At 46.8% G+C, this 72,089-nt stretch overlaps 1 protein-coding gene and 2 non-coding genes across 3 annotated transcripts; all 3 read right to left on the bottom strand.

Annotated features, from left to right (window-relative positions):
- Nucleotides 1-23,978: 23,978 nt before the first annotated feature.
- On the bottom strand, nucleotides 23,979-57,594 carry LOC119958411 (nucleolar protein 58-like). The gene is given in 16 exon segments (XM_038786931.1): nucleotides 23,979-24,218; nucleotides 29,914-30,059; nucleotides 31,664-31,806; nucleotides 32,455-32,516; nucleotides 32,686-32,820; nucleotides 39,549-39,628; nucleotides 39,631-39,711; nucleotides 43,821-43,947; nucleotides 45,942-46,087; nucleotides 47,451-47,585; nucleotides 51,458-51,522; nucleotides 52,414-52,550; nucleotides 54,199-54,323; nucleotides 54,868-54,920; nucleotides 55,863-55,939; nucleotides 57,550-57,594. Coding segments are annotated over 16 exon segments (1,605 nt in total). The 3' UTR covers nucleotides 23,979-24,170.
- LOC119962522 lies at nucleotides 45,535-45,622 on the bottom strand. The gene has a single exon (XR_005459899.1). It is a non-coding gene; the product is annotated as a small nucleolar RNA SNORD11B (small nucleolar RNA).
- Nucleotides 55,461-55,548, bottom strand: LOC119962521. Its single transcript, XR_005459898.1, has one exon. It is a non-coding gene; the product is annotated as a small nucleolar RNA SNORD11B (small nucleolar RNA).
- Nucleotides 57,595-72,089: the final 14,495 nt, after the last annotated feature.

Here is a 72,089-nt window from a genome sequence, read left to right as displayed (position 1 = left end):
CATGGGGAGAAGGCGGAGCAGGCGGAGATAGAAAGACTAGTGGAGGAAATTCTGCAGGTGGACAGGAGATACGCAGATGCCATGGAGGAAGGGCTGCTAAAGGAACAGCAGAGGTTGCAGATGGAGGTTGGGCTATTATCCATGGATAAGGCGGCAGGGTAGATGAGAAGGGTCAGAGGGGCGGTATATGAATATGGGGAGAAGGTGATCAGGATGCTAGTGCACCAGTTGAGGAAACAGGAGGCAGCGAGGGAGATTGGGAAAGTGAAGGACACAAGTTAGAATTCAGTCTTGGACACGGCGGGAGTGAATGGGTGTTTAGGGACTTCTATAGAAAATTGTACGAGTTGGAACCCCCAACCAGGGAAGAGGGGTTGAGATAGTTTCTGGAAAGTTGGAGTTCCCGAAGGTGGATCAGGAGTTAGTGGATGGCCTGGGGCCCCAATTGGGCTGACTGAAGTCAGGATTAGGAGTTAGTGGAGGGGCTAGAAGCAATGCAGTTGGGTAAGATCCCAGGACCGGATGGGTACCCATGGAATTTTACAAGATGTTCTTTTTTTTTAAATTTAGAGTACCCAATTAATTTTTTACAATTAAGGGACAATTTAGCGTGGCCAATCCACCTAGCCTGCACATCTTTGGGTTGTGGGGGCAAAACCCACGCAAACATGGGGAGAATGTGCAAACTCCACACGGACAGTGACCCAGAGCCGGGATTGGACCTGGGACCTCGGCGCCGTGAGGCAGCAGGGCTAATACAAGATGTTCTTAGGGGTGTCGGATGCAGCTGTTGGTAAGGGCTTTTAATGAGGCAAAGGAGCTGGGAGTACTTCCCACGATATTGTCACAGGCTACAATCTCCCTCATTTTAAAGCGTGTTAAGGATCCGGAACAATGTGGGTCATTTAGACTGATCTCCCTGTTAAATGCAGATGCCAAACTACTGGCGAAGATCTTGGCTTCGAGGATCGAAGACTGCGTCCCGGGGTAATAGGGAAGGACCAGACGGGGTTTGTTAAGGGGAGGCATCTGGCGACCAACATCAGGAGGTTACTCAATGTGATCATGATGCCCCCAGATGTGCGGGAGGTCGAGGTGGTAGCCATGGACACAGAAAAGGCCTTTGTTCAGGTGGAGTGGGAATGCTTATGGGAGGTCCTGGGGCGGTATTGGGTGTGGGCAGAGTTTTGTGGACTGGGTCCGGTTGTTATATCAGGCACCGGTGGCGAGTGTGCGGACGAACCGGGTGAGATCAGGTTATTTTAGGTTACATTGGGAGACAAGGCAGGGATGCCCACTTTCCCCACTGCTGTTTGCCCTGGCCATAGAGCCGTTGGCAATGGCACTGAGAACGTCGAAGGTCTGGCAGGGAATAGTACGGGGGTGGGGTGTTGGAGCATAGGATCTCGCTTTATGCGGACGATTTACTTTTATACATATCGGACCCGCTGGGGGGATTGGAGGGATTATGGGGACATTAGAGTAATTTGGTCGGTTTTCAGGGTATCCATTGAATATGGGTAAGAGTGAGGTCTTTGAGGGGCAGCATGGTGGCACAGTGGTTAGCATTGCTGCCTCAAGGCTTCACGGTAGGTGGATTGGCCACGCTAAATTGCTTCATAATTGTAAAAAATGAATTGGGTACTCTAAATTTATTTTTTTTAAAGAGTGAGGGCTTTGCGAGTAGGGTGAGGGGGCAGGAGAAGAGATTGGGAGAGATGCTGTTCAAGGTGATAGGGTGGAGCTTTTGGTATTTGGGTATTCAGGTAGCACAGCAGTGGGAGCAGCTGCATAAACTGAATTTGGGTTGATTGGTAGAACAGACGAGGGGGGACTTTCACAAGTGGGACGCGCTCCCGTTGTCATTGGGGGGCGGGTTCAGATAGTGAAAATGATGGACCTCCCGAAGTTTTTGTTTGTTTTTCAGAGCCTTCCAATTTTTGTGCCAAGGCGTTCTTTTAAAAAGTGAATGCGGTGATCTTGGGATTTGTCTGGGCGGGTAAAACCCCGTGGGTGAATAATGTGCTGGAGCGGGGGCGGTGTGGGAGGTGGGAAGTGCTGGCTCTTCCGGATTTTATCTATTATTGGGCGGCAAATATTGCGATGGTCAGGAAGTGGGTAGTGGGGGGGGGGGTCAGTATGGGAGCGAATGGAGGTGGCCTCATATAGGGGCACGAGGGGGCACTGTTAGCAGCACCTTAACATAGAACATAAAACATACAGTGCAGAAGGTGGTCATTCGGCCCATCGAGTCTGCACCGACCCACTTTTTAAAAAAAAATAATTTTTATTCAAATTTTTCAACAACAAATTTTCTCCCAACAGTAAAGGAAACAAGATATAGAACTAAACATAAAAACAATTCCCCCCCCCCCCCCAGTACAAAGCGATAAATTAATAACTTAATAATACAAAAAAGAAGAAAATAGCAACCCTCCGCCAGAAAATCGAGAAAGGGCTGCCTTGTACCGATCCCCTCAGGGCAAACCTAACCTTCTCCAGCCTGATGAACCCGGCCATGTCGTTAATCCAGGCCTCCGGGCTCGGGGGCTTCCCGTCCCTCCACTGTAAGAGAATCCTACGCCGGGCTACTAGAGACGCAAAGGCCAGGGTACCGGCCTCTCCCGCCTCCTGCACTCCCGGCTCTGATGCTACCCCAAAAATCGCGAGCCCCCAGCCCGGCTCCACTCTGGACCCGACTACCTTGGACAAAGTCCCCGCCACCCCATTCCAAAACCTCTCCAATGCCGGACATACCCAGAACATGTTGCACCGACCCACTTAAGCCCTCACTTCTACCCTATCCCTGTAACCCAATAACGTCTCCTAACCTTTTTGGCCACTAAGGGCAATTTATCATGTCCAGTCCACCTAACCTGCAAGTCTTTGGACTGTGGGAGGAAACCGGAACACCCAGAGGAAACCCATGCAGACATGGGGAGAACGTTCAGACGCCGCACAGTGACCCAGCGGGGAATCAAAACTAGGACTCTGGAGCTGTGAAGCTACAGTGCTAGCCACTTGTGCTACCGTGCTGCCCACCTCTGCTGTTATCGCCGTCCAGGTACTCCACAAGCCCGGTAGTAGTGGCAGCTGTGAGGGTGTGGGGACAGTGGCGGCAGCATATGGGATTGGAGGGGGGCATCGGTGTGGGGACCAATATGTGAGAACCACCAGTTCGCTCCGGGGGAAGTCTGAATTGGGGGTTCCGAAGGTGTAGCAGCCCGGGATCGAGAGATTTAGAGATCTTTTTATTGATGAGGGTTTCCCGAGCTTGGAGGAGGAGTTTGAGTGCCGGGGGGAATGGGTTTCGCTATCTGCAAGTGAGGGCTTTTGTGCAGAGGCAGGTTTTCAACCTTCCCGACCTGCCACACTAGGGTTTACAGGATATTGAGAACAAGAGTAGGAGAGAGAAGATTTCAGAGATCTACAAGGAACTGATGGCAGTGGGAGGGAGCCCCGATCGGGGAGGTGAAGAGAAAGTGGGAAGAAGAGCTGTGTTGGGAGTTGGAGGCTGGATTATGGGAGAGGCCCTGAGGCGACTCAATGCATCCTTATCATGTGCCAGGCTCAGCCTGATACAATTTAAGGTGGTCCACAGGGCACATATGACTGTGGCCCGGATGAGCAGGTTCTTTGATGGAATGGAGGATAGGTGTGGGCGCTGTCCGGGGGGTCCTGCCTAACCATGTCCATATGATTTTGGGCATGTCCGAGGCCGAGGGGTTTCTGACAGGGTTTGCTGATGTCATGGTCAAAGGTTTGAAGCTGAGGGTGGTACCGAGTCCAGAGGTGACGATCTTTGGTCTGTCGGAAGACCCAGGACCCAGGGTGTGAGAGAGGCCAATGTCCTGGCCTTTGCCTCCCTGGTGGCCCTGGGACGGATCTTACTAGGATGGAGGGACTCAGAGCCCCTGGAGACAGGGTATGGATTAGCGACATGGCAGGGCTTCTCAGACTCGAGAAAATTAAATTTGCCTGAGGGGATCGCTGCAGGGGTTTGCTCGGAGGTGCAGCCGTTCATCAACTTGATACCTGATGTTAAAATTGTTAAAAATTCTAAATGCCTCAATAAAATATTTTCTGAAAGAAAAACACAAGTAAATTAACCAATAATTCTTATAACAATACCCAAAGTCTTTGGCCCTTGAATGCGCAATAATCAGTCCTTCAGGTTTGTAAATGAAAACGCGATTACTGTTCATTTATACCAAGAACTATCATGAAATATTCAGTAAATACAACTGGATAACAACAAACTAATACCTACTCCCCACTTTAACTGCCCCACCCTCGACCCTCACATACAAGACAAACAAACTCAGAGGGGGGAAAGAGGTGAAAAATATAAGGATTAAAGTTAAAGTTAAGTGTCTTTGCTTTGATGGTGGCAGGCTGGCAGTGTCAAGGTGCCCAGGTGCAAGGTGCCTGTGCCAGGGATTCTGGATTGCCAGCCAGGGGCTCAGGGGTGCCGTGTTCTTAAGAGGCCGGGTGAGGGGGACTCTAGGACCCCCTAAGAGATAAGTTGAGGCAGTGAGGGGCCCGGAGGTGGCGGTGGAGGGAGTAGTGGGGGTGTTGAAGGATTAAGGCAGCAATTGAAAATGGTGCCCCGATTTGTGACTCATCTACCTGCACTGATGAGCTGAGAGGGGTGGCTGTACCATGCTGAAGCAAAAAGAAACGGGCAAGTGCCATTAGATAGCGGGGTCATTCTCAGTGCTGCAGGCGTGAAGAAACACCATTATACACACACCCAAAATGAGACTGGTTTTTGTTTGTTACAATGTGCCAAATATGTTTTAATCCATCGTTGATTCATGGCAGCTGGAGGGAGTTCGGGTGGCCTTGTATTTGGTGGCACAGTTGCCTTTGAGAGGTTTCCCACCCTGGCTATGGTGCACACAGATGGATGGTCTTAGCTCTTCCAGTGCAGGACTTTAAAGCTCAATTTCAAAGCTGTGAGACATCATTATGGAGGTGTTGGTGGCGCACGAGGAAGCTAATGTAGCAGAGAGAACACTGTCTCTGGTAGAAGCCCACCTCTACACGTTTGAGTTCCTGTTGCATGACCTGTCATCCATCCTGAGGAATTCGGGTGAGGACAAAGGGGAAGCAGTTAGGAGCCGGTCGTGCCTGATATCTCTGGTGAGATGGTGGAGAACTTGCTGCCGTGTTTCGGGAATCTTGATCTGGAGAGTGAGCAGGTCAAATTCAATGGAACACATTTAATCCTGTCTCCTAGGCCTGGGGTTGGATTGACCTTCCGATCTCTGGTTCTGTGTGGTCTTGTTACTCTTGTCGGTGAAGAGGGATTGGGATCCCCTGCGCCCGCAGGGCATTGTGGTCAGTATCCTGTTGCTCCTGGATGGGGGTACCTTCCTTCGGAGGATCTTATTGAACTTACAGGATACCGCAAGGCCTGAATAGAGTGGACGTGGAGAGGATGTTTCCACTTGTAGGAAAAACTAGAACTAGAGAACACAATCTCAGACTAAAGGGCCGATCCTTTAAAACAGAGATGAGGAGGAATTTTTCAGCCAGAGGGTGGTGAATCTGTGGAACTCTTTGCTGCAGGAGGTTGTGGAGGCCAAATCACGGAGTAGGTCTTTTTCAAAAATCAATTTAGAGTACCCAATTCATTTTTTCCCAATTAAGGGGCAATTTAGCGTGGCCAATCCACCTACCCTGCACATCTTTGGGTTGTGTGGGCGCAACCCACGTAAACAGGGGAGAATATGCAAACTCCACATAGACAGTGACCCAGAGACGGGATCGAACCTGGGACCCTCGGCGTGTGAGGCGGCAGTGCTAACCACTGCATCACTGTGCTGGACGATCACTGAGTACCTTTAGAGATAGATAGGTTCTTCATTAATAAGGAGATCAGATGTTATGGGGAGAAGGCAGGAGAATGAGGATGAGAAAATATCAGCCATGATTGAATGGCGGAGCAGCCTCGATGGGCCGAGCGGCCTAATTCTGCTCCAACGGCTTATGGTCTTGTGGTCTTATGAGTCAGCCCTCACTCCCAGGGAGATCTGCAATCGAGGAACATAGGAACAGGAGTTTGCCATTCAGCCCTTCGAGCCTGTCCTGCTATTCAATGAGACCATGGCTATCTGTGACCTAACTCTTTATATCTGTCTTTGGCACATATCCATTAATATCTTTGCTTAACAAAAATCTCAGATTTAACATTAACAACTGTTCTAGCTTCAGCTGCTGTTTGTGGGAGAAAGTTCCAAACCTCCACCACCCTTTAGTGAATACGTTCTTCCTAACATCTCTCCTGAACGGCCTAGTCCTAATTTGTAGACTATGTCTCCTAGTTTTAGGATCTCCACCTGTGGAAATAGTTTATCTACCCTGTCTTTCACTGTTAATATCTTGAATACTTTGATCAGATCACTTCTTAACCTTCTAAATCTAGCAAAACAAGTCTAGTTTGAGGGCGGCATGTGGTGCAGTGGTCAGCACTGGGACTGCGGTGCTGAGGACCCGGGTTTCGAATCCCGGCCCTGGGTCACTGTCTGTGTGGAGTTTGCACATTCTCCTGTGTCTGCGTGATTTCCCCCCACAAACCCAAAGATGTGCAAGTTAGGTGGATTGGCCACACTAATTGCCCGTTAATTGGCAAAATAAATAATTGGGTACTTTAAATTTATATTTTTTTAAAAACAGGTCTAATTTGAGTAATCTCTCCTCATAACTCAACCCCTGTAATGAGGTATCATTTTTATAAACCTACGTTGCACTCCCTCCAAGGCCAAAATATCCTTCCTTTTGTTTTCTTTTTTAGAAAATATTTTATTCAGAACATTTTCCATTTTATAAACAAAACACAACACTCATTAAACATTATAGTTCTCATAATAGACACCAACCCATTATCCTGCCCTGAATGCCCCGTTTTATATTTACAAAACAAAACACCCCCCACCCCGCTGATGATTACCAACTCTTGAAGAAGGCGCCTCCACCTCAAGTAGAACCCCACCGCTGACTCCTTGATGACAAACTTAATAGTCTCCAAATGCAGAAATTCTGATAGAGCACCCATCCATGCCGTCTCTTTTGGCGGCTCCGGTGCCCGCCACCTAGCTAAATCCACCTCCGGGCTTTCATGGAGGAAAAGGCCTTTGTCCCCTCCTGCACTCCTGGCTCATCTGATACCCCAAATATCGTTACTGCTCTCAACGATTGCTAAGAGTACTGTCCGTGTGGAGTTTGCACATTCTCCCCATGCCTGCATGGGTTTCACCCCCACAACCCAAGATGTGAAGGTTAGCTGGATTGGTCATGCTAAATTGCCCCTTATGAAAAATGAAATGAAAATCGCTTATTGTCACGAGTAGGCTTCAATGAAGTTACTGTGAAAGCCCTAGTCGCCACATTCCGGCACCTGTTCGGGGAGGCTGTTACGGGAATCGAACTGTGCTGCTTGCCTTGCTTGGTCTGCTTTCAAAGCCAGCGATTTAGCTCTGTGCTAAACAGCCCCTTAATTGGAAAAAAGAAAAATAATTGGCTACTCTAAATTTATAAACAAAAAGAAAATGAAAAACCAGTTACTCAGAGGCTGAAACAGAGCCAGAACATTTTAAAGTTTTAAGACGGTGCGGAAAGATCAATTTGTTCAAGAAGTGATAATATAAAATACAGGGGGCGAGATTCTCCCAAACGGGAGAAATCGTAAAGCTGCCGTAAAACCCGGGCGGGTTTTACGGCAGCGCGCCCCTTCCCGACGGGGGACCGATTCTGGTCCCGGTGGGGCTAGCAGCCCGACGCCGTAGGCTCCGGCAAGACGGGCTTAACGAAAATCGTTAAGCCCGCTTACCGGAGTTAGCGCCGGCTGACCGCGTCATATGACGTCAGCCGCGCATGCGCAGTTTGGAAGACTCCAACCCGCGCATGCGCGGGTGACGTCATTGCGTTTTTGCGCGAAACCCGCGCATGCGCGGGCCGGGTTGCCCCTCAGCCGCCCCGCGAATGGATACTGCGGGGCGGCGGAAGGACAAGTAGTGCGCGGGCATCGGGCCCGCTGCCCGCGATCGGTGCCCACCGATCGCGGGCCATGGCACCCTTGGCACGGCCGTGGTACTGCCGTGCCAATCGGTGCCATGGTTATAAAAGCGAGTTGGTGACGCCGTTTTTACGAACGGCAAGACCAGGTGTGTTTGCCGTTCGTGAAAACGGCGGAAAGGGCTGGGACTTCGGGCCATCTAACAGCTGTGAATCGCTGCCGGCCGTAAAAAAACGGCGGCAGCGATTCGGGTCGGGACTTCGGCGGGGGGTGGGAGAATAGCGGGAGGGCGGCAAAAATGTCGGGAAGGCCCTCCCGCTATTCTCCCACCCGTCGTGGGGGGGCGGAGAATTTCGCCCAGGGTTTGGTTATTTTATGAACAAACTTTATTAAAAGAGAAGAAACTAGTATTTAAACTTTTAAACTTCAACCCTAACAATAACAGATTACATGTACTTTATTCACTGTTACACACTAGTTCCCATTAAACAACACTGTAACAGAACATGCAGCTCTCATGTCACTTTCACAGGCAGACACAGGCAATATTTGCATTTATGAAGCAATTTTTCTTCCAGTCGGGGGATTAGTTCTAAACCCTGATTCCAAAACTTGCCTCGGTAGCAACTTTCTTTATCTTCTGGGTCATTTCCAAAGCCTTCTCTTGTACCTGTACAAAACAACCTTGAAGAAGTTCTGCTTTTCTCTCTGACCAGATTTCTATTTTCTTTCACCTTCTTTGCTTTCATTGCTTTCCATTTCACTTCTGGTGTTTGATAGGTGTTTACCAAAACTAACTTTCACAGCCACACATCCTTTCTCAGCGACTCTGCCTTATTCCACATGGATTCTAACTGAAGTTACATCCTTCATATTTTGAATCTACATATGATTACAGACATCTCTGAGATATACAACATTTCTCAGACTGCTGTTCTCAATCCATCCTGAAATCCAAACTCAGTGCCATGAACCACCAAATGTACACACTCTCTCTCTCTCCAACTTTATCTCAAAGCTGTCCTGGTACACAGTTTTATTTCATCATTCATCTTGTCCAACACCTTCACAGAAAGCTTTGTCTAAAACAAAATACTTCAAATGCTGACGATCTGAAACAAAACAAAATATGCTGGAAGAACTCAGCAGGTCTGGCAGCAGGCGAATCATTCCTAGTGGGATCCACTTGAGAGGACAAACTTAGTGTAATGACTCATCCAAAAGACAGCAACAGTATTGCATTCATTTGGTGCTGCACTGAAGTATCAGTCTGGATTATGTGCTCAGGACTCTGAAGGGGGATTTGACATTTTGACTTGAATGCATAAACTATCCACTGAGATTACTAAAATCTTCCCACTAAAGTAAATACATGAGTGGAATCAATCTGGGTCCAAAATGGTATCGGGAATAGTCAACTCTTAAAATTAAAGTTGTTTAATTGAGATGATCTGCACAGGTTGTGACATTAAATTCCTACTATACTGTTATTTACATTGCACAATTATTGGATAATTTAGTATCTTTTGTACAGACAATCATTTTAGATTTTCAGTAGACTGTACGTCCATACAGTGCGTTGCAGCTGTCTCCTGCAGGATCTGAGACATGTTTATCTTGTCACAATATATTGCAAAGTGAAATTCTGCCACCCATTGGCAATTTTGTGACAACACAAATAAAGTACATCACTTCCTACAGATATCCTTCCATGTACCCAATCCATATGAAGATGCATGCACAAAAATGACAGTGGCTGTTTATACCCTCAAATGATGGTATTTCCCTCCTGACTTAAAGTATGGTCCTGGCTTAATAAATGATCCTGCTATTTTTACCCAACTAGCAGAAGGTGAGCAAAAACATATTGAAGAGAGCACTGCTATCTTTTTGCCTTCCTATGCAACTGAGAGCCAAATCCCATGCAGCGAGAAGTGGTTATTGCCATTTATGCATTGTCCAAACATCATTTCAGGAAACTGAGTGACTTCAAGACAATGGGGCTTTTTGGAGAGGAACTCAGAGCACTCACTACTTTTGGCTATACATCTCAATAAGGAGTTAATATTTCTGATGTGGAGATGCCGGCGCTGGACTGGGGTGAGCACAGTAAGACGTCTTACAACACCAGATTACAGTCCAACAGGTTTGTTTTGAAACACTAGCTTTCAGAGCACTGCTCCTTCCTCAGGTGAATGAAGAGGTAGGTTCCAGAAACATTTATATAGACAAAGTCAAAGATGCAAGACAATATTTTGAATGCAAGCATTTCCAGGTAATTAAGTCTTTACAGAGCCAGAGAGAGGGGTAACCCCAGGTTAAAGAGTTGTGAATTGTCTCAAACCAGGACAGTTGGTAGGATTTCGCAAGCCCAGGCCAGATGGTGGGGGGGGGGGGGGGGGTGAATGTAATGCCACATGAAACCAAGGTCCCGGTGAGGCGGTACTCATGTGTGCGGAACTTGGCTATCAGTTTCTGCTTGGCGATTCTGTGTTGTCGTGCGTCCTGAAGGCTGCCTCGGAGAACTCTTGCCAGAAGATTAATAGCCGGCTGCTGCGGCTGTTGCACGATCAGGAGCGCTGCAACGGATGGCTCAGCGACCCTCCCAACATCTGCGAGCAACCCACCCGCGGGTCGCGCCCCCGAGTTTGACAATGCCTGGGTTAAGAGACATTCCAATTAGGTGTCTCATTGATGTTTTTTTTTTTTTTAAATTTAGATTACCCAATTATTTTTTCCAATTAAGGGGCAATTTAGCGTGGCCAATCCACCTACTCTGCACATTTTTGGGTTGTGGGGGCGAAACCCACGCAGACACGGGGAGAATGTGCAAACTCCACACGGACAGTGACCCAGAGCCGGGATCGAACCTGGGACCTCAGCGCCGTGAGGCGGTTGTGCTAACCACTAGGCCACCGTGCTGCCCTGTGTCTCATTGATGTTAAGTATACAATAATTGACACTGAAATGTAAAGGGGTTGCACATGGCCCTTGTTGGGTGTGATGTGGTAATAAGAGTTTTGTACAGAGTGTGTTCATGGAAAATAAAGGATCAGAACTTTTGACTCTTTACTGAGTAGCAGCCAGAAGCTAACAGTGGTTGCCGAGGATGGTGACTGTGCAAATGTAAAGGGTTGAAAGATACAGCTTTTCCAGAAGAAAAAAAATCTGCATCAACCAAGGAGTGAGTGATAAGGAAAGAAAAACATGGCTGAACCTAGAATAAAAATGTCTCGGGCTGCAAGGCGGCGCGGTTAGCAATGGTTAGCACTGCTGCCTCACGCTGCCGAGGACCCAGGTTTGATCCCGGCCCCGGGTCACTGTCCGTGTGGTGTCTGCACATTTGCCCCATGTCTGCGTGGGTCTTACCCCAACCCTAAAAATATGCAGGGTAGGTGGATTGGCCGCGCTAAATTGCCCCTGAATTGGAAAAAAATGAATTGGGTACTCTAATTTATTTTTGAAAATATGTGCCCTGTATCTGTTTCTCTTTATTCATGTGTGCATCATTTTCATTTGAGACTCGCTTGGTTTGAACACATTGATGACAGCAGGACAGTTAGGGACATTTCTTATTGTGCAGGAATGTTGTGTTTGCATTCATGTGCATGCCTAGTTTTGCACTCGCCAGTTTGTGGGTGTTAAATGGCTGAACATGCATTCTTAGCTGGCTGTCCCTTATTTGCCATGTCAAGGAGCTTTTTAGTAAATTCCTCTTCCTCAGGCTTACCTGATTGATTATCATCAGAGTGCTGCTGCTCCTCTCAGTCATCCTGTTGTAAGTTCTCTGCATTGGGAGTCTCCAGACTGGTCAAGACTACTGGAGGCATACGTTGCATGGTACTACCACTTTTCCACTGCAGTGCAACAATGCCTCTGGTGCCATCAAGCGGGTCCAGCGGTAATAGCACTTGTCCCCCAGAATTCAGCCGTCAACCTGTGTACATAGCACTGGGAGGATAAAATTCAATAAAATCATGGTTGACTTCCGGTGGCGACCATTCTGTGAGTGGTTGCACATTTGGTATCTCCCGCTCATGGTGGAACGTTTGGACCTTTCCCCCCGATTTACGGTGGATTTGATCAAAAAAATAAGGGACTGGTGAAGTAGAAAAGGAGGATTTCCCACCAGTGTATGGATTCATGGACCAGAAGTGGTCTGAAAAGAAGAGAACATTGGTCGAAGACAGGAGTGGAGCCTGCGACACAGGGGAATATGGCGGATGGTCAGGGACAGATGCTGCCGGCCCAGTGGTCAATGGAGCAACTTGTGGCCTTTCTCCATGAGGAATTTGCTCAGCTGAGAAAAGAATATCTAGATCCAATTAAAGGCGGGAATTAATCATGTAGAGCAGAGACTGGAAACCTAGGGTCAGGTGATCCAGAAGGTGGAGGAGGCGGTGGCTGAGCATGACGATCAGCTAGATGCGATGGCGGTGGAGATGGGGCTGATGAAGGACCATCAGAAGAGGCTGCAAGAGAAAGTGGAGGATCTGGAGAACAGATCGCGTAGACAATGATGAGGATCATTGGTCTGCCGGTGGGCAGCGAGGGATCGGACGCAGGTGCGTATGTGGCACGTATTCTTGAGAAGCTGCTGGGGAAGCTGTGTTTGTGCAACCCTTGGAGGTGCTCAGGGCGCACAGACAGCTTATGAGGAAGCCGCTGATGAACGAGCCGCCGTGGGCGATGGTGGTATGAATGCACCCTAGACAAGAAACAGATCTTGAGGTGGGCCAAGGAGATGAAGAACTGTTTATGCAAAGGCAACGAGCTGCGTATCCAGCAGGACCTGAGTGCGGGACAGACCAAAAGAAGGACGAGTTTTAATAAAGTAAAATCGGCCCTCTTTAAGAAGGGGGTGAAGTTTGGCATGCTGTACCCAGCATGTTTGTGGGTCACATATGAGGGCCAGGAAGTTTACTTCAGAATGCTAGAAGAGGCAATGACCTTTGTCAGAGACAGGGACTGGCAGCTGATGGAGGACATTGAACTTGGGGGCGAGTAGTTGTGTTCTTCAGTGTTCTTCAAAGTCGGGGGCGCGACCCGCGGGTGGGCCACGGGCGGGTGCCAGGGGGGTCGTGGAGCCGTTGTCCGCGGCGCTCCCGATCGTGCAAATCCCCTTTTCATATTGCCGGCTGCAAGGGGCCACGAACATGTTAAAAAAAAAAAATCGGCCGCATTATGCATGCACACACGATGATCCGCGCGCATGCGCAAATTCGCATGCGCGCCGATAATCAGGCACGCATGCGCAGTGCGGCCACTATTTTTTTAAACGGTTGCAACTTTTTGGTTTACATGTTCTGTAGTCGTTTTTATTCATTTATTTTATTCATTTAATTTTTATTTTTTTCATTTATTTTATTCATTTATTCATTCACCAAAGAGAAGGAATTGGTGGATGTTGAGTCTGGAGAAGGGTGTGCAGATAACCTGGGTCATATTGAGATCCAAAAAGAAGGTCTAATGCAGGTAGGGAATATACAGTGAATGGTAGAACCCTCAAGAGTATTGAAAGTCAGAGAGATAGAACATAGAACAGTACAGCACAGAACAGGCCCTTCGGCCCTCAATGTTGTGCCGAGCCATGATCACCCTACTCAAACCCACATATCCACCCTATACCCGTAACCCAACAACCCCCCCTTAACCTTACTTTTATTAGGACACTACGGGCAATTTAGCATGGCCAATCCACCTAACCTGCACATCTTTGGACTGTGGGAGGAAACCGGAGCACCCGGAGGAAACCCACGCAAACAGGGGGAGGACGTGCAGACTCCACACAGACAGTGACCCAGCTGGGAATCGAACCTGGGACCCTGGAGCTGTGAAGCATTTATGCTAACCACCATGCTACCCTGCTGCCCCAAATCTAGGTGTACAGGTCCACAGGTCACTGAAAGGGGCAACACAGGTGGAGAAGGTAGTCAAGAAGGCATATGGCATGCTTGCCTTCATTGGCCGGGGCATTGAGTATAAGAATTGGTAAGTCATGTTGCAGCTGTATAGAACCTTAGTTAGGCCACACTTGGAGTATAGTGTTCAATTCTGGTCGCCATACTACCTGAAGGATGTGGAGGCTTTAGAGAGGGTGCAGAAGAGATTTACCAGGATGTTGCCTGGTTTGGAGGTCATTAGCTATGAGGAGCGGTTGAATAAACTTGGTTTGTTCTCACTAAAACGACAGAGGTTGAGGGGCGACCTGATAGTGGTCTACAAAATTATGAGGGGCATAGACAGAGTGGATAGTCAGAGGCTTTTCCCCAGGGTAGAGGGGTCAATTACTAGGGGGCATAGGTTTAAGGTGCAAGGGGCAAGGTTTAGAAGAGATGTACGAGGCAGGTTTTTTACACAGAGGGTAGTGGGTGCCTGGAACCTGCTGCCAGAGGAGGTGGTGGAAGCAGGAACGATAGTGACATTTAAGGGGCATCTTGACAAATACATGAATCGGATGGGAATAGAGGGATATGGACCCAGGAAGTGTAGAAGATTTTAGTTCAGACGGGCAGCATGGTCGGCACGGGCTTGGAGGGCCTGTTGCTGTGCTGTACTTTTCTTTGTGCTTTGCTTTTTTTTACAAGTTCGCGGGGGGGGGGGGGGGGGGGCAGTTTATTCATTTTTTTTTCATTTATTTTATTCATTATATTTTCTTTTACAAGTTCGGGGGGGTTTTATTCATTTTTTTCATTTATTTTACTCATTGTATTTTTTTTTTTTACAACTTTGGGGGGGGGGGGGGGGGGGGGGGTTATTTGATGAAAATTTACAGGAAAAACATGTAGAACTTTGGACAGATTGGGACTCCATACTTTCCGACACAGGAAGGCTTCACCTTCATCCAACAGGTTCTATTGGAGGAGCGTGTACGAGGGCCAAAGGGACCCAAAACCATTTCCTCCATATTTGTCAGCAGCAAACAAGGTAAGAGAAGATGGTGGGTCGCACAGGTCGGCCGCGAAGGTCGGCCAGGTTGGGTCCCGAAGGTTGGCTGGTTGGTATAAATGGGTGCTCTTGATCTGTTCTTAAACTTTTTTTCTTCTGGTTCTGTAGGTATTGTTTTCTACTAAGTTTAGGGCCGTTACTCAGTTTTGTTTGCGGGTTAACTTTGTTCTTAGTGGGGATGGTGGGTAGAATTTTCTTCTTCGTGTTTGTTGGGCATTGTAATGTTGTATATGTATACAAGTTGGTCAAGCGGGGTGGGGGGGTAGGGATTGGCGCCCGAGGGCAGGCCTGAAGAGGCGTGGGACGCAGGCTGGAGGCTGGCCTGGGAAGGGTTATGGTTGATCGGCATGGGAGGCTGCCCCCATGTGCTGATCACATGGAACTGAAGAGGGCTGAATGGATCGGCCAAGAGGGCCCACGTGTTTGCGCATTTGAAGGGTTTATAGGCGGATGCGGCACTGCTACAGGAGACACACCTGAGGGTGGTGGATCAGACTAGGATGAGGAAGGGCTGGGTGGGGCAAGTATTTCATTCGGGGCTAGTCTCTAAAATTTTGGGGGTAGCTATTTTGATCAATAAGCGGGTGTCATTTGAATTAGGGAGCATAGTGGCAGGCCTGGGGGCGGGGGGGGGGGGGGGGGGGGAGGTACGTTATGGTGAGTGGGAAGCCGGAGGTTATACCGGCGGTATTAGTGAACATCCATGCGCCAAACTGGGACAACCCGGAGTTTGAGGCGAGTGTTGGGGAAGATCCCAGACCTGGACTTGCATTGGCTGATCATGTGGCCGGGGGGGGGGGGGGCTTAAATACGGTTATAGATCCGAGGTTGGATCGGTCGAGATTGAGGACAGGGAGGTTGCCAGCCGCGGCGAAGAAACTAATGGGGTTTATGGAACAGATGGGTAGGGTAGATCTGTGGATGGCTGAGAGTTTTGTGTTTTCTTGCATGTACACAAAGTGTACTCCCGGATTCACTTTTTTTGGATAGGGAGGCCATTCAGAATTATGTGGCGATAAATGACACAGGGGAGGTTTCGGCAGCAATAGTATGGGAGGCATTGAAGGCAGTAATTGGGGGGGGGGGGGAAGAGTTGGGCGGAAATGGTCAGGCTTGTTAGGGAGATTCTCCAGGTGGACAGGAGATACACGGAATCCCCGGAGGCAGGGTTGCTGAAGGAATGGCAGAAGTTGCAGATGGAGTTTGGTCTGCTATCCACATGGAAGGTGGTGAGGCAGTTGAGGAAGGCAAGAAGGTTTATGAGTATGGGTAGAAGGCCCAAGGGTGCTAGCACACCAGCTCAGAAAGTAGCAGGCAGCTATGGAGATAGGAAGAGTGAAGGATGGGGGGGAACACGATCTTGGACCCCGCGGGAGTGAATGGAGTTCAAAGAATGTTATAGTCGGCTGTATGAGTCGGAGCTCCCAGCTGACGTGAAGGGGATGAGTCAATTTTTGGAGGGTTTGGAGTTTCTGAAGGTGGAGGAAGGGTTGGTGGATGGTCTGGGAGCCCCGATCGGGCACAGTGAAGTAGTGGAGAGATTGGAGGCCATGCAGTCGGGCATGGCCCCGGGGCCAGACGAAAACCCAGTGGAATTCTATAAAATGTTTTCCGGGGTGCCAGGACTGCTGCTGGTGAGGGCATTTAATGAGGCTGGGGAGCGGAGTGTTTTTCCCCGAACAAAGTCACAGGTTTCGATCTCATCGGTTCTGAAGCGGAAGAACCCAGAACAGTGCAGGTCGTGTCATGATATGCAGATAATTATATACAGACAGGCAGCTAATGAACACAGAGAACAGGACATGACCAATGAGCAGGCAGGACACTCAGGGGTGGTATCTCACTATTAAAGGCACGAGGCTCTCACACTCCATCTTTTTCCACTGATGAACATCTACAGAGTGAGTCAGGGTGTATGTACAGTATCACACCTCCAGCACGTGGTTAAGAGCTAGTCTGGTTCAGACAGAGTAACCACACTTAGGTTAGCAGAGAATTGAACTTATGGAGAACTGTGCTAACTGATTCAATAAATCAGATTGAACTAACTTCAAGGTCTGGAGTATCTTTTGGTTAAAGCTGCATCCAGTTGCAACCTGCGTTATCCCAGAGTACATAACACGACAGGTCATACAGGCCAATCTCCTTACTGAATGTAGACACCAAATTGCTGGCCAAGATTTTGGCCTCGAGAATGGATTATGTTCCAGGCGTGATCGGGGAAGGCTATTGAATGTTATCACAATGCCCTCAGAGGGTAGAGAAGTAATGGTCGCTATGGACGCGAAAAAGGCCTTTGACCGGGTGGAGTGGAAGTATTTGTGGGAGGTCCTGGGGCGGTTTGGGTTCGGGCAGGGCCAGTTGTTATTCCAGGCACCGGTGGCGAGTGTGCAGACGAACCAAGTGAGCTGAGTGTATTTTAGACTGTACTGGGGAACAAGGCAGGGATGTCCACTCTCCCCACTGTTGTTTGCTTTGGCCAGAGCATTGGCGATGGCATTGAAAGCGTCAAAGGACGGGAAGGGGTTAGTCCGGGTGGGGTGTGTGGAGCACAGGGTCTCGTTATATGTGAACAACCTACTCCTGTATATTTTTGACCATTAGGTGGATCGGAGAGATAATGCAGATCCTTGGTGAATTTGGCCAGTTCTTGGGGTGTAAATTGAATATGGGTAAAAGTGAGGTCATTGTGATCCAGGCGAGGGGGCACGAGAGGAGACTGGGGGAGATGCCGTTTAAAGTGGTGGGAGTTTTCGATACTTGGGTATTCAGGTGGCACGGGGATGGGAGCAGTTGCAAAAATTAAATCTGACCCGGTTAGTTGAGCAAATGAAGGACTTTTGGAGGTGGGACATGCTCCCGTTGTCACTGGCGGGGAGGGTACACACCGCAAAGATGACGGTTCTCCTGAGAGTTTTGTATATTTTCCAGTGTATCCCTATTTTTATCCCAAAAGCTTTTTTTTTTTTTAAGAAGGTCAATGCAGTGATCTCTGGGTTTGTTTGGGCGGGCAAGACTCCACGAGTAAGGAAGGTGCTGTTAGAGCGGAGCCGACGGGGTGTGGGGCTGGCTTTACCAAACTTTAGGAATTATTACTGGGCGGCAAATATAGCCATGATTAGGAAGTGGGCAGGGTCGTTATGGGGGCAGGTAGAGGCAGCATCATGTGAGGGCACAAACTTAGGGACACTGGTAATGGCACCCCAACCATTCTCGCTGGCCCAGTACTCCACAAGTCCAATGGTGGTGGCAGCTCTGAGTTTGGGGGCAGTGGCAGAAGCATATGGAAATGGAGGGATTGTCGGTGTGGGCTCCAATTTGTGGTTTGTCCAGGGAGGTTGGATGCGGGTTTCAGAAATGGCAGAGATCAGGGAGAGCGCGGCTGGGGGATCTGTTTATTGATGGGATCTTTTCCTGTTTAGAGGATTTAGAGGAGTATGAACTGCCGGGAGGGAATGGGGTTCGGTATCTGCAGGTGAGGGACTTTGTATGGAGGGAGGTTCCAACCTTCCGCTTCTACCGCCTGAGGGGCAGCGCCGGCCCTAGGGTTGCTGGCGCCCCGGGCAAGCTGAACTTCGGCGCCCTTGGGGGGGGCGGGCGGACCCGAGAGGGGGCGGGGCGGGCGGACCCGAGGGGGGGGGGGGCGGGGCGGGCGGACCCGAGGGGGGGCGGGGGGACGGACCCGAGGCGGGGGGGGGGGGGGAGCGGACCGAGCGGGGGGGGGGGGCGCCCTGGGGGAGTGCGGCCACACAGGGGGAGTGCGGCCACCGCGCATGCGCTGGTTGACGCCGGCCCAACTGCGCATGCGCGGGACCCGAGTCTGGCGCCCCCCTAGCACATGGCGCCCCGGGCAACAGCCCGAGTTGCCGGTGCCTTGAGCCGGCCCTGCTGAGGGGTTACAGGATAAGGTAGTTTCAAAACGGGATTGGGGGAGGGGAAGGTCTCGGAAATTTATAAAGAGCTCATGGAGTGGGAAGGAACCCAGATAGGGGAGGTAAAACGTAAATGTGAGGATGACAAAGATTTGACAGTCATCGTACTCGAAACGTTAGCTCTTTTCTCTCCCTACAGATGCTGCCAGACTTGCTGGGATTTTCCAGCATTTTCCCTTTTGAATGTGAGGATGAGTTCGGCAAGGAACTAGAGGGTCTGTGGGAGGATTCTCTGAATCGAATCAACATGTCCTCATCATGTGCATCAGCCTGATACAATTTAAGGTGGCCCACTGGGCACACATGATGGTGGCCTGTATGAGTAGGTTTTTTGAAGGGTTGGAGGATAGGTGTGGGCGATGTGCAGGAGGGCCCACAAACCATGTCCACATGTTTTGGGCATGTCCAAAGCTTAGGGGATTCTGGCAGGTATTTGAAAATGAAAATCGCTTACTGTCACGAGTAGGCTTCAAATGAAGTTACTGTGAAAAGCCCCTAGTCGCCACATTCCGGCGCCTGTTCGGGGAGGCTGTTACGGGAATCGAACCGTGCTGCTGGCCTGCTTTCAAAGCCAGTGATTTAGCCCAGTGAGCTAAACAGCCCTGTTTTGCTGATGTCACGTCCAAGGTATTAATTTTTTTTAAATTTAGAGTACCCAATTCATTTTTTCCAATTAAGGGGCAATTTAGCATGGCCAATCCACCTACCCTGTATATCATTGGGTTTTGGGGGCGAAACCCACGCAAACACGAGGAGAATGTGCAAACACCACACAGACAGTGACCCAGAGCCGGGAGCGCACCTGGGGCCTCGGCGCCGTGAGGCAGCAGTGCTAACCATTATGCCACCATGCCATTAAAGACAAGGATGGCACCAAGTCCAGAGGTGGTGATTTTTGGAGTATCCAAAGACCCGGGGGTCCAGGGGGCGAGAGAGGCTGGCGTCTTGGCCGTTGCCTCCTTGGTAACCCGGAGACGGATCTTATTGGCATGGAGAGACTCAGAGCCCCTGAAATCAGGGGTATGGGTTTGCGACATGGCTGGGTTTCTCAGGTTGAGAAAATCAAGTTCGCTCTAAGAGGATCAACATTCGGGTTTGTCTGGAGGTGGCAGCCGTTCGACTTCATCAGGGAAAATTAAACTGTCAGCAGATGCAATAGTGGGGGGGGGGGGGGGGGGGGGGGGGAAAGAGATGGTTTAGTTGAGGCAGGACCAGTGAAAGGAGGGGAAGTGTCTGCATAAGCCATACTGGCTGGGTACGGTTATTGGTCGGGGGTGTTATTTATTCATTATAAATTTAGCGTACCCAATTATTTTTTCCAATTAAGGGGCAATTTAGTGTAGCCAATCCACCTAACCTGCACATCTTTTGGGTTGTGGGGCACGAAAGACACGGGGGTGTTATTTATTAAGTTATGTTTACATGTGTATTTGTTGTTATAAAATCATAAATGCCTCAATAAAATGCTTTATTAAAAAAATCATGGTTGATTTGGTTGTGGTCTCAACTCCACTTTCCTCTCTGACCCAAACCCTTTATGCTTCAATATAACTCAGCCTTGAATAAATTAGATGACCCAGCCTCCACTGCTTTCTTAGAAAGAGAATTCTACATATAAATGACAGAATATTTTTTGCCTCATCTCAGTCTTACAAAGATCTTATTCTTAAACTGATTTTAGTCTCGCACTCCCACAACAGGCAGAATTCCCCTGGTATTCACCCTAACAATTATCCTCAGGATCTTGTTTCAAGATGATCACCTCTCATTCTTCTACACTCCAATGGTTATGTATAACCATTCACCCTTTCCTTGTAAGATAATGTACGAATGAGTCAAGTGAACCTGCTCGAAACTAACACAATCCTATCCTTTTTCAAAGAAGGAAACCAAAACCATGTACATTATGCCAGATGTTGTAGCACCAAAGCTGTGCAAAGCTGCAGTAAAACTTTCCTGTTTTATATTCCATTCCCCTTGCAACAAACACCAACATTCCATTTGCCATTCTAATTATTTGTTGTATCTACATGTGTCAGGGCACCAAAGTACCTCTGTACAAGTTCTGCAATCTCACTTTAAATAATATACTACATCAAGTTCCCATTTTCCCACATTATACTCCATCTAAAAGAGCTCACGTCTTTTAAGAGCTGCAGCCAAAATGTAGAGTCATGACAGCTTTCTGGATAATTTGCATAGGCCTGCATGGTGGTTACGTACCAGTTGTAGAGTGAACTGCAAATGACATGTGCCATTACCTGGTCCTATGGACGCGAGTGCAGTCCATGCTGTTGCTGCCCTCACCTATAGTGAATATGACAAATTCATTTGCATGCCATCACCTCTTTTATGCACGTGTTGCACCCCATGAAATGACACCCGTTGCCCATGGTGCCATGAAAATAAGCCAAAAAAATGTTGAACTACGCAGTCATCTTTTTATTTGTATTATCAAGAATTATAAACAATTATGTACATTACTGGCTGTGTTAATTTACTGTATGATTTCCTTCCCTTGAATTTTCCTAGGCTGCTGCCATCCGACTTGGGCGTGCAGTCCTCCCTCTTCCTCCCCCCCCCCCCCCATTGGTCTGGTTTGGGCGGGGGGGGGGGGAAAGAGAGAGTGCACCCCCTCCCCCTTTCTTCAGGGGGGGGGGGGGGAGAAGAGTGCACCCCCTCCCCCTTTCTTCCCCCATCGGCTTCGATCGTGTTCCTCACCGGAGGGGGGGTTGTGCCTGTCCAGCCCTTCCCCCTCTTCCCCCCCCCCCCCCCCCCCCCCCCCCCCGCCCCCAGTTGCACGTTCCTATGGTCCTTCTTGTCTTTTTCCTCTTTTCTTTCTAGCTTTCCAGTTTCCCTGTCTATTCATTATTGCTGGCCCCGAAGAGGCCAACAAACTGCCCCCATGCATTTATGAAGCCTTCCATTTCCATCTCATCTTGCCCAGTGGTGTCCGGTCTCTGTCCAGTAGCTGCCCATATATTCTCCCCAGAGTCCCCCTTCTTTACTGTCCACATTCAACAGGTCCTCCAATAGTGTGGTCTCAAGAGGCCCAGGTGTACCCTGTCTCTTGTGGAGGAAGTGCTTTATTTGCAGGTATCTCATTTCGTGTCCTGTTGATAGTTCCCATTCCTCAGTCGGTTCGCTCAGTGTCGCTAGTCTGTGCCCTGTGTAAAGTCAGCTTGCCCCTGTCCTGTCTCCATTTCTTACAAGGTGGTGTTTAGCAGGGCTACGGTGGGGGTGGGGGTGGGGTGGAAATCTGTGGTTTCGGCAGATGGGGGCCACTTTAGTCAGCCCACGTTTTCAGTGTAGCCACTACTTCTGGAATGATACAACAGCATTAGGAAGGATAGAGGAGTTATCCCAAGACGTTATCAGGGATGAGGCACTTAAGTTACAAAGACAGGTAGGAAATGCTTTAATTATTCGCCTTGAAATTGAGAATAGCTGAGATTTTCAAGATGATGAGGTTCAAGTGGGACAATATTCTATCAACTCATACATTTGTGTTAACCAAAGCTACTGAATAATATGGAGCAAATAAGTCAGATCAGCCATGAGGGATCATTGAGGGACCAAATATCCTACTCCTGTCTTGTATGTGTTCATTATTATGTGCTACTTAGCAGAGGGCAAAGGAAAAGAGAAAGTGAAGACCAGAGGACTAATTGAAGCAATTTTTCAAAAGTATGATTTAATTACCCTCTGGTCCTGCCCGTGGGAACAGTTTCATCATCTACTCTTATCAAAATCAATCACAATTTGGAGCTTTATGAACTCTCTGCACAGTGAAATACAATCTGTAGTCTTCGCACAACTGAAATTGCTGGTATTATTCTGTACATTTTTGCCGCTTCCACGGCCTGGAAATCATTCCTGAATCACGATCTTCAGAACTAGTTACAGTACTTCAGCTGAGGCCTATGATTTATAACGGATATATCCTTGTTTTTGTGCTCAAAATCTGGAAAGAGTACAACACAGAAAGGAGCCAATTATGCCCATGCTGGCTCTTTGAAGGAGCTATCAAATTTAGTCAAAAATCACGTGTTTTCTTCCCTTAACCCTGTAAATTTATTTTCCTTAAACCCTGTAAATTAGTTCTCCTTAGCACATGTGCAATTGTATTTTTTAAAGCAAATTTAGAGTACTTTCCAATAACAGTAATTTCCAATTAAGGAGCAATTTAGCAATCCACCTACCCGGCACATCTTTTGGGTTGTGGGGGCGAAACCAACCCAAGCATGGGGAGAATGTGCAAACTCCACATGGATAGGGGTGACATGTGGCAGTGGTTAGCAACGGCTGCGGCGCTGAGGACCCGGGTTTGAATCCCGGCCCTGGGTCACTGTCCATGTGGAGTTTGCATTCTCCCCATGGCTGCGTGGGTTTCAGCCCCACAACCCAAAGATGTGGTTAGGTGGATTGGCCACGTTAAATTGCCCCTTAATAATAATTGGATACTCTAAAAAAAATATTTTAAAACTTCACATGGACAGTGACCCATAGCCAGGATCAAACCTAGGACCTCAGCACAGTGAGGCAGTAGTCTTGCCGTGCGCAATTGTCTATCGAATGTGTCAATGGAATCTGATTCCACTATCCTTGCTGGCAGTGCATTCCATATCTGAACTTATGTGAAAAACATTCGCATTTCTCTAGTTCTTAAACTAATTATTTGAATCTACTCTTTGATGACCAATTCAGAGTAGGTGTGCATGTTTGTGATGGGCCACAGAGTATTTAACATTGTTATTCTCATTGATACCAGCATTTGAAAGTGAAATAAGCAAAATACTGCAGGTGCTGTAATCTGAAACAAGAACAGAGAATGGTGGAAAAGTTCAGCAAGTCTGGCTGCATTTGTAGGGAGAAAGAATTTCTGATCTGATGCTGCAAGTTATTAAAAAATGAATACCAATTATTTAAAAACAATATTCCAGTGTATGCCATCTGCACAAAGGAAAATGCTGAGCATGGCAGTCACACATGTTGGTCAAGTGCTTTTGGTTTATAGTTTGACAGGGCTGGAGATTGGGGGTGGGTGTATGCATTAACAAAAGAAAACTAAGGTCCAGTTCTCACTCCAAAGGTAAACATTTTTTTTTTTTTTAAAAACAGAAAAACCTAATGGGACAGACTTGTTTTTTTCTGATAATGCAAATATATTGCATTCTAAAATCACTTTCCTCCTTATTAAAAAAAAACACTTTCAGTCACGATTCCGTAGAGCTATAAACAGCAAAAATGTAGTCTCTCATTATTACACGTCACTCAATTTTAATTTTCTTTTTCTTCTTCTTCTTCTTCTCTGGGGTCTGAAAACAAGAAAGTCAAACACTAATTACTACCCTTCAATTAAATATAAGGCACAATAATAACAAAGTTCGAGAAACACTCAGCAGGTCTGGAGAGAGCAACGAGAGTTAATATCGAATCAAATATGACTTCTTCATAACCAGCTCCAAAGGGATTATGGATGCACTGGTTGTGATTCATCCACCAGGCTAAATATAGAAAGTTCAGAGAAAAGTGCAGAAGGAAATGGGAGGCAACAAGACTGCTTAAGAACAGGTTGGCAAAAGTCTTATGTCTATAAATAATAAAAGGATAGGAGGGGTGGGGCAGATTAGGAACCAAAAAGGGGAACTACACAGAAGATGGCAGGACTGTGATATTAAATGAGACACTCTGCCCATCTGTCTTTACCAAGGTATGCCAAAGTCAATAAAGAGCAGATAGTTGAAATACTGGATGAGGTTAAAATTGACAAGAGGTATTAAAAGGGATGGTTGTATCTGATGTTGCTAAGTCACCAGGACTGGCAGGATACAACCAAGAAAGCCAGGGAAGTACTAACCATAATCTTCCAATTAAGATACCAGGTTGAGAAAGACTTGAGAATTGCAAACTTTTGTTCACAAGTATACTTTTGTTTAAGAGGTACAAGAGTAAACCCAGCAACTTTAGGCAAATCAATTCAATCTCAGCGGTGAGAAACCTCTTAGAAATTATCACCTGACAGAATTTGTAGATCAAAGTGCCAAAGAGGTAACGTGCCTCAATGACTACCCCCCGGCAGCCATATCTATCATTACGAAGTGATTTGAGAGATTGGTCATGAGGCACATCAACTCCAACCTCCCAGAATGACTTGATCCACTGCAATTCGCATACCGCCACAATCAGTCCACAGCAGACGCCATCTCCTTGTCCCTACACTCATCAATGGTGCATCTTGACAAGGACTCAAATTCATTGACTACACTTCAGCCTTCAACACCATAATCCCAGCCAAACTCGTATCAAAGCTCCAAAACCTAGGACTTGGCTCCTCACTTTGTAACGGGATCCTCAACTTCCTGACCCATAGAACACAATCAGTAAGGATAAACAACACCTCCTCCAGGATAGTGCTCAATATGGGGCCCCGCAAGGCTGTGTACTTAGCCTCCCTACATACTCCTTATACACACACGATTGAGAGACAAAATTCAGCTCCAAATCCATCTACATGTTTGCTATGACATAAAAGTAATTGGTCGGGTGCAAGAGGGAGATAGAGAGAACCTAGTTGCATGGTGCAACGACAACAATCTCTCCCTCAATGTCACCAAAACTAAGAGTAGTAGTGTCGTACACATCAATGGTGGAGATGGCTGGCAGCTTCAAATTCCTAGATGTACACATCACCAACAATCTGTCCTGGTCTAGCCACATCGACGCTACGACCAAGAAAGGACAACATGCCTATACTTCCTCAGGAAACTAAGGAAATTCAGCATGTCCACTTTGACTCTTACCAAGTTTTGCAAATGCATCATATAAAGAACATAGAACAAACAGTGCAGAAGGAGGCCATTTTGCCCATCAAGTTGCACCGACCCACTTAAGCCCTCACTTCCACCCTATCCCCGTAACCCAATAACCCCTCCTAACCTTTTAGGTCACCCAGGGCAATTTATAATGGCCACTCCATCTAGCCTGCACGTCTTTGGACTGTGGAAGGAAACCGGAGCACTGAGGAAACACATGGAGACACGGGGAGAACGTGCAGACTCCGCAGTGACCCAAACTGGGCATCAAACCTGGCACCCTGGAGCTGTGAAGCCACAGTGCCATCCACTTGTGCTACCATGCTGCCCATAAACCATCCTATCTGGCTGCATCACAGCTTGGTATGGCAACTACTCAGCCAAAGACAGTAACTACAGAGAGTCGGGAACACAGTCCAGTCCATCACGTGGAACTGCTTCCCATCCACCAACTATCCACACCTCCCGCTGCCTTGGGAAAGTGGGCAACTGAATCAAAGACTCCTCTCACCCAGGTTATTCTCTCTTCCATCTAGAAGATACAAAAGTCTGTGAATGCGCACTAACAGATTCAAAAACAACTTCTTCCCCGCTGTTACCGAGACTCTTGAATGGCCCTCTTATGGACTGAACTGATCTATCTACGTATCATATCTGCTGTTGTACATTACACTCTATATGCTTCACCCGATATCCATGCCCTATGTATTTACATTTTGTATTTATGTATTGTCCGATGATTTTCATGCATGGAACGATCTGCCTGGACTGTGCAGAACAACACTTTTCACTGTACCTCTGTACGCAAGGCAATAAATCTAAATCTAAAAAAGTAGCATGGATTATAAAGGCAAGTCATGTTTAACTAACTAGATTTGAGTTTTGATGAGGTAACAGGTCAATGCAGTTAATGTGGTGCACATGGGTTTTCAAAAGGCATTTTAAAGTGTCACAATCTCCTTCTACCAAAGTATTTAAATTTCCAATTAAGGGGCAATTCAGTGCGGCCAGGCCACCTACCCAGCACACCTTTGGGTTGTGGGGGTGAGATCCACGCAGACACGGGAGAATATCCACACGGACAGTGACCCAGAGCCGGGATCAAACCTGGATTTTGAGCCGAGGGGCATAAATGCTAACCACTGTGCCACCTTGCTGCTCGCCTTACACCAAAGCAACGCCTATGGAATAAAATCTTCAAATTCCCACTTTAGCATCTTCGGATCTACCTACAGCAGTAGTTCAAGGAAGCAGCTCACCACCAATCACAAGGGCATTACTGATAGGTAATAAAAGTTGGCCGTGCCAGCAATGCATGAACAAATAAAATATACCGCACGTCAGAAGTCGGAAATAAAACCAAAAAATTCTGGTAATACTCCGATCCAGAAGCTGTGGAGATGCTGTTAACACTTTCAAGTTATGGGCGGCACGGTGGTTAGCACTGCTGCCTCACGGTGTCGAGGACCCGGGTTCAATCCCGACCCTGGTCAGTGTCCACGTGGAGTTTGCAGTTTCTCCCCGTATGTGTGGGTCGCACCCCCACAACCCAAAGATATGCAGGGTAGGTGGATTGGATCTGCTAAATTAATTGCCCCTTATTAGAAAAAAGAATTGGATACGCCAAATTAAAAAAATATATATTTTATTGCCCCTTAATTGGAAAAAGAGAGAATTGGACACTAACAAAAACACTTCAAGTTCTAATGAAAAGGCATCAACCTGAAGCATTAGCTGTATCTTTCCATTGATGCTGCCTGACCTGCTGAGTCTTTTCAGCATCTTCCATAATTAAATGAGAGGGTTGTGCTGAGAAGAGAATTTAGAATGGACCTATATTCTCTGGAGTTTAGAAGAATGAAGGTAATCTTATGGAAACATATAGCAAGTTATGATAGTTTGGTGTGTTAAATTGCTGGGAGGTTATTTCCCTTTGGGAGAGAATCTAAATCTGGAAGCCAGCCAGCCACTTAGCACTGAAATGAGGAGAAATATCTTCAGACAGTTGGAACGAATTTTCTACACTAGTGATGTGGGTGCTCCGGTCAGAGCATATTAAAGGTTTTTTTTTTAAATCTTAACGAATCTAGGGAATAGAGATCAGGCAGGCAAAAAATTAAAAGATCTGTCACGATCTATCTAATATCAGAAGGCTAACAAGGTCAAATTCTGTTCCGATTTTGTATGTTATGAAGATCATTATCAAAGATAGAGGTTGCTATATATCTGCAAAATTCAACATGTACACTGACAGTGAACACTGAAAAATGTTCTCTCCAATTCAGACTCCTCTTCCAAGATGATAAGCCCACTTTGAAAGTAGTTCCACAGTCATACTGGACAGTTAGTGCCAGCATGTATTGGTACATCATACACCAGTCAAAGAATAGTTACTCTATAGCTGGCGGCCATAAGGCCCTTTGGGCCTGTGTCAACTCTCTGCAAGAACAATTTGGCTAATTCCACTCTCCCGACCTTTTGCCAGTGATGCAATTTTTCCCCCTTTCAGGTGGTTATTCAATTTGCTTTTGAAAACCATGACTGAATGTGTTTCCACCACACTCGGGTGGCTCATCGAGGTCCTAACCACAAGTTTCTCATCCAAAATGATGCCTGGTGTTCCTGAACCATCCATCTATGGGAACTATTTCTCATCTGTCCAGACTCCTCATGATAGCTCCATCGGACCATCTCTTCGCCAAGGAGAATAGGCTTAACTTCACCAGACTCGTACACTCCTTTCTACACTCTTTCTAAAGTTTTTTACACCGATCCTGAAGTGGAGCCCAGATCGGGACACTTCAGTTGAGGCTGAACAGTGTTTTTCTTTTATTTTTTCATGGGATGCAGGCGTCCGCAGGCTGGGCCAGCAATTGTTGCCCATCCCTGAGGGCAGTCAAGAGTCAACCAAGTAAGGACGGACAGATTTGCTTCCCTAAAGGCATTAGTGAACCAGGTGGGTTTTTGTGACAATCATGGTCATCTTAGACTTTAATTCCCATTTTATTGAATTCCAATTTCACCATCTGCCAATGGCAGGATTTGAACTTGGGTCGCCAGAGCACGATTCTGGATCTCTGGGATACAAGTCCAGCAACAATACCACTACGCCACCGCCTCTCCATATACAAAAGGTTCAACACAACTTCCTTCCTTCTACTGTAAGCCTTTAAGCCCAGGATCCCATATGCCCTTTTCATCGTTTCTACTTGCTTTGCCACCATCAACAATTTATGCACAGATACTCCCAAGTCTTTCTGTTCCTGCATCCCCTTCAGAATGTATAGGCTTCATCTTGCCTCTTCTTGCTCTTTGCAAAATGTATCACTTCTCTGCATTAAATTTCATCTAGCACTTGTTTGCTTGTTTAATTAGCCTGTCTATGCTCTCCTGAAGTTTATCACTATGTTCCTCAGTCACAGATCCTCCTGTGCCGCTTTCACACAATTAATGTACATCAGAAAAAGCAGTAATTCAGGTACAACCCAGGAAACCCCACTGTATCCTTTCCTCCAGTTCAAAAAAAACAGCCATTTGCTGCTACTCTGTTTACTGTTTCTCAGATAACTTAAAGTAACCATGTTAGTTAAACACTACTTTTCTTTAACAAACCTGTGCTTGATTTCCCCAATTTATCCAAGTGACTGTTAACTTTGTTCTGGATTACCTTCACTAAAAGCTTTCTCACCACTGAGGTTTAATCTGGCTGTCCTGTACTTGGGGTTATCTTCATATGTTTGGGAACAAGGATGTAACACTTGGAATCCTTTGGCAGCATTTCCCCTCCACCCCAAAAACCCTCTTACGCCCTTAAAGAATTTTCTCTTTTTCAATTAGATCATCTCTCATTGTTCTAAACCATAGGGAATATCGTGTCTACTAAATCTCTCCTCTGGCACAATCTTCGCGTCTAAGGAATCAGTAGTGAACTTTTATTGCACCCCCGCATACAACCGTACATGGTACGATAGAGGTCATCTCGCCAAGGACGCTTATAATTTGTAGCAAGACCTCGTCACCCTTTTAGTTAAACATACTTGCAATGAAGGTTAATTGACCGCGCTTTCCTTATTCTGGTCTCAATTTATCCCAATCCACACTAATGTATTATCCCCAATCCCAATAGCCCTGAATTTGGTGTAACTAAAGGGGAGAAAGTTTTACTTGTAGTTGCATAACATTTCAAGCATGTTCTTACCTCCTCTGTAACAAAAGAAGTTGATGGCACTTCCTCTGTAACAAAAGTTGATGGTGCCTCTTCCTCCTCCAGTTTTACAACTACCTGCTGCTTCTTTTCTTTCTTCTTTTTCTTCTTTGTGGGTGGCTCAGCCTCTTCTATATATTCTTTGAAATAAAAATGTATTTTAGTATAATTAAATCAGGAAACCTGATGAGGGCAATAAATAGCTGAATTACCAATATAAGAGCAAAATACTGCAGGTTATGGAAATCTGAAATAGAAACAGAAAATACTGGAAATATCAGCAGGTTTTGCAGCATTTATGCAGAAAGAAATCCAAGTTATCATTTCAGGTTGATCACTTTCAGCTTAACTGGAAGAAGTTAAGAGATGGAAGTTTTAAGTCAAATACAGGCGAGGGGAAAATACAAAAGGGAAAGTCAATGATAGGGTGGAAAATATGTTATGTAGTGAAAGAGATAATGCCAATTCAATAAATAAAAGATATGTTGAGCAAACATAATAATTGCCAATAACTGCCATGTAAATAGGAAACAATAGAAAAGGGGCAAATGTTATGAAATGAAAGTTTTTGAACCCAAGTGTCGGGGCCTGAAGCCTTTAGTGCCAAATTTAAATACATGATGCTGTTCCTCAAGCTTCCATTGAGCTTCATGGAGGCTGTAATCAACATGAAAATGCAGCGGAGAATTAACATGATCGGCAACAGAAAGCTCAGTTATGCCTGTGAGCTAAATTTAGTTTAGGCAGGGCAGCACAGTGGCGCAGTGATAGCACTGCAGTCTCACGGCACCGAGGTCCCAGGTTCGCCCCGGCTCTGGGTCACTGTCCGTGTGGGGTTTGGACAGTCTCCTCGTGTTTGCGTGGGTTTTGCCCCCACAACCTAACCATATGCAAGGTAGGTGGATTGAACATGCTAAATTGCCCCTCAATTGGAAAAAATGAATTGGGCACTCTTAAATTTTAAAAAGAAATTTTTAAAAAATGTTTAATCTCCCTGATGTAAAGGCAACAGCATATGAACAGAATTCAGTAGCACAAGCAAGTCGCTATTTCACCTGAAGGGCAAGTTTGGGCATTCGACAATGAAACGGGAGGAGGATCTAAAGGCAAGGTGTAGCTTCTCTTTTGTTTGCACGGGAAGGTGTTGTGGGGAGGGGATGTTGGTGAAAGAGCTGTGGACCAGGACAGAAAATAGTCGCTTCAAAATACTGACAGGGGAAGATGTGTTTGGTTGTACCTAGAGGTGGTGTAAATGGTGGATGGAGGAGGATGATGCCCTGAATGTGGAGGCTGCTGGGGAGATGAGATGAGGAGAGAATAAGAGGTGAGAACAGAAGCTAGGAAATTGAATGGACACAATTGAGGGCACTGTGTACAGAGTCATGATTTTTTTCCTTTTTTAATCTTTTCAATTATGAGACAATTAACCCTGCACATTTTTTGGGTTGTGGGGTGAGATCCACGCAGACACAGGGAGAATATGCAAACACCACAAAGACAGTGACTCAGGGCCGGGATCGAACTCGGGTCATCGACACCGTGTGGCACCAGTGCTACCCACTGCACCACCGTGCTGCCCTTGTACACAGCCATAAGTATCAGCCCACGTTGGAATTAAGAGTCTTAATTATGAAACATCGTCACTGTAGTAAGGAACCCTGACCCGAGTTGCAGTACAACTGGAAAGTGTTACTTGCACCGGTATAGGAGCCAAAAGCACTGTTACAAATTCCTAGAGACTAACCTGTCACAGGAGACTCTAAAAGTCGGGCCTTTTTTTTGGGCTTGACTTCTTTTTGTTCTTCCTCATCCACTTCCTGAAACTTTCTTTTCTTTGGGACAGAAGGTAGAGTCGAGTCTCCAGATGGGTCGTATGTTTTCACGTCACTGGCCAGAAGATATAAGTTAGAACATTAAAAAACATTTCCTCTTTCTCCTCCTCACCAGCTAACTACCCTATCCCCTCAAGTTTTTCTTCTGAAGGCAATGATTATTGCTGGGGTACAACATTGTACATAGTATCTCATCCACACTCTATATCAAGCACGAGTCTAGACAAGTGCCATCTGAGCAGTATTCAATTCGCTTCTTATTCAGTAGCTAGACACATTTTACAGGTGGCACCATGGTCAATTACAACCGCTGCAGACAGAAATATTGTCTTGGGCAATCTGATATGGGTCACTGGGTACCAAACAAAAAGATGTCTTCTACTCCTAAAGTAATTGAGGAAACTTTCAAACACACTATCATTGAAATGAGTTGCAATAGCAACATTTCCACAAAAGAATTGAAAGCCCAGAAGCAGACGAAACAAATTATTTCCAAATCCATCGTAACTGAAATACCAAAACTCAGTTAGGCATCATCAAGGCTACCCTAACACAGCACCAGAAAACGCACAAGACTAAGAACTTGCTTTTGTAGCCCCCAGAAAATGCAAGCCTCCAACCTGTATCTTTCCCCAGCAAACCAATATGAACAGGCACATAGAACATGTCGGAAATACCTAGAAATTAGATTTGGGACACCTACCTCTTATGCTGGTATTTGTCTGATTGTGCCCGAGCCTTTCCTGTACCACTTATCCTTCGCATCTACAAGACAAAAGCCAAAGCAATACTGAGCACAAATAACAGTTTAGGGAGAGTACAGCAAACAAAGACGAATACTCACACAAGTTGTAGACAAAGGGATCTCAGAGGTGCTGCTGACCAAATATCGGTCATGCAAGGTCCAGAGTGGACATTCCAGGAGTTCACTTACCCCTTTTTCTTCCAAGTGTCGTATCCGGATCTCTAGCTTGGCTCTGTTCTCCACACCCATTTCTGCATTTATATCCTCACCCAGAGCATCATACCGGATTGCTAAAGATGCCTTGGCTGCCAACATCCTGGAGATCTGTTGGAACGGCAAGTCAAGACTCAGTATTTAGACAACTTATGTGCTGTATAGCTGCTAGTTTTATGCAGAACGTTTTCCTCACATCCTGATAGCCGATTTCATATTCAACCACTTGTGTCAAGAGGACAGTTTAAATGCAAATAATAAAAGCAAAATACTACAGATGTTGGAAATTGTAATAAAACAGAAAATGCTAGAAAACTCAGCGGGTTTGGAGGATCTGTGGAAAGAGATACAGAGGTAGTGTTTCAATTCTGTATGGCCTTTCTTCAGAGCAAATATTTGCCTATAAAATGCATCAACACAAATCTCAAAAATACTAAACCCCCCCTCAACCAAAATGCCAATTTCCTTACCTTTGCTTAAATCCTCACTTCCCTCCATGCTTAGAAATTAAAGGAACGTAGGCTTCATACTCCATCCCCTTCATTTGGAGGTACCCACTGTTTACATCTGAACCTGCCAAGAGTCCGCAGCTTCACAGCTGCAGGTCATTGCAGGCAAGTATGAACCATTTTTTTAAGATCATAGAATTTACAGTGCAGAAGGAGGCCATTCGGCCCATCGAGTCTGCACCGGCTCTTGGAAAGAGCACCCTACCCAAGGTCAACACCTCCACCCTACCCTATCCCAATAACCCCACCCAACACCAAGGGCAATTTTGGACACTAAGGGCAATTTATCATGGCCAATCCACCTAACCTGCACATCTTTGGACTGTGGGAGGAAACCGGAGCACCCGGAGGAAACCCACGCACACACGGGGAGGATGTGCAGACTCCGCACAGACAGTGACCCAAGCCGGAATCGAACCTGGGACCCTGGAGCTGTGAAGCCATTGCGCTATCCACAATGCTACCGTGCTGCCCATCCTGCAGATAGCCCATCAGTTTTTTTTTTAAAAAAAGGAGCAATTGACCTGCCCTGCGCATCTTTTTCTGGGGGTGAGATCCATGAAGTCACAGGGTGAAAACTCCACACAGTGACCGGGATCGTACCCATATCCTCAGTGCGTGATACTCTGCTAATCACTGTGCCACCGTGCCGATCCAGATAGCCCATCATAAATATTGAGTGCAGAAACCCAATCTGACCCTCTCTACTTTACATAAATCTTTATTAGTGTCAGAAATAGGCTTACATTAACACTGTAATGGAGTTACTGTGAAAATCCCCTATACCGGTACACCGAGGCAGAATTCTGAATGTCCAATTCCTCCCACGGGACTTGTGGGAAGAAACCGGAGCACCTGGAGGAAACCTACACAGACATGGCAGCCCACAGGCTTTTAAGCCAGTTGCCTCCCCGAGATGTTCTGACATCAAAGGTCAACTAGGTGGTCTTCATCATTAACTAGAAGCTTAACCAGACCAATCAAATCAACCCGACAATTACCAAAGCCGGAAAGAATGGCTCCCCATCCGATTCCAAAAAGCCTCTTCACCTACCAAGTTTAAGCAGCAGCATGATGGAATACTTACCATCCACCTGGATAAGTGCAAAACACACCATGCAGCAGCTGGATCAGTCAGACTCAGCCTCGCACAGGATGATCTGGTGTTCACCCTGCCTCACTCCACACCTCCTCCATTAATGCCCCAGCTCGTCTTCCCATTTAGTCTTCAACCCTTCCACCTGGACCAGATCCTCCCACAAAATCTGTCTGTATACCCGAGACACACTACCCTCTTCCATAGAACATTACAGCGCAGTACAAGCCCATCGGCCCTCGTTGTTGCGCCGACCTGTGAAACCACTCTAAAGCCCACCAACACTATTCCCTTATCATCCATATGTTTATCCAATGACCATTTAAATGCCCTTAATGTTGGCGAGTCCACTACTGTTGCAGGCAGGGCATTCCTCGCCCTTACTACTCTCCGAGTAAAGAAGGTACCTCTGACATCTGTCCTATACCTATAGAACATAGAACAGTACAGCACAGAACAGGCCCTTCGGCCCTCGATGTTGTGCCGAGCCATGATCACCCTACTCAAACCCACGTATCCACCCTATACCCGTAACCCAACAACCCCCCCCTTAACCTTACTTTTTAGGACACTACGGGCAATTTAGCATGGCCAATCCACCTAACCCGCACATCTTTGGACTGTGGGAGGAAACCGGAGCACCGGAGGAAACCCACGCACACAGGGGGAGGACGTGCAGACTCCACACAGTGACCCAGCCGGGAATTGAACCTGGGACCCTGGAGCTGTGAAGCATTGATGCTAACCACCATGCTACCCTGCTGCCCCAATCTCCCCTTAATTTAAAGCTACGTCCCCTCGTGCTAGCCATGACCATCCGAGGAAAAAGGCTCTCACTGTCCACCCTATCTAATCCTCTGATCATCTTGTATGCCTCAATTAAGTCACCTCTTAACCTTCTTCTCTCTAACGAAAACAGCCTCAAGTCCCTCAGCCTTTCCTCATAAGATCTTCCCTCCATACCAGGCAACATCCTGGTAAATCTCCTCTGCACCCTTTCCAATGCTTCCACATCCTTCCGATAATGCGGCAACCAGAACTGCACGCAATACTCCAAATGCGGCCACACCAGTTTTGTACAGCTGCAACATGACCTCTTGGCTCCGAAACTCAATCCCATTACCAATAAAAGCTAACACACCGTACGCCTTCTTAACAGCCCTATCAACCTGGGTGGCAACTTTCAGGGATCTATGTACATGGACACAGATCTCTCTGCTCATCCACACTACCAAGAATCTTACCATTAGCTCAGTAGTCTGTCTTCCTGTTATCCCTTCCAAAATGAATCACCTCTCACTTTTCTGCATTAAACTCCATTTGCCACGTCTCAGCCCAGCCCTGCAGCTTATCTATATCCCTCTATAACCTGCAACATCCTTCCGCACTGTCCACAACTCCACCGACTTTAGTGTCATCTGCAAATTTACTCACCCATCCTTCTATGCCCTCCTCCAGGTCATTTATAAAAATGACAAACAGCAGTGGCCCCAAAACAGATCCTTGTGGTACACCACTAGTAACTGAACTCCAGGCTGAACATTTCCCATCAACCATCACCCTCTGTCTTCTTACAGCGAGCCAATTTCTGATCCAAACTGCTAAATCACCCTGAATCCCATGCCTCCGCATTTTCTGCAATAGCCTACCGTGGGGAACCTTATCAAACACTTTTCTAGATGATTATAAATCCTATATCTCTTATAAACTTTTCCAAGAATTTGCCCACAACAGAAGGAAGGCTCACTGGTCTGTAGTTACCGGGGTTGTCTCTACTCCCCTTCTTGAACAAGGGGACAACATTTGCTATCCTCCAGTCTTCTGGCACTATTCCTGTAGACAATGACGACATAAAGATCAAAGCCAAAAGCTCAGCAACCTCCTCCCTAGCTTCCCAGAGAATCCTGGGATAAATCCCATCCGGCCCAGGGGACTTATCTATTTTTCACACTTTCCAGAATTGTTAACAACTTCTCCTTATGACCTCAAGCCCTTCTAGTCTAGTAGCCTGTACCTCAGTATTCTCCTCGACAACATTGTCTTTTTCCTGTGTGAATACTGACGAAAAATATTCATTAGCACCTCTCCTATCTCCTCGGACTCCAGCACAACTTCCCACTACTGTCCTTGACTGGCCCTACTCTTACCCTAGTCATCCTTTTATTCTGACACTGTACAAGACAAAATCCCTCCAGTAAGGTTGGTGGCGGCACCACCGGGGATGTCGGAATGGTCAGACACAATTTCATACCTGGAGGTACCTAAACACATCCGAGCCAGAGAACCAGGCTTTCTCTTTCAACTCCTCCAGGCTGGCAAATCACCCCTCCAGGAATAAATCACCCTCTTTCCACCTGCCAAACGCAGCATCTAACTTCGCCGGCTCAAAGAGATGGTTCCCACCAATCGGGGCAAGCCTCGACACCGACCCCAACTTGTCACTTCTCCTTTTACCATCCTTTTACTATTTATATGCCCATAGAAGATTTTAGGATTCTCTAGGTTAGCTGCCAGTCTCTTTACAATTCCTCTTTGCTTATCTTATTTGCTTTTTCACCTCCCCTCTGAACCTTCTATATTCTGCCTGGGCCTTGATTGGGTTTTCTACCAAATATCTGTCATCAAGCATCCTTTCCTTCCTCATCTTTATGTCTGTCTCTTTTAATTGTTAAAATTATTTTTATTATTGTCTCTTATCATCCAGGGAGTTCTGGGGTTTTCCCCTGACTCCCTTTAGAGGGAATAAACCTCAACCGTGCCTCAACTATTCTGACTTTAAAGGTAGCCCATTGTTCAGCTATCAATTTTCCTGCGAACAATTGACTCAAGTGTATTTGGGTCCAGATCCATTCTTACCTCATTCAAGTTGCGCCCCCCCCCACCCAGTTAATTGTTTTTACTTTGGATTATTTTTTGCCATAGTCAGCCAAAACCATATGATACAATACCAAAAGAGAAATTGATGGAAATATATATATATGATACAATGGCTACTATCCCCTGAACGTTCTTCCCCTGACATTTTAATCCATTTCATTCCCAAACCAGGTCCAGCTGTGCCTCCATTCTTGTTGGACTGGAAATAGTGTAGAAACAGTGTAGTCCTGAACACGCTCTTGAATTTTTTTTCTCCTCTCTGCCCTTTACACGATTACTATCCCAGTCTACATTTGGGTAATTAAAGTACCCAATTATAATCACTGTAATTTCTGCACCTCTGCAATTTCCTTGCAAATTTGCTCATCCACATATTTTCCAAGAGTTGGCAGCCTAGAGACTACACAGAGAAATGTAATGGTACCTTCTTTGTTTGTTAGCTATTCTCTTCCTCCAGCACTACAGTGCTCTCCTTAAACTACCACCAGTCTCCCTTTCCTTCCCTGTTGTATCCTGTAATATTTAACACCCAGTCCTGCCCTTCTTTCAGCCAGGTCTCTGTTAGAGCCACAACATTTTTAATGCCACATGGCAATCTAGACCTATAACTCACCAATCTTATTAACCACACTGCATATTCACATACATGCATCATAATCCAGATTTTGACGTTATTATCTCCCTTTCTCTGCCCCCACGTATTAACTTACTATTTCTGTTCTCATATTATTTCCCAGCACACATCTGCACGTTGGTATTCCTCTTTGATATTATCTTCTGATTTGATAGCCCTGCATTAGTTTAAACCCTCCCTAACAACACTAGGTAAAGCCCACAAAGAACTGCCCTGATTCCACTAGGTAGACAGGTTCCATTTCCCTCAGAGTCCCAATGTCTCAAGAATCTAAAGGCCTTCCACGTGGCAACATTTTCCTAACCTCATATTTGTTGTCTTTAACCTCCTATTTCTACACTCACTTGAGCATGGTACTGAGAGACTACTAGTTTTGATTTTCTGGTTGCTAATTTCCAAACTAGCTCCCCAAATTCTGACTGCAGGTTAATAATACATCCCACTTTCTGCCTATATTGTTCATATCAGCATGAACCGTGACTGCTGGCTGTTCATCTTTCCCTCTCTGGGGAACTGCTCAAAGACAACCATGACACTGACACCAAGGAAGAAACACCATCCTGGATTCATATCTGCAGTGGCAGAAATACTTATTCCCCAATCAAATAATATCACTATTGCTCTTTCAGCCTTCCTTGTAACCCCTGTACAGCTGAGGCACCTGCGGTGCCAGGACTTGGCTATGGCTGCAGTCCCAAGATGAATCTCATATCAGCATTCAAAGTTGAATACAGATTTGAGTGGGATGCATTCAGGTGCTCATGTGCATGTACAGGATGCACCCTATACTACCCGTCTATTCCGTTTACACAGTCTGGCTCTCACCCCTTCCCCCCACTCCCTGCATACTCTTAATTACATAGAGAAATACAGCACAGAACAGGCCCTTCGGCCCACGATGGTGTGCCGAACTTTTGTCATAGGTTAATCATAGAACTTTGGACACTAAGGGCAATTTATCATGGCCAATCCACCCAACCTGCTCATCTTTGGACTGTGGGAGGAAACCAGAGCACCCGGAGGAAACCCACGCACACACGGGGAGGATGTGCAGACTCCACACAGACAGTGACCCAAGCCGGAATCGAACCTGGGACCCTGGAGCTGTGAAGCAATTGTGCTATCCACAATGCTACCGTGCTACACAGGGTGACTATATTTATAAAGCCAATATCCAAAATGCTTTCAACCTCAGGGATGAACCCCGTACTCAAATTCCAAAACCCAGCCTCCCCGAACAGGCGCTGGAATGTGGCGACTAGGGGCTTTTCACAGTAACTTCATTTGAAGCCTACTTGTGACAATAAGCCATTTTAGGGGCTGGATTAGCACACTGGGCTAAATCGCTGGCTTTTAAAGCAGACCCAGGCAGGCCAGCAGCACGGTTCAATTCCCGTACCAGCCTCCCCGAATATGCGCCAGAATGTGGTGACTAGGGGCTTTTCACAGTAACTTCATTGAAGCTTACTCGTGACAATAAGCGATTTTCATTTCATTTCAGGTTGTGTAGGAAATTTGAAAAACTCTTCTAGTGGAATAACAAGAGAATGCATTAGAGGTTGGAATTGTGGAGAAAGTTTTACTGGTTTCTAACTGAAGAATATTTGATGTTGACACAACCTGAAAAAAAAAAGCATTCCGTTTTCCAGCAGGAAAACCGGAACTTTGATGAGCAGAAAATTTACAAGAGAAATGCTGGTCCATTGAGAGTTCAGCGACTTACCTTGCCTTTGTTCTTTTGAGTGGTCTGCCCAACCAGTGATGCATGGTAAATAAGACCATATTTTGGAGTGTCTCTTTTGTCTTCAATGCTCTGAACAGTGCCTTTTCTGCACCTAGGATCTGCACAGTGGATGCAGGATGTTTTGCTAGATTCAACAAAGAACCTATGGAAAGGAAATTCAGACAAATAACACACACAAGGCTATTTGGTGCATCAAATCCAAGCTGGCTCTATGGAGAATAATCTGGTCTGTTCCATTCAGTCATTCTATCCCCACAGATCTGAAAGGTTTAGTTCTCTCAACAGCCCATCCAATTTCCTTTTGAAATCACGGATAATCTTCATTTCCACTAGCCAGGTTATCACTCGCTGGGTAATAAAGCTTTTCTGCACATCCTCCCTCCATCTCCTGCTCAAAACCTTTACCTGCAGTCCTAGCCCCATTAGCTAATAGAAACAGTTTGTCTCCGTCTGTCATGTCTAAATCTGCCAAAACTCCCCAGAAACTCCTTTGCTCCAGGAAAACCAAGCCAACCTAACCTTGTAGCTAAAATCCCTCACCCCTACAGCCATTGTGGAAAATCTCCTTTCTACCCGCTCAAGCAACCCCAGATGACGACTAAAACGGGACACAATACTTTACTTGTGACCTAAGCAGAGCTTTATAAAGGTTCAGTCCAACTTCTCTTTGATACTTAATCCATCTATTTATGAAGTCCAAGATCCCATATACTTGGCTAATCACTCTCACAATATGTCCTGCCACCTTCAAAGATCTATGTACGCGAACTCCCAGGTTCCTCTGTCCCTGCACATTCTTTAGCCTCGTACCAATAAGTCCACATTGCTCTTTCCCACCACTTCTGCCAAAGTACATCACCTCTCTTTCTTAAGTTATAAACTGGTTCTATATAACAATTATTTCTTCAAAGGTTTCCATTGATTTTCTACACATTTATCCATGAATTGATTTGCCCAATTTGTCAAGTTTCCATCTTGTACCATTCAAAGATACCCTTGATTAAATCTAAAATGTTAGGAGCTGTTACAAGTTTCTCTCTTTTAAACACAACACAAAATTAATATTAATCTTAATAAGTGTCACAGGTAGGCTTACATTAACACTCCAATGAAGTTACTGTAGAGGGTGGCACAGTGGCTAGCACTGCTACCTACAACACAGAGGACATGGGTTCGATCCTGGCCCCGAGTCACACTGTGTGGAGTTTGCACATTTTCCCCGTGTCTGCGTTGGGTTTCACCCCCACAACCCAAAGATGTGCAGGTTAAGTGGATTGGTCACACTAAATTGCCCTTAATTGGAAGAAAAAAATAATTGGGTACACTACATTTTTTTTAAATGAAGTTGTGAAAATCCCCTAGTCACCGCCATGGCACCGTTCAGATGCAGGGAGGAACATTTCTGAATGTCCAATTCACTGAACAAGCACATCTTTCGGGACTTGTGGGAAGAAACTGGAGCTCCTGGAGCAAACCCATGCAGAACGTGCCTACTCGACACAAACAGTGACCCAAGCAGTGAATCTAAGCCAGGTCCCTGGCGCTGTGAAGCAATAGTGCTAACCACTGTGTTACTGTGCCACCCTTTTATGATCACTATTAGATAAATAGTGTTCAATTCTGGTCGCCACGCTACCAGAAGGATGTGGAGGATTTAGAGAGGTGCAGAAGAGATTTACCAGGATGTTGCCTGGTATGGAGGGTAGTAGCTATGAGGAGAGGTTGAATAAACTTGGTTTGTTCTCACTGGAACGATGGAGGTTGAGGGGTGACCTGATAGAGGTCTACAAAATTATGAGGGACACAGACAGAGTGGATAGTCAGAGGCTTTTCCCCAGGGTAAAGGGGTCAATTATTAGGGGGCATAGGTTTAAGGTGCAAGGGGCAAGATTTAGAGGAGATGTCCGAGAAGTTTTTTTTAAAAAATCCATCTATTTATGAAGTCCAAGATCCCATATACCCACAGGGTAGTGGGTGCCTGGAACTCGCTGCCGGAGGTGGTGGTGAAAGCAGGGACGATAGTGACATTTAAGGGGCATCTTGACAAATACATGAATAGGATGGGAATAGAGGGATATGGACCCAGGCAGTGTAGAAGATTTCAATTTAGATGAGCAGCATGGTCGGCACGGGCTTGGAGGGCCGAAGGCACTGTTCCTGTGCTGTACTTTTCATTGCTCTTTTAAATGTTCTCAGCTATTAACGGAACCGGTTCATTACTAAATCTCATAACATGCCCACTTGTTGGTTGCGGAAAGCCATCTGACATACTTGAGCAACTCACCACAGTTCTGATATGTGCTATTTGCTTATCCCACTCCATGAAAGCTAAAATGGCCCCAATAAAGTTATTCTGCCGTTGCTACATGCTCGTCTAATCTCATCATTTGTACAAACTACCACTTCACAGTTTCTGCAAGGGACCTCGATAGAACTGCTAATCTCAAATCCTTTTCTATTTCTTAATTCTATTTGTTAAGTCTCCACTTCCTGCACATCTCTTTTTTCCTCTCATCATTGAACTGATTTTGTCCATCATGAAAGCTCTTCCCACCGGTTTACCATTTTCCCCATTGGATCTGATTTGAGTTCCCAGTCTTGCCCGATATCAGTTATGGTTGCTATGGCATGCCATCAAAGTGAATGCATGCCTGCAATTAATTCAGTTACTTCCATATACTTTGTGTTTGGAGAAAACACTCTTATTTGGACCATATACCGTAACTTGTCCTTCTGCCAAGGTGGCGATTTTCAGGGTGTCAGAAGACCTGGGAATCGAGGAGGAGAAAGAGGCAGACGTTCTGGCCTTTGCGTCCCTGGTAGCCCGGAGACGGATACTATTAGCATGGAGGGACTCAAAGCCCCCAAAGTCGGAGACCTGGCTGATGGACATAGCTAACTTTCTCGGTGTGGAGAAAATCAAGTTCACTTGAGAGGGTCACTGTTAGGGTTCACCCGGAGGTGGCAACCGTTTGTTGACTTTTTGGGGAAAATTAATCGTCAGTAGATGTGGGGGGGGGGGGGTTAAATGTCTCTTGTTTATTTTGTTGTTATTATACCGAAAATACCCCAGTAAAATGTTAATTAAAAAACTTGTCCTGACCTAATCGTTTACCCACACATTCCCATTTCTCTCCAAGCTTGACAACTTGACATCTTTTACTTTTTCTGATTATTCTTTATCCTTTTCCACCGAGCCCTACATCCTCACAATCTTACTAGTTTAAAGTCCTTTTGATTGCGTTATTTATCTTTTTCATCAGGAACCAGGCCCCAGCCTGGTTCAGTTGGACCTCGTACTGATTGTGCAGTTCATTCCTGCCCCGTACTTATGCCAGCATCCCATGAAATGCAACCCACCTTTCACATACTATTCTTCCAGCCACATGCTCATCTACCTAACCTGATTATTTCTATTCCAATTTTCATGTGGCTCCGGTAACAATTCAGACACTACAAGGTCCTGTGCTTTAATTTAGTCCCTTGTACTCTCCAAAAAGACTACTCACCTATATTTTGTGTGTGGTCTCAACATGGTCACATTGACTCCTCCCAGCCATTTTGAGCTAGTTTGAGATGTGTCTCACTCTGGCAACAGGTAAGCAACATAAATCATGCTTTCAAAGAAAGACATCTAAAGCCAGCACCAATCCCCTACATCCCAATAACTGAATCCCCAGGTTCAGTTCAGGCTTTCCTCCAAGGTGCCATGGTCAACATTCTTACTGTCCTCCTCAGTTTGCATGCTTATTCTCACAAATATCAATTGCATTGTATCTGATGGACAAGATAATTGCGGTGCTTCCGCGTTTTTAAAAGAAAATCTAATTGTCATTACTCTGGATACCATTGGATACACCAATACCATTCTGAACCTATACTTCTGAATTTACTTTGGAAATGTTCTTCTGAATTAGAAAAGCATTCCCAGTATTGTAGCCATCAAATTTAACAGTGAAGTTCAATTACTAGACAGCACAAGATGTGGAGATGCCGGCGTTGGACTGGGGTGAGCACAGTAAGAAGTCTTACAACACCAGGTTAAAGTCCAACAGGTTTGTTTCAAACACGAGCTTTCGGAGCACGGCTCTTCACCTGAAGAAGGAGCCGTGCTCCGAAAGCTCGTGTTTGAAACAAACCTGTTGGACTTTAACCTGGTGTTGTAAGACTTCTTACTAGACAGCACAAGAGTAGGCAGTACAAGAGACACAATCTCAGACAAAATGTATACATGTTTTCAGAAGGACTAACCAGCATGTGCTATCAGTCTGGCTCCAACCAGTTCTCCAACCATCACAGTCAAGTTGGGAGCAATTGCCATCATTCTGTTTTTCAGGTAATCGTACAGCTGGGTGCGGTATTCTGAGATCTGCACTACCTTGAAGGGAGAGGATGAATGTAATCAGTCATATCTAGTTGAACTTTACAACAAATTATGTCTGAATACACAGCAACATGAATGCATAACCTCAACTTGGCTGAAATGAATGAAAACATCAGGGACAATGCGGAACAATGAATTTGCAATGGATGAAATATGGTGCACTCTTCTACAGTTACAGCAGTGCAGGAACTTCATTCAGCAACTAAGATTGCCATATAGTGAAGACCATTAACAAGGGAGCAGTAAGGAAAATGCGTTATTCTTTAAAATGTCTATACAATCTAATTATTTTAAAGAATATTTGAAAAGGGACTCCAGAGTTTGCAATGCTTGTGAAGGGATCAACTTTCTTGGATAAGAAATACTAATCCATGTGACCTTGAGACCCTTAACCTGGATGCAGCACCAACGGGAAGGAAATTTAGACCAGAAACTGTGCGGCTGACAGACACATAGAAGAGTGCCAGGCAAAGGAGAGTTGTAGGCAGCCAGTTGCAACCACAAAGATAAAGCAGACAAAGGCAGAAAAAGGAGCACGGAACTCACGTAAGGCAAAGCCAAAGTTCTCCAGGAAAGACTGGCTTTCTGTTCGCCAGAAGAAAGAAAAATAAAATTCTAGAAGCTCTTGGGGCAGCAATTTACAAGCAAGGTAAAGAGGACTCAATCCTAAAAAGGGGTGTGGATACCGTAGCATGTGAAAGAACAAAAAGTATGAAAGCCAGATCATGAGCCAGGTATTGCTGCCTGGTTGGCTGTAAAGGAAATCTGGAAATGAACACCATTAAAAAAAAGGAACATACAGTTCAGAATACTTAATTAGAAATGCATTTTTAATGAAAAAAAAATGAAGTAGTTGCAGGACACATAAGGTTAGGCATCCTGAAATAAGGGAGCCCTGGAGTCAACCAACACATATGTGCAGGAAATATTAGCTAGGGATCTTGCACCAGACTGCCACATAGCTAATTATGCTTGACAGTGCACCAATTCAGACACAGATCTTGTTTGCAAAATCTGGGTACAGGACCAAACATTTAGGACTGGGACAAGGAGAAATTTCTTCACTCAAAAGGCTGTGAATCTTTAGAATTCACTCAAAGGGTTGTGGATACTCCATCATTGGATATATTTAAGGCCGAGATAACAGATTGTTGGTGCTTCAAGAAATCAAGGAATTGGGTAGCAGGCGCGAAAGTGGAATGAGCTGAAAAATATGCTACACTATACAGAATGACACAGCAGATTCAAGAAGCCATCTGGTCAACAATGTTTAATTCCCTCAAGAACAAAATAGCCTGCAACATTCTGTTTAGTCTTACAAATGGAAAAAAATGGTACCTCAGACCAGGGCCCGTGATACCTTGGCACAGTAAAAATTCAACATCAGTATTTGTGAACAGAAGAGAGGAAAAAGGCAAAAGTAACATGACTTTTCAAACTCCCACAATATTACTATACAGACTTTCTCCAGAAATGTCTTGATATCTGCTGAAAGCCTTTACAACATGTGCACTAGTGTAAAAGTAGGATTACTGCACCCGACTAGGGTGTAGCTATAAAGGTGGCCAAGCAATCCAACACTGACAGCCTCAGATGAGGTAGTGACTGAAAACCCTTCAGCATTTAATCAGGAAGAGTGACATTGTCGTCATCACCATCACTGCTACCAGTGCTGGAAAAGATTCTCGTCACCTCCCTGCAAGGATGCAAACACATTAAAAATAGATTATGTATCACATAATCACAGCACTCAATAGAATCAAGGCAACCTGTCATGAACTGGTATTGCCATTGGGAGATCCCTTCATGTAAAATGAGTTCAGCCAACTGCAACCCAGTTGCAGATCACAAAGCAGCCCCCATCAGTTGACTTGGAATGAAGTTTTCCATTTCCAAAAACCAAAACCCCACGTGCATCAAATGGAAATTCCACAAAACATTTCTGAAGTATATATCAAGGGCTCAACAAAATAAGCAGCAGCACCTACCTGATCACAAAGGTGTATAATATGCGTGATATCTTCCTCAGATACCTCTGTCCCCATTGATATTTCAGCTGCAACCTTCACTGCACTTTCTACCTCTTCGGTTAAAATGTCTGAAAGATCTGTGGTGGCTGTATTTGTTCTATCTCCTGTTGAATGATAAAAATGCAAGGACTGAAAATCAACTCATTTTATACCATAGAAAAGTTATAGCACAGAATGAGGCTATTCAGCCCATCTTCTCTATGCCAGCCCAAGGACAACCAGGTGCCCCCACACTTTCCATAGCCCTGTTGCTTACAGTATTGTAGATGCAGGTACTTTAAAAGAGTTTAGGATCTCTGCCTCCACCACCAACCTGGGCAGCGAATTCAGATCTTGAGGTGGGCCAGGCAGGCGAGAAGATGTACCTGGGAGAGTAATGAGCTCCAGATCCATGACCTAGGTGCGGAATTGGCGAAGAGGAGAGCGGGTTTCAACCAAGCCGAGATGCCCTCTTTAAGAAGGGGGTGAAGTTCGGGATGCTACACTGAAGGAGACAATGGAGTTTGAGATAGACAATGAACTGGCAGAAGGACATTGAACTTTGGAGGAGGTGTATGGGGATGTTGGTTCTCTTTGCCCCCTGGTTGGGTTTTTGTTGTTGTTATTGCTCCGTTTCTTTGGGGATGGGGGCTCGGAGGAGAATCTTTTTTCACTCGGGGGTTGTTCTTTTTTGTGGGGTTCTTTGGTGGAATACACATTACAACATTTAAAATAGCCTGTTCCTTTGTTGTTTCCTTATTACACTTATCAAGAAAACTCCAATCATACCCCATGAACCCGCCCTGTAATTATAAATTTGGCTTGTACAATCTAGAAAACTAAGTCCCAACTGACTACTGCATGACCCTTATTGCACATGTCTCTAATTTCCTAACTGGTACTCTATCCAACACTAGGACAATAAACTACTCCCAAATGTTTTCTGTCCCTTGTTGTACCTTAGTCATGCCAAATGTTTCCACGGCCCATTTTCTGAGCAACCCATTTATTTCAACTTTGCTATTAACTCATTTATTCTGTTGCCGAGGTTTTAACATGTAGATAGTATTCTGTTGCCGAGGTTTTAACATGTAGATAGTATCACCAGTTCCAACTTTTTTTGGGGGTCACCGTCTTCATGAATGCCCAATTATTATTTCTTATCTCTCAACTTGATTCACCCACATCCCTCATCTGTTCTACAACCTTGGCTTTTCTACAATTGCTCTTGAATTTAACCTTTTAAAAAAAAAATCCTGCACGTCTTTGGGTTGTGGGGGTGATACCCATGCAGACATGGGGAGAGTGTGTAAACTCCACACGGACAGTGACCCCGAGCTGGGATCGACCCGGTCCTCGGTGTTGTGATGCAGCAGTGCTAACCACTGTGCCACCTCTGAATTTAACCTGTGTCTGCCTCTTTCCATCCTCCATTTAATTAGCTTAATGAGTGCATGATGTGGAATACAGGAAGCACAAAAGAGGTACCTAATTTCTGTACACACTTGCAGTATGCCAGGTTATCGGTGACGGTTTTTCCAAGTTCTGGGAAATGCCAGCCATACCACTCTCTGCAGCGCATGATGTAATTGTTCAGCTCCTTATCCAAATCATCCAGTAGAGCTACAGACAACAAGAGGCTTCAATGAAAACAAGCATCACAAAAATCACAGGGGCTATCCGACAATTATGTATTTAAGTATGCGTTCATGGAATAATTACGTCCCTCATCACAGAATAAATCAACTGAAGTGCTGATCTTTGTATAAATAATTTCATCAGTTAAATGGCTATTATTTTTCTGTACATGTTTTCATGACAGAAAATATATCAGGTGACTTTTATTTTAATTCTTTATTCTCTAACTCCAACCCAATACCACGCCGAGGCAAAGGAAGCAGTTCAGCCACCTGTCTACCCTTCACCCAGTGTCTAAAATAATCAGGCAAGGACTGGGTAATCACTCCCAGGAATCTAGTTAGCTCATTATTATATCCTGTTCGAACCAAAGAAATTATACAGCACAGAAGGGGGCCATTCTGCCTATCGTGTCCATGCCAACTCAGATACCCAGGTGCCCTTGCTAAATCCATCTTCCTGTTCATCAGCACAAATCAGTAACTTGATGTAAGGCAGGGGTTCCCAACCTAAATTCTGCAAGAGTCCTCCCGGGATTCTGCTGAGGGCCAGGACAGCACGAATGGACTTGAAAACCTCTTTACAAATTACAAGTAACCACAGTATCTCAGGTACATTATTACTTCCCAAAGAAAATGTTTAAAGCACTTTACATAACTACAAAGAGCATGGCTTATATCTGAGAAATACTTTAGTGTAAGTAGCAGCACAAAAAAAAAAGAGTAGCCATGTATTTTTTCTTCAAAACCATACCACTGTAAACCCAATACTCCAAGTGTAGCCTAACTACGGTTCTATACAGCTGCAACATGACTTGCCAATTCTTATATTCAATGCCCCGGCCAATGAAGGCAAGCATGTCGTATACCTTCTTGATGACCTTCTCTAAATCTTGCTGTATCCTGACAGTCCTCATCGCTATCCGCAATTCACCTTTTGTACCAGTCTGCCACGAGGGACCTTGTCAAAGGCCTTACTGAAGTCCATATAGACAACATCCACTGCCCTACCTGCATCATTCATCTTTGTGACATCTTCGAAATACTCTTATCAATTTAGTGAAACACGACCTCCGCTTCACAAAACCGTGCTGCCTCTCACTAATACGATCACTTGCTTCCAAATGGGAGTAGATCCTGTCTCGAAGAATTCTCTCCAGTAATTTCCCTACCACTGACGTACAGCTCACTGGCCTGTCGTTCCCTGGATTATCCTTGCTACCCTTCTTAAACAAAAGGAACATTGGCTATTCTCCAGTCCTCCGGGACATCACCTGAAGACAGTGAGGATCTAAAGATTTCTGTCAAGGCCTCAGCAATTTCCTCTCTAGCCTCCTTCAGTATTCTGGGGTAGATCCCATCCGGCCCTGGGGACTTGTCTACCTTAATATTTTTCAAGGCGCCCAACACCTCGTCTTTTTGGATCTCAATGTGATCCAGGTTATCTGCACACCCTTCTCCAGACTCAACATCCACCAATTCCTTCTCTTTGGTGAATACTGATGCAAAGTATTCATTTAGTACCTCGCCCATTTCCTCTGGCTCCACACATAGATTGATTCCCTTGTCTGTCCTTCAGTGGGCCAACCCTTTCCCTGGCTACCCTCTTGCTTTTTAAGTAAGTGTAAAAAGCCTTGGGATTTTCCTTAACCCTATTTGCCAATGACTTTTCATGGCCCCTTGTAGCCCTCCTGACTCCTTGCATAAGTTCCTTCCTACTTTCCTTATATTCCACACTTCATCTGTTCCCAGTCTTCTAGCCCTGACAAATGCCTCCTTTTTCTTTTTGACGAGGCCTACAATATCTCTCTTTATCCAAGGTTCCAGAAATTTGCCCTATTTATCCTTCTTCCTTGATCTCACCAGTCACATTGTCAGCTGTTTCTCTTCTTAAAAGGTTGCAAGGTATATTCATTGCAACTAGATGAATCCACTGAGTCTCAGGGCTTGCAATCTGCATCAACAACTTAATGAAAAAACATGGAAGTGGTTTACAGAAGTGTGTTGATGTATGCATGGAGGGTGCTAGGGCAGTGGTCAGGAAGACAGGTGATGTAGAGCAGATAAGAGCTATAGCACCATGCTGCAGGAAGAGTGCCCCCCCACAGATATACAGCCGCTGTCAAGATGCCCGCACCTATTTAAAAATGTGCTGGATGTAGCAGTGCAAATTATCAACAGTATTAAAGGTTGTCCACTTTCATAAGAGACTTTAAAAATCTGTCCAACTAAATGGACAGTGAGCACAGAGCGCTGTTCTTACATAGAGGTGAGGTGGCTGCCACAAAGCAAAGTCCCCGAGACTTTTTGAGCTTCACCGAGATTTTGGTGTTTAGTGTGGATCAGCAATGTCCATTCATGGCTTCTGAATCTTGAATATCTTGCGGATATTTTTACACAGCTAAATTAAGTCACTACAACGGAAGTCTTCACTGCAAAGGATAATATTTCATAGCTGTTGAGCAACTTGCACTTTTGAACCTAGTGTATAGAAAATAAGACCTCGGACAGCTCTCCCACATTGAATGACTTTTTCCACTGAAATCACTCCTACCCGGAGAATATGTTCAGTGACACTACACAGCATCTGCGTGGTTTGCACTCTTCTTTGTTGGAATACCCCTCTCCATCAGATGAGCACATGTGAGTTCGCAAACTCATCTGCACCAACAGCCAGTCCAGGTGACTTACCAGGGAACGATTGAGAACCTGATTGATATAAATTCTGATTCCACGCTAAAGCAATGCTTCAGTGCACTAACATCAATGAATTTTTGGAACAGTTTAATGCACAAGTATCCCAGATCAGTTTGAGAGTTCCTTCTTTTCGGCTCAACATATTTGTGAGAAAGTTGTTTCTTCAGATTCACAGCTATAAAGGCAAAAAAAACAGGAGCAGACTAAATGCCACACCTGAAATCCAGCTCTCCAACATCTCTGACATCAAGCAAATGTGTGCGCAAAGGAGGCAACATCACTCCTCACACTGAAGACAACAGGAAGGACAGTCTTCAATTATTTGTCAAATAAAAATGTTTATCAGTAATATATGCAGAAATAGGCAGAAAAGACTTATTGAGAATAGAACCTGAGAATTCCTATAGTGCAGGAGACCATTTGGTCCATCGAGTTGGCACCGACCCTCTGAAAGGGCACCCCACCCAGGCCCAGTCTCCTGCCAGAGCCCCATAACCCCAACTAACCTGCACAACTTTGGACACGGAGAAGAATTTTTTTTACCATGGCCAATCCACCTAACTTGCACATATTGTCTGTGGGAAGAAACCGAAGTACTCAGAGGAAACCCACACAATCACTCATGGTCACAATTTAACCAGGGTTCCTGGCACTGCGAGGCTGCAGCGCTAACATACCTATTTCATAGCAAAGAAAAAAAAGTGGGGTCAACACGAGAACCTTTGGGGATTCCGATACTCTTGGGAGGTCACTAAGGGTTCTGTGGTTGGAACGTTTATTTTCAATTCCAAGACCTCTCAGTTTCATCTGAAATCCCAGTATTATTCTCATGGCTGTTAAACCTCACCCAAGTAATCCTATTTTCATCTTGAGCCAAATCAGTGATCAAAGCAAGGTCCTTCGAATGTAGAAGGCACCACAGATGAGTGTGAGCCTCCGACTGCAAATACACCCATACTCGATGGCAAGTAAAAGCAGAAACCCCAGCCAGTAGTCTCCTATTGAATACTTTTTTGCCAAAACAATCAAATACAGACAAATTAAACTGCTTCCAGCAATTGATTGAATTTTGTAACCATAAAGACACAACCACAACAATCCAATCTTAATGCAAACACTAGATACATTTGGTGCTTAAGCTGATTAGCGTCTTGAACTTACAAATCGCTTGCACAATCATTGTATCCACCTTGTCAGGGCTGAACTTCAGCTTGTAACGGGACAGACTGAAAGAGGAAATGCAGACAAGAAATGTCATTGTGTCTTAGATTCTAAATAGGTTCTACAATTTACACACAGTACCAGATCCCTCTGCTAAATACAGATTATATCGGTACCAGACAATTGCACTCCCTGACCCCTTACCCAATATATACTGCATATAGTACTAATCTCAATGAATCCCTTTGTAATGCCAAGTATACGTTGTATTAGCTACCCAATTTTCTTTTCCAATTAAGGGGAAATTTAGTGTGGCCAATCCACCTAACCTGCACATCTTTGGTTTGTGGGGGTGAAACCCAAGCAGACCCGGGGAATATGTGCAAACTCCAGACAGTGACCCAGACCCGGGATCGAATCCGGGTCCTCAGCGCCGTAGGCATCAGTGTTAACCACTGAGCCACCCTCTGCAGTAACTTCATTGGGCAGCACAGTGGCGCAGTGGGTTAGCCCACTGTGGGTTCAATCCCGGCTCTGGGTCACTGTCCGTGTGGAGTTTGCATATTCTCCCTGTGTTTGCGTGGGTTTTGCCCTCACAACCCAAAGATGTGCAGGCTAGGTGGATTGGCCATGCTAAATTGCCCCTTAATTGGAAAAAGTGAATTGGGTACTCTAAATTTAAAAAATAAACATGCAGTAACTTCCATTGCAGTGTTAATGCAAGCCTACTTGTGCCAATAACAGGTACAATAATAATCTTTAATATTGTCACAACAAACAGGTTCCATCCTATTATATGTTTTACACACTGCTGCCTGGGAAACGCTGAATATTTTTCATAACTGGATAGCCTCCAACTTATTGGAACTCTAGGCACTGCTCGGTGTCAGTAGCAGCTGGAATTTACTGGACAACTGACAATCTTCTTCATTTTGGCACAAGGGACTCATACATACCTGTGTGCAAGACCAAGAGACATGGCGCTTATCTCACGAGCTGGCAAGCCGGCAATTAGTCCATTCACCTGGGTTCGAATTCCTCTCATCAACTCCCCAACAGTAGCATTATGGATGCAACTCAGGTTAAGTTTGTCCTGCAAACAAAAATATAGTTGCCCTAATTACAGCAGTGCTCCTTTCCTCCATTCAATCATTTGGAAGCCCAATTTCCACATATGTTGCAAATCCCATTCACGTGTGGCGGATTTTTTATATGTGACACTTTTTATTTTATTATATTGACACTTTGTTCATCTGCAGCAATGAAATATATTCACCAAGCAGGCTCACCAAAAGGTTGTTTCCTTTTTTGAAGTAATCCTCAAATGTTACTCCAATCATGTCTGATAAATCTAACTGCTCCCTCTCATTCATTAGCACTAGTCAATAAGTATAATGGAAGAACATCCAGCAAGTACATGCCTCAAACTACATTAGGAACACTTCTGCAATGTACAGATGTAAAAGGTAATCGGGATTCATGAAGCACTAACTACCATTGCAGCCACTGAACAGCTCACATGCTAAAAACGGTACTTGCTATTATTGGCAGTTTTAAAATCAAGTTTTTGTGTCACCCAACCATTTTCAGGTTAATTTAAGTTACATTCATTGTAATGAAAGGTTAAAATGGCATTTTGTACCAACAATCAGTTACGCCATTTTTGTGAACATGATATTCACGTTTTGGAATTATCACTTCACGTCTCGGCCTGATCAACCGAGGCAGTTCTGAGAAGTCTGTTCAATTGTTAGGTAAACTTTCTCCTTTTACTGTACACGTTGCTTTTTATCTTTTTGACTTGATATATTCCCCATCTTCTAATGATTCAATAATAGTTTTGGAATTCACCATTTAAAATGTTCATTCTTGTCAGATGGTTAGGTTTTACATTATCTCAGAAGTAGCCACAGATTTGCAGATGAATAGTAAACAAGGCTGAATCATTGAAAGTGCTGAAAATTCTACACATTTGGTCACCATGCTTTAGGAGGGAAGTGGGGGGTCTTTGAGAAGGTGCAGCAATTTATCAAGAATGGCTTCAGGTACAAAGGATATTATCGAGAAAGTTAGGTTGAAGATTTTGAGGATATTTGATAGAGGTGTGCAACAGGCTTAGATAAAGTAGACAAAGAAAAGCTGTTTCACCTAGTTGACTGTACAAAGGCGATGGACACAGTTTTAAAGATTTGGCATGATTTGCAGAGGGAATGGAAGTGAAGACGTTTTAAGAAGCAAAACAATTGGTAATGACCCAACTTGTTGCTTAAGGGTGATGGAAGCAGAGACAATGAATGATTTGAAAAATAAACCTGACAGGCACTTCAATGCAATCAAAATAAAGGCACTTACTGAATTGGTCCACAGAAAGATAGCATGGACTCCATCAGTCAAACAGCCTCCTCCTATGCCATAATGGCCATCAATGGTATGAAATGGAATTCAATTTTGGACAGTTTATTTTTTGTATGTGTATACTTTCACTTATTAGATCAGTTCTACAACCACTTGATAATGAAGGTCAAGCGTCAAACATCTCCATGTCTGAAGATCAATTTGAAGATCAGGTAGCTCATTAAATTGCACATTTAGCAGGAGGAACAAAAGGCAGCAAAGTCCTAAACTCTGCAAGTGTGAAAAAGGAAAGGATGGTGACAATAGCTAGACTTTTGTTTCAATGTTTGTTCATGGCACCTGGTTGCTGAAACATGCTATCAACCTTTGAAGAAATGTTTCCTTACCTTTATGACACCCCCAAGTTTGGCATCTGCAACGGCTAACTGTTCATGTGCTTCTTTTGCAACAATCTTCTTCAGTACTTTCTTCAGGCTTTTACCAAGCTTACCTTCCACCAGGGCAGTGGCAGCTGCAAATCACAGAGAGGAAAGATTGAGAAGAAAAAACACAATAGCAGTATAGCAATCAGAACTTATTTTTTACAAAAGCATGGGACACATGAATCCTCCATCTTTTAAGAGAATACAAGAAAAGGCTTGCTGCTTGACAGGTGAGCTTTACTAACTTCCCTTTCTTACACTCCTTTATTTTATAAATATCAACATGTTCAGAACTCTTCCCCCAAACACTTATCCACTGCAATAGTTTCTTCCCTACATCTGCAATGAATTGAAATCAAAATTCAGCACACTACCTTCTACTCTAAACCATTCTTTCCCAACAGCTCAACTGCTTAACTCATCATCCCCCTTCTGCCAATGTGATCAACAGTCTTGGAAAAGTCACTCAATTTTTCTCAATTCTCTTTTCATGGTAGCATGCCCTTTACATTGGGCTTACTGACACTATCCTGGATCAACTGTAAACCTTTTATTTTGTGGAGCAGGAACTGTCCTGACTGACTCAGTAAAATGCACTGCGTTGCGAATGACAGTGGATTGAGATTTCCTCACCTGCAAGAGCTTCTGTAGTATCTTGAAATTTTTCAAAATGTTTCAACTTCACACTGCAGACAAAAAAAATGAAAATACAAAAGACCAGGTCATTTTCTCCAGTCCTTCTCGGTAAATGTTCCAAATAATACAGGGGTATAACCTCACTGTAACTGCTACCAACCACTCTATGCGGGACAGACTTAATTACCACAGCAGCATTACAAAAAGTCAAACCTGATGCACAAACCACATCCCCATTTTCCAGCAGGAGTACAATGGATAACTGGATAACAATCAGCAGAAATCCTTGTCAACCTTTCCCTCAGGCCTTGAGAGATGGGACTTGTTGCATTGGGTGAAGTGAGCTCACTCAACATTACCAGAAACTCTAGCTGTATGAGTTAGGTGCTCAGTCATGGCAGCAGTCAAATTATCCATTCAGCATGAATGCTCAAATGACAAAATGTTGGGGCCAAGTACAATAGTGAGTTTCGTTCACAGGAGACCTCCCTTCCCACATCTTGATATGTACCAAATATACATATTGAAATGTTAATTCAAACGATACTGATATAATGCACCGATAACAGCATGACAAAACCATCCAGCACTGGCAGTCTCAGATGAGGTAGTGACTAAAAAACCCTCAGCATTTAATCAGGAAGAGTGACAAAGTCGTCATCATCATCACTGCTGCCAGTGCTGAACAAGACAATGGTTACCTTCTCAAATAAGGATTGTGCACTGTGATTAAGACCATAATCAGTCATCCTGCCCACTTGAAACAGAAGTTAATAAGACAGGTTACTTAGTGAGTGCAACTTCAGCCTGCACAAGATGCTTCTAGCAGTTTGCAAAGTGCTGCATCAATAACAAAATGACACTAACAGATCTATACATGAACACCAATGATATTTGATATATGCAGTATACTGAAGATTCAGATGACCAGGTATACTTGCACCTTGGCCAATTTTTAAAATCTGATTTCATTACAGCTTTCAATAGCTTACAGTTTATTTGCTTTCTCTGCTGTTTCAAACTCCCGCCATAAGTTGTCCACTTCCCGGAGCTTATTTTCATCCAGGACCTGTGGGTAGGGGGAAAAAAGTTACAATGACAACAGTTCAGAATGGCAGCGTTAATCAGCACAACAAATATTTCCAAAATCAGCTTCTGCGGAGGAGGAGGGCGGGGGGGGGGGGGGGGAGGCGGAGGGGGCGGGGGGGAGAGGAGGGAGGGCGGGGGGGAGAGGAGAGGAGGGCGGGGGGGAGAGGAGGGGAGGGCGGGGGGGGAGAGGAGGAGGAGGGCGGGGGGGAGAGGGAGGGGGCGGGGGGAGAGGAGGTGGGCGGGGGGGCGGGAGAGGAGGGGCGGGAGGAGGGGGGGAGGAGGGGGGCGGGAGGAGGGGGGGCGGGAGGAGGGGGGGCGGAGGAGGGGGCGGGAGGAGGGGGGGGCGGGGAGGAGGGGGGGGGGCGAGGAGGAGGGGGGGCGGGAGGAGGGGGGGCGGGGAGGAGGGGGGAGGGGGGGGGGGGACGGAAGCGGGAGGGGGGGGACGGGAAGCGGGAGGGACGGGAAGCGGGAGGGACGGGAAGCGGGAGGGACGGGAAGCGGGAGGGACGGGAAGCGGGAGCGGGAGGGGGGGGGGGACGGGAAGCGGGAGGGGACGGGAAGCGGGAGGGGACGGGAAGCGGGAGGGGGGGGGGACGGGAAGCGGGAGGGGGGGGGACGGGAAGCGGGGAGGGGGGGGGACGGGAAGCGGGAGGGGGGGGGGACGGGAAGCGGGGGGGGGGGACGGGAAGGGGGGGGGGGGGCGGGGGGGGGGGGCGGGAGGGGGGGGGGAAGCGGGAAGCGGGAGGGGGGGAGAATTGGGAAGCGGGAGGGGGGGAGAATTGGGAAGCGGGAGGGGGGGGAAGTGGGAAGCGGGAGGGGGGGGGAAGTGGGAAGCGGGAGGGGGGGGAAGCGGGAAGCGGGAGGGGGGGGAAGCGGGAGGGGGGGGGAAGCGGGGGGGGGGGGAAGCGGGAGGGGGGGGGGAAGCGGGAGGGGGGGGGAAGCGGGAGGGGGGGAAGCGGGAGGGGGGGGGGGAAGCGGGAGGGGGGGGGAAGCGGGAGGGGGGGGGGAAGCGGGAGGGGGGGGGAGAAGCGGGAGGGGGGGGGAGAAGCGGGAGGGGGGGGAGAAGCGGGAGGGGGGGGAGAAGCGGGAGGGGGGGAGAAGCGGGAGGGGGGGGGAAGCGGGAGGGGGGGGGGAAGCGGGAGGGGGGGGAAGCGGGAGGGGGGGGGGGAAGCGGGAGGGGGGGGGGAAGCGGGAGGGGGGGGGAAGCGGGAGGGGGGGGAGGGGGGGGGAAGCGGGAGAAGCGGGAGGGGGGGGGGGAGGGGGGGGGAGACGGGACGCGGGAGGTCCGGGGGGGAAGCGGGAGGCCCGGGTCGGGGGGGCGGGGGAGAGAAGCGGGAGGCCCTGGGCGGGGGGGGGGGGGGGGGCGGAGAGAAGCGGGAGGCCCTGGGCGGGGGGGGGGGGGGTGGAGAGGAGCGGGAGGCCCGGGTCGGGGGGGGGGGGGGGGGGGGGGAAAGGGGGGGGGCCCGGGGGGGGGGGGAAAGCGGGGGGCCCGGGTGGGGGTGGGCTTGGGCGAGGCTGAAGCCGGCTCGGTGGTGCGGTCCGGGCCAGTGGAAAACTACCTGTCGACTCCCCCGCGCGGGAAATCTTTACCTTGAAGATGGCATACCCGGCGGCGGTCTCGAACAACACTAACATGGTTCCGTCTCCTCGCTGCAACTGCCCAACTAACACCACGCGGCCGAACGCCCGTCGTGCGCATGCGCACCGCCCGACCTCTATGGTTATTGTGCGCATGCGCACCGCCCACCCCTATGGTTGTTGTGCGCATGCGCACCGCCCGCCCTCTATGGTTATTGTGCGCATTACGGGCCACGATTGAATTGCCTCCGGCACACTCTCAGGGAGTGCATCCCAATCCAATTATTTTCCCAATCATATTCAATTGGTGTTGTCTCGTTCTTGACTCATCTGCCAATGGTGCATTTTTCTTTATTTTCTCTGTCCACACTGTCACATCTCAGGTTAAAAGAACAACACTTACATTTTACAGAACAACATCATATAATCTGCTATGCTGGCTAACCTCTCAACATCTGCGATCTGATCACGCTGTCATGATATGCAAACATACAACCAATGAACACTCAGAATAGGATACAACCAATGGGCAGTCAGGACACTCAGAGGTGGCATCACCACAAGGAATATGACATAAACACTATAAAAGGGATGCGGCACTCACACCCTGCCTCTTTCCACAGACAGACATCTAGAGAGTTAGGGTTGATCAGCAGCAACACACCCCAGCACGTTGCTGAGAGCAAGCTGGTAAAGTTCGACTGAGTTACTACAGTTAGATTAGCAGAGAGTCAAACTCATTTGAGAACTGTGTTAATAGTTCAATCAACACGTTGAACTCATTTCAGAATCTGGAGCATCCTTTAGTTAAGACTGCATCAAGTAGCAGCCTGTGTTATCCGAAGCAGCATAACACAACATGATACCAGGCCTGACTGTTCAATCTATTTAATTTAACTCAGCAAGAGTTAAATTAGGGGCAGCACGGTAGCATGGTGGTTAGCATAAATGCTTTACAGCTCCAGGGTCCCAGGTTCGATTCCCGGCTGGGTCACTGTCTGTGCGGAGTCTGCACGTCCTCCCCGTGTCTGCGTGGGTTTCGTCCGGGTGCTCCGGTTTCCTCCCACAGTCCAAAGATGTGCGGGTTAGGTGGATTGGTCATGCTAAATTGCCCGTAGTGTCCTAAAAAGTAAGGTTAAGGGGTGGGGGGGTTGTTGGGTTACGGGTATAGGGTGGATACGTGGGTTTGAGTAGGGTGATCATGGCTCGGCACAACATTGAGGGCCGAAGGGCCTGTTCTGTGCTGTACTGTTCTATGTTCTATGTTCTAAGATCCGTGAGAACCAGCTACTGAATACAGTCACAATGGACACGATTTAGGCTCCTCATCAGCTCAGGACCACCGGCAATCTTAGTGCCAACTGGCGATCATTCAAGCAGAAATTTCAACTATACGTGGAAGCATCCGACATCAATGGCGCGACCGATGCTCGGAAGATAGCTCTTCTACTCACCACTGCGGCTGACCATGCGATAGAGATCTTCAACTCCTTTCACTTTTCCAAAGGGCCGGACAAAACAAAGTACCAAACCATCCTGGACAAATTCGACAGCCACTGCGAGGTGGACACCAACAAAATCTTCGAGTGCTACATCTTCAAGCAGAGGATGCAAGGTAAAGACGAATCCTTCAACTCCTATCGAACTAACCTTCGACTGCTAGCGCAATCCTGCAACTTCGGTGATATCACTGACTCCATGATCGGAGACCAAATTGTTTTTGGAGTCCACTCTGATCCTCTGCGAGAGCAATTGTTGAAAATCAAGCACATGACCTGCCAGTCGCGATTGAAACGTGTACTGTGCATGAGCACTCTAAAAATCGCTATTCACAGTACAAAACGGCAGAAAGTGAAAAACAAGCTTCCCATGAGGTGGAGAGTGTTCAGACCATCTCCCAGATGCAGCGCCTCCACATTTACGAAAGCGGCCATTTTGCGTGCTCTTCCCTGGGCCCAACGCATGTGCAATGCAATCGGGAACACGAAGCGGCCGAAAACTGCACTGCGCAGGTGCAGACGTCCGCGAACCGCACCGTGCATATGCAACGACGCACTGAGCGTCACGTCATGACGTGTGTGAACTGCGGCACCGCCCATTTCTTTAAAAACTGCCCTGCAAGAGGCAAACGCTGTTTAAACTGTGGGAAACCAAACCACCATACAGCCCTGTGCAGATCTGCAACACCAGTCAGGAGCCAGCGCTCCCAATTCCGACAGCGGCGCATCAGAAGTGTGCAACACCGAATGCATGACTCTGATCCAGGCAGTGCGACGGATCCAGATGATTTGATTTGATTTTTTATTATTGTCACATGTATTAGTATACAGTGAAAAGTATTGTTTCTTGCATGCTGTACAAAAATGCATTCTGTACATAGGAAAGGAAGGAGAGACTATAGAATATAATGTTACAGTTATAGCAAGGTGTAGTGAAAAGATCAACTTAATACGAGGTAGGTCCATTCAAAAGTCTGATGGCAGTAGGGAAGAAGCTGTTCTTGAGTCGGTTGGTACGTGACCTCAAACTTTGGTATCTTTTTCCTCACGGAAGAATGTGGAAGAGAGTATGTCTGGGCTGCGTGGGGTCCTTAATTATGCTGGCTGCCTTTCTGAGGCAGCGGGAATTATAGATTGAGTCAATGGATGGAAGGCTGGTTTGAGTGATGGACTGGGCTACATTCACAACGTTTTGTAGTTTCCTGCGGTCTTGGGCAGAGCAGGCTCCATACCAAGCTGTGATACAACCAGAAATAATGCTTTCTATGGTGCATCTGTAGACGTTGGTGAGGGTCGTAGCTGACATGCCAAATTTCCTTAGTCTTCTGAGAAAGTAGAGTCGTTGGTGGGCTTTCTTAACTATAGTGTCGGCATGGGGGGACCATGACAGGCTGTTGGTGATCTGTACACCGAAAAAATTGAAGTTCTCGACCCTTTCGGCTTCATTCCCAGTGATGTAGACAGGGGCATGTTCTCCACTACGCTTCCTGACGTCGATGGTAATCTCCTTCATTTTGTTGACATTGAGGGAGAGATTATTGTCGTCGCACCAGTTCACGAGATGCTCTATCTCATTCCTATACTCTGTCTCTTCATTGTTTGAAATCCGACCCACTACGGTGGTGTCACAGCAAATTTGCAAATCGAGTTGGAGGGGAATTTGGCCACACAGTCATATGGTGTATAAGGAGTATAGTAGGGGGCTGAGGACACAGCCTTGTGGGGCACCGGTGTTGAGGATGATCGTGGAGGTGGTGTTGTTGCCTATCTTTACTGATCGTGGCCTGTAGGTTAGAAAGTTCAGGATCCAGTCACAGAGGGAGGAACCGAGGCCAAGGCCACGGAGTTTGGAGATGGGTTTTGTAGGAATTATGGTGTTGAAGGCTGAGCTGTAGTCGATAAATAGGAGTCTGACATAGGTGTCTTTGTTCTCTAGGTGTTCCAGGGTAGAGTGCAGGGCCATGGAGATGGCGTCTGCTGTGGAACTGTTGCAGCGGTTGGCTATCTGTAGTGGATCAAGGCAATCTGGGAGGCTGGAGTTGATTCACGCCATGACTAACCTTTCGAAGCACTCCATGATGATAGATGTCAGAGCCACTGGACGATAGTCATTAAGGCACGCTTCTTGAAGCAGATGGGGACCTCAGATTGTTGTAAAGAGAGGTTGAAGATGTCTGCGAATACCCCCGCCAGCTGATCCGCGCAAGACCTTAGTGCCTGTCCGGGTGTCCCATTTTGGGCCAGTGGCTTTCCGTGGGTTGACCTTCGGGAAGGCTGCTCTGACGTCTGCAGTGGTGATCTCATACAAGTTCATCCGTGGCTTCTGGGGTGGAGAGCTCGCTCTCGCTGACCTCTTGCTCAAAGCGGGCATAGAATGCGTTGAGCTCATCAGGGAGGGGTGAGTTGGAGCCAACAATTTTACATGCCTTCATCTTGTAGTCTGATATGTCAAGGACGACCTGACGCTGATCGATGGCATCCTGCTCAAGCTGGACAGGATAGTCATTCTGCTACGTCTCCAGAGCATGGTGCTGCAGCAGATTCATGAGGGGCACCTGGGCGTAGAAAAGTGCAGACGCAGGGCCTGGCAAGCTGTCTACTGGCCCGGCATCAGCCAGGAAATCACTGACATGGTCCTGAACTGCGAAACCTGTCAGAGGTTCCAACCAGCGCAGAGCAAGGAGACGCTCCAACCACATGACATAGAGACCGCTGCCTGGTCCAAGGTTGGCATTGACCTATTCCACGCGAATGGTCACGACTATATCTTTATCATCGATTACTTTTCAAACTATCCTGAGATGCTGAAGCTGCCAGACCTCACCTCTCGGACTGTCATCAAAGCGTGTAAAGAGATATTCTCACGGCATGGCATCACGAACACCATCATGAGCGACAATAGCCCATGCATCCACAGTCGAGAATGGTCCACGTTTGCCAAGAGCTACAATTTCAGGCATGTCACCTCCAGTCCGCACTATCTGCAGTCCAATGGCAAAGTCAAAAAATGGGTGCACATCGTTAAGCAGCTCATCCGCAAGGCCTTGGACTCCGTTTCTGACATACACCTTGCACTACCTGCCTACCGGGCGACTCCCTTGTCCACTGGCATGTCGCCAGCTCAACTGCTGATGAACAGGGACCTGCGGACGACGCTTCCAGCCATACACCTGCCCAACCTTGACCACCTCCCGGTGCTGCAGAAAATGCAGCAGCTTCGCGACAGCCAGAAGCAGGGCTATGACACACATGCCACCGATCTGAACATGCTATCCCTGGCAGACAGGGTCAGGATCAAGATACCGAATGGTGGGTGGTCTGCTCCGGCTGTCGCTGTTCGACAGCCCGCGCCCAGATCCTATGTCATACGTATGGCTGATGGCTCCATTGTACAAAGAAATCAAAGGGCACTGCGAAAAGGTGGTTGCCCACAACCACTTTCCCCTCCATTTCCACATGTCGAATTGCCACCTCCAGGCACCTCGAACCACGAGGCCACCAGTCGTGCCTCCCACTCGCCTGTCAAGGCACCATCATCCCCTCCACCACCTCACCGGCAGTCGGCCAGGATCAGACGCAAGCCACAGAGACTGGACTTATGAGCATTTGTTTTGTTTGTTCTGTTCTGTATTCCTCAGTTACGTTAGACGGACACATTCACATGTATATACATCTAAAAAAAAAAATTTTTAAAAAGAGGGAGATGTCATGATATGCAAACATGCAACCAATGAACATTCAGAATAGGACACAACCAATGGGCAGTCAGGATACTCAGAGGTGACATCACCACAAGGGGACATGACATAAACACTATAAAAGGGATGAGGCATTCACACCCTGCCTCTTTCCATAGACAGACATCTAGAGAGTTAGACAGGGTTGATCAGCAGCAACACACCCCAGCACTTGGCTTAGAGCAAGCTGGTACAGTTAGACTGAGTTACTACAGTTAGATTAGCAGAGAGTCAAACTCATTTGAAAACTGTGTTAATAGTTCAATAATTTATACCAACTGGCCAACCTTCATGACCAACGCCAGCCGATCTTTGCGACCCACACTAGCCAACCTTCATAACTGACTTTTTTGCTTACCTTTACTGCGACAGGTGAGACTACATTGTCCTCAAGATGTCACTTGCTTTGTCATTCAGTATTACATTTCTGCTGATGGCTTCAGCTGATGATTTAAATTTTCACTGCATCCTTTGAAAAAAATCAAGAGGTTTGTCCAAGAACCTGCCATGCTATAAAATTTTGAATGTTTAATCTTTCATTTGCCAGTACATCTCTGCACATAACGCACATGGGCATTGAAACATGATTTGCATTGACAAATTAATGAAGCCATACTTCAAGAAATCATCTTTATACTGCTGTGTGTGCGGCACGTGGCAATGTGGTTAGCACTGCTGCCTACTGTGCTGAGGACCCGGGTTTGAATCCGGCCCTTGGTCACTGTCCGTGTGGAGTTTGTACATTCTCCCTGTATTTGAGTGGGTTTCATAGAATTTACAGTGCAGAAGGAGCCCAGTCGGCCCATCGAGTCTGCACCAGCACCAGGACTTGGAAAGAGCATCCTACCCAAACCCACACCTCACCCTATCCCAACAACCCCACACCACCTTTTTGGACACTAAGGGCAATTTAGCATGGCCAATCCACCTAACCTGCACATTCTTTTGGGTTGTGGGGGCAAAACCCACGTAAACACGGGGAGAATGTGCAAACTCCACACGGACAGTGACCCAGAGCCGGGATCGAACCTGGGACCTCGGCACCGTGAGGCCGCAGTGCTAACCTACTGCGCCACCGTGCTGCCCCTTCTGCACATCTTTGGACTGTGGGAGGAAACCGGAGCACCTGGATGAAACCCATGCAGACACGGGGAGAATGTGCAGACTCCGCACAGACAGTGACCCAAGCCGGGAATCGAACCTGGTACTCTGGAGCTGTGAAACAGCTGTGCTAACCACTATGCTGCCGTGCTGCCCACAACCCAAAGATGTGCAGGGTAGGTGGATTGGCCACACTAAATTGCCCCTTAATTGGAAAAAAATAATTGGTACTCTAAATTTAAAAAAAGTTCATACTGCAGTGTTTCTGATTTCAGCGTCTTAATGGGTTGTTCATCAGAGGCCTTGGAGGTCTCACCAGCACTGCTTTGTCCTGCCGTGGAGTCTCCTGAGAAGCTCTCTGCAGCAGATTCAGTTGTGAGATCCTGTTCTGTTTTTGTCTCTGGCCCTTTCTTCTTTATTACAAACTGATCCATCTTCAGTTCTTCACACAATCCTGTTGCTTGCTTGCTGGCAGTTACAAAATGGAGGAATCTCTCCTTCAGGATTTTGCGGCCATAGCACGAATCGCATGACATCAGTGTACATGCCGGGTGTGTGACCTGCTCTCTCTCACCACTTCTGGTGCGAAGACTCTGCCATTTTTAAGAAGAAATTTGGTCCTCACGACGTCGAGGTCCCAGGTTCGATCCTGTCTCTGGGTCACTGTCCGTGTGGAATTTGCATATTCTCCCCGTTTTTGCGTGGGTTTCACCCCCACAACCCAAAGATGTGCAGGGTAGGTGGATTGGCCACGTTAAAATTGCTCTTTAATTGGGAAAAAAAATAATTGGGTACCCTAAATTTATTTTTAAAAGAAATCCCCTATTAATCAAGAACACCAGATTTGTGCTTGAGATGTGTTCACCAACAGGGCTACAGACTAAGAGCTGGATTGTGAAATAAGACTGAAAAGGTATTTATTAGAACATCAAAACTAGGAGCAGGAGGAGGCAATTTAGGCTCTTGAGCCTGCTGCAGCATTTAATACGATCATGGCTGATCTCATTATGGCTTCAACTTCACCATCCTGCCCATTCTCCAGAACCCTTGAGGCACTCTTAATTACAATGCGAGAGCGAGGTCGGTAATCAAAGGCTTTAATATACAGAGAACAGGACAGCATTCGAGAGAAGTGTGCTCGCCACATGGAGCCTTCTCCAATATACTGTTTCCTGGGGGCGTAGCCAGAGGCGGAGTCCCCCAGGGTTTCAAGCCTCTTAAAGGGACAAGGTATTAAAGGTAAATACCGTTCATCACAACCATTCAACCCAATTACCAATTAAAACTCTGTCTAACCCCTCTTTGAATTTACTCACTGTCCCAGCATCCATTGCACTTTGGAGTAGCAAATTCCATTGATTCAAAACCCTTTGGGAGAAGTAGGGCGGAATTCTCCCATCGGGAGACAAACAGCCGACGCCGGAGTGAAACCCGGAGTGTTTCACTCGGCGTCGGAGGCCGCTCCTCGCCCCCTATTCTCCCCCCCCCCCCCCGGAGGGCTAGCGGCGCCTAAGTGACGTCCGCCGCGCATGCGCAGGTTGGCCGGCTCCAACCCGCGCATGCACGGTTGCCGTCTTCCCCTCCGCTGTCCCGCAAGACATGGCGGCTTGAACTTGTGGGGCGGCGGAGGGAAAAGAGTGCGTCTTTTAGAGACGCCGACCCGACGATCGGTGGGCACTGATCGCGGGCCAGACATCTCCTGAGCACGCCCGTGGTGCTCGATCCTCCCTCCGCCCCCCACAGACCCCACACAGAGGTCCTGCGCTGTTCACGCCGGCAGCGACCAGGTGTGGTTGGCACCGGCGTGAACCGGTCGGGTTCGGCAGGCCGCTCGGCCCACCCGGGCCAGAGAATCGGCAGTCGCCGTGAGAAACGGCAAGCACCGATTCTCCGAGCGGCCTGTCGAAAATCGCGACAGCCATTTTGGGGGGGGTGGGAGACATGGGGGGTGCCAGAGCGGCGCTGCGTGATTTGCCCGGCCCTCCCACGATTCTCCCACCCGGCGTGGGGTGCGGAGAATCGCGCCCGTAGTTTCTTCTGATCTCTCTTTTAAATTTGTTACTCGTTATCCTGAGCCTATGACCTCTCATGCTAAAATGTGCCACAAGAGGAATCATCTGCTCCATGTCTACTTTATCCATACCTTTTATCATCTTGTATACCTCAATTTGATCTCCCCCATTCTTCTAAACTCTAGAGAGTATGGGCCTAAACTGCTCAATCTCTCCTCATATGACAAACCCCTCATTTTTGGAATCAATCCAGTGAACTTCCTTTGAACTGCCTCCAAAGCCACTACATCGTTCCTCAAATAAGAAGACCAAACCATGCCAATACTCCAGGTGTGGTCTCACCAATGCCTTGTATAGTTGTAGCAACACTTCCTTACCTTTATACTCTATTCCTTTAAATGTCAACATTCCATTTGCTTTCTTTAATATCTGCTGCACCTGCATGCTAGTTTTCTGCAACTATGCACGAGGACACCAAGATCCCTCTACACCAGAGCACCCAGAGGTCTCTCCCCATTTCCATAATAAGTTGCCTTCCCTTTTTTCCAACAAAAATGGATGATCTCACACTTATCCACGTTAAACGCCATCTCCCATATTTTGTCCCACTCTCCTAACCTATCTATATCCATTTGTAAGGTTCTTATTTCCTCATTGCAATTACTACCCCACCTATTTTTAATGTAATCTGCAAACTTGGCTATAGAACCTTCTATCTCTATATCCAAATCATCAATATAGATTGTAAGTAGTTGGGGCCCAAGGACTAAGCCCTGTGGCACCCGACTAGTTATATCTTGTCATTCAGAAAAAGACCCATTTATCCCAACTCTCTGGGCGCGATTCTCCACTCCCCACGCCGGGTGGGAGAATCGCGGGAGGGCCGCTCTGGCACCCCCCGCGATTCTCCCACCCCCGCTCAGAGAATCGACGCTCGCCGTTTTTCCCGGCGACCGGCGATTCTCCGGCCCGGATGGCCGAGCGGCCTGCCGTTCCCGACCTGTTCACGCCAGTGGCAACCACACCTGGTCGCTGCTGGCGTGAACATGGCGCAAAAGGTGAGTATGGGGCCTGTGGGGGGCGGAGAGGGGATCGAGCACCACGGCCGTGCTCAGGAGGGGACTGGCCCGCGATCGGTGCCCACTGATCGTCGGGCCGGCGTCTCCAAGTGACGCACTCTTTCCCCACCGCCACCCTGCAAGATCAAGCCGCCACGTCTTGCGGGGCAGCGGAGGGGAAGACGACAACCGCGTATGCGCGGGTTGGAGCCGGCCAACCTGCGCATGCGCGTCTGATGTCATTAGGCGCCGCCGGCCGCGTCATTCTCGGCGCGCCGCTTTGATGCCAGCGTCAAGGTCCGGCGGCCGAGATTTACGAAAGGTCGCTCCTAGCCTCTCGGGGAGGGGGGGGGGGGGCAGAATAGGAGGCGAGGAGCGGCCACCGACGCCGAGTGAAACATTCCGGGTTTCACGACGGCGTTGGGCGTTGCGGAGAATTCCGCCCTCTGTCTTCTGTCATCAGCAAGTTTTCTATCCAAGCTGGTAATTTACCCTATCCCCATGTTATCTAACCTTGTACATTAACCTTCTGTGTGGCAACTTATCAAACACCTTCCAGAAGTCCAGTATCCACTAGCTTGTTACATCTTCGAAGAACTCTAGCAAATTAGTCAAACATGATTTGCCCTTCATAAAACCTTGCTGATTCTGATGAATTGTGTATGACTTTCCAAATGTCCTGATATTACTTCCTTAATAATTGATTCTAACAATTTCCCAACAACAGATGTTAAATTAACTAGTCTATAATTTCCCATATTCTGCCTCTCTCCCTTTTTGAATATTCCATTCTGTTGCTCGTTTTACTGGAGTGTGATTAACACGCCTCCGTTTAAAGGCCGTGTGCTTAACACTACTATGGCTCTGTATGTGTAATTATGCTCGGAGTCGCCAGGTGCCGTATTGAGACACCGTCACAAGTATATCAAGGTCAGGTTCAAAGTAATAAATCCGTACACCGATTAGTAAGTCCAAACGATTGGTGTTTATTATAACAAATATAATAAATACACATGCATACACTAAAGAGACTAACTTACTTCTAATACTAAACAACTAAATACTTATCTAGACAGGAACAGGCAAGGTCAGGGGACAAGGCCTTCGTCCCGTTCTTGGTCTGCAACTTTCTGATTCGCAAAGTTGTCAAGATCTAGCAAGGTCTGGATCACGTAGCGATCGTTGTGTTGGCACTTACAGTTCGATGGCTGATGCTCAACGGCCGGTGATGAAAACTGGAGTCAGGGTGCGATGTAACAGGTCTGGGCCGGAGCTAAAAACAACAGACCTGGGCCGGAGCAAGCAGACCGAACCATATGCGGGACCTACTCTTATAGGTCCTATAAGTCCGTGCCCCCTTGGGGCGGTTCTTTCACCTGCCAGGTATCGATTGGGTCTCTCCCAATCGATATCTTCCAAACTCCCCAATCTGAGGGTCGTTCCTCGATGGGTGGGGCGGTCCCTACGGCTCTTTGTGTTGGTTGCTTTGGCGCCATTCTGTCTGGGCGTCTACGGAAAAGCATCCATTGATACTTAAATGTTTCTATTGTGCGGGGTCTGGATCTGGATCACCTCATTACTATGTAGATCTGTTTCCCATTTGCACCTTTGGCTGAAACTCTGCACCTGGCCAGAAACTGGTTTCTGTACGTGCAGAATGCAAAACAGTCTTCTGCAAGCTGCTTGTCCTCACTAAGACTGTTTTTCCCTGCAGCCTTAGCAGTTCTCCATTTTGTAGCCCAGTGTCCATCTTAGATGGCTACATTCCCTCCTTGTGATCCTCACAAGAAATTGTGAAGGATCACCTATGCATGTTTCTTCGAGTGCCTTTGGGTGCCCTCTTTGGGTTCCCTGACCTTAGCAAGTTCCTGGGCGTCTACGCTTTCTTTAACTATGGCAAGAAGGGGCAGCACGGTGGCCTAGTGGTTAGCACAACCGCCTCACGGCGCTGAGGTCCCAGGTTCGATCCCGGCTCTGGGTCACTGTCCGTGTGGAGTTTGCACATTCTCCCCGTGTCTGCGTGGGTTTCGCCCCCATAACCCAAAAAATGTGCAGAGTAGGTGGATTGGCCACGCTAAATTGCCCCTTAATTGGAAAAAATAATTGGGTACTCTAAATTTTTTTTAAAAAAGATAAAAAAAAAAAAAAACTATGGCAAGAAAAATTTTATCTCACATTTCTACTTGGCGCTATGTCAAAGGGGACATGCATTACCAATAACCGGGAACCTCTACCTATCACACCGACTATCCTTATCTCATTTTAAACATTTTATTGCAGTCTAAAAACCATATCCATTCACACCACATTACATATCACGTTCTGACTCGGCAGTCGAGTTCAGAACAATATAATACATTAGTGTCTTCTTTATTAACATATTGCTTTATTCATTTCCTAGGCATCAAGGGGTTGGGGGGATTGGTGAAAACCGAAAATAGGGGATTGAACTCCGTAAATGGTTGAGGGGCAGGAACGGGAGGCTCTCCTTTTCCATTTCCTCAACCTGAGGGTCTGTACAATGATGCAGAGAATTGCAATCACCAACAGTGATTCAATCACATACGACATTGAGTACCATGTCATGAATTTTGTGCACCAGGTCTGAACTTCGCTGATCAGTGCTGAGCACGGGGAAGTTGGTGTGAGGGAAACATTAACGGCGGGGGTTGTGGGGGAAACGTGACTTGCTTCCACATGTACAAATACAACAACGTTTAAAACTAATAGGTAGGCTTCCATCATGGTCTTCTCTTCATTCTCTTTGTCCTCTTCCTTCTGTATGGCCGATCCTTGCCGTGAACCCTCTTTTGTCTTTCGAAAGCTATGGGATCAAGCACAGTATCTGTCAATACACAGTTTAATATCCGTACTGTTAGTGTATCTGTCCTCTCATTCCAATTGACCCTTAAATGACTGGCCAAGTCACACCCTGTGACTCCCCTCATTTTTTTTTTCAAATGCGAATTTAGGAGCAGATATACACCTAACAACGTTCCTCCTGCGAGCCGTCTCGCAGGCTTTGCAAATTTACCATCCGAATGTTCCTGGATGTAAATAGCATGTGGGATGGTGGCCTAAGGGCTACCTAACGAAAAATGAAACAAAGTTTGGAACAAAAAGGTCGAATGGGTTGCGTATGGGCCGCTACGGGTAAGATTTGAATGGAATCCCCGGGTAAGGCGTGCTGTGCCGTACCCGAGCTTGGGTTCTCAGACAGGGCGGGTCCTCAGTGCCATTTCTCCACTGCCTGAGTAACCTGGAATGAACGGGCAAGAATGTGTTAACCGTGGGGTTGCAGCCTCTATTCACCGAATAGAGGGGCACCTGAAAAACAAGGGAGGAGCCAAGATGCTCCTTGTGAAAAGTTGAGCTGGGCTCCAGACATTTTAGCCATCATGTGAGGTGGTCACAATCTTTTCAGCTGAAAAGATCTGCAATCAAACCCTTAACATATCAACAAGCAAATAAACACAAACAAAACATACGTGCAGGTTCCATCAGAAAGGATATCGCTTCCCTCAAACGGTTCCTATTTTACATCATCTGGATACCTCACTTTTCCTCTGCCTCTGTGAACAGGGTCACAAAGGGGTTGCCGTATCGGGAGTCAGACACCGTGTCGTCCTGCTCTCCCGGATCCCACACCCTTGTGTGGATCAGGCATGCAATCTTGGAATTATGTGACCGGGGGTCACTTTCATCATTACGGACAAGTCTCCATGAATTGTCCCTGTGCCAAAGTGTGGGGTCTAAACTTGAAGGGGTATTGTCGGGTTCGTCGGGGTCGGGTGGTGGGTCTGGGTATTTAACATAGGTGACCTCCATGGGGTCACTGGAGTCGGGGTCGTAGTCGCTACAGTGGGGGCTGTAGGGTTGTGTGCTGTGGCTGTCCTCATTGTCAGAGTCAGTCTCGCTGTCTCTGCCGTGGCAGCTTGTGGGCGTTTCGGGGCGTGGTCTGAAGTCAGTGGGCGGAGTCGTGGGTGAGTCCGATGATGAACTGGTCTGTGAGGGGGATGGTCGAAACGTGTCTCTAGTGGGCGGGGCGAGATGTTCTGCTGCGTCCAGTAAGACATGGTGTGCGTGGTTAGACTGTGTTCCATATGCCTTCAGTTGGTTAATATGAAACCACGCAGTTTTTCCATTGGGGTATTTAATCCTGTAAACTGAGGGGCTAATTTTGTCCGAAATTGAATACGGGCCGGAAAATTTAGGTGCCAAAAAACTGCTGGGGTTATACACAGATAGCATTACCTGTTGCCCAACCTGAAATTCTGTGGGGTGTACGTTCTTATTAAAGCAAGCTGTGCTTTGTTTTCGTCGTTTTCCCAGTTGAACTGCGGCTGTGATCTGTGCAGACCTCACAGTCTCAACTAGGTCTTTAACTGCCTTTTCATGTGTGAGGGCCGTCACTTCGGGGCTAGTCATGTCCAGTCCTAAAAGGAATTCTGTACCTTTCATAGGGCGTCCGGTCATGAGTGTGTGTGGGGTGAAACCTGTGGATGTTGAAAACGTGTTGCGGATAAACATTAGTGCAAATGGGAGTACTGAATCCCATGTTGAATTGTTTTCCTGAACCATTTTTCTAAGGGTCGATTTTAGGGTCCGATTCATGCGCTCTACAATCCCGCTTGACTGTGGGTGATACGCAATGTGGAAATTTTGTTTAATGCCGAATATGGTCAGGACGTTCTTCATGACACGTCCTGTGAAGTGAGATCCCTGGTCCGAATCTATACTTCTGGGTAAACCCCATCTCGTGAAGATGTGGTGGGTCAGGATCTTCGCAGCTGTCTTAGCTGTATTCGTTCTTGAGGGGAATGCCTCTACCCATTTGGTAAAGGTATCAATCACAACCAGCACGTATTTATAGCCATTCCTACAAGGGGGCAATGGTCCTATAAAGTCGATCTGGAGGTTTGTCCAGGGGCCATTAACTAGTCGAGTATGCCGAAGCTGTGCCTTTTTGGAATACCTCTCCGGGTTATTCTGGGCGCAAATAAGGCAATTCTCGATGTAATGGGTGACATCGGTCCTTAAATTAGGCCACCAACAGAGTTGCCTGAGGTGCCTCGTGGTCGGGTCGATCCCTTGATGTCCATGACCGTCATGGAACAAGGCAATCATTTGATTTCTATCCTGTTG

Source organism: Scyliorhinus canicula, chromosome 2, assembly GCF_902713615.1.
Source record: "Scyliorhinus canicula chromosome 2, sScyCan1.1, whole genome shotgun sequence".
NCBI classification, from domain to species: Eukaryota; Metazoa; Chordata; class Chondrichthyes; order Carcharhiniformes; family Scyliorhinidae; genus Scyliorhinus; species Scyliorhinus canicula.
This window is presented reverse-complemented; position numbering and strand designations above follow the sequence as displayed.